Source organism: Sceloporus occidentalis, unplaced genomic scaffold (genome assembly GCF_023333645.1).
Source record: "Sceloporus occidentalis isolate IW3139 unplaced genomic scaffold, rSceOcc1.0.p SCAF_121, whole genome shotgun sequence".
In the NCBI taxonomy this organism is placed as follows: domain Eukaryota; kingdom Metazoa; phylum Chordata; class Lepidosauria; order Squamata; family Phrynosomatidae; genus Sceloporus; species Sceloporus occidentalis.
The window spans coordinates 2,310,920-2,383,008 of NW_028317101.1; the positions used below are offsets into that span (position 1 = coordinate 2,310,920).

Below are 72,089 nucleotides of genomic sequence, written 5' to 3' on the forward strand. Positions count from 1 at the left end.
TGATATCCATTCATGACCTGATTTTTTTTCAGACATTTTGGATGCTTTTTATTCACCACACGTCTTCAGTGATACAAATATTTGTACATTTTACAGGAATCGCGCTTACACTTTTTTTCCACAGGTTCTCCCGCACTACATTCATGACAGAAACTGCCTTTGTGGCGTCTCTCTGCTCAGTCAAACTACTCATGAATTCAAGTAATGTTACGTAGGTGTTAATACATAATTGGGTCATTAAGTTAAAAAAGAACACAATTAACTAAGCAATACCCATATTATGGTATGGTAATGAATTCATCCCTCAAGAATCTTAGAGAGAGAATGAAGACTATCTTAAATTACTTGCTTTTTTCCTTGATTTTAAATTGTGTTCTATTGTGTTTGATTTTCCTATTGTTTGGCCGCAATCATTGGGCAACCTCAGTGAATGGAATTTTTCAGAGGTTTAAGAAAGAAAAAAAAATCTCAAAGGGGTTACAAGGTTTAACCCTTGCACGTGTTACTCCTCACCCTTCACCCCTATGCTTTTCTTGCACTAATCCAGTCTGCAACTACTGAATATAATCCAGTGAAACCACAAACGCCTGTTGGCTAATCCAAAGCAATTTTGCGGCTGCTAATTTCCAGTGTGGGTGAGTATACCACAGACACCGTTGACACTTTCAGTATCTTGGAGCAGTGGTAGCAGCTGTTGAAAAACTATAGACTTGCACATGTGCACGTGGCGTCTCATAAATAACTAGAATCAGAATAAACTCGAGACTATTCGTATGTATCTGTACGTATATAGTGTAAAAAATAGCATATGAAATTTTATGCTTAAGAAACAAGCTTTATCACAAAAAGCTAAATATTTTAATAGCTAAAAAATGTAATATTAACATCAATATAAAGAAATGCAATATGTTTCTGATATATTTTATATAAGACAGGGAGAACGTGAGAAAGTTACCATTTCAGTGCTAATATTACATTACAGGAGAAAAAGACTTAAGAAATGCACAGTTAGTATTTAACGTCACTAAAGAAGGCCTGTTAACCTTTGTGTGTGTGTAGAAAAAAATATAAAAACAATCAAACTTTACCATGCATTTATTTATAATAAAACAAAACAGGATTTTTTGTACAAGTATGTATCAGAACATTCATATAATTTAAATATGTTGTAAATTATGTGCATTGTACAGCTCTTGCATTAGGCCAGTTTTCTTTATCACACACTTTTTATTCATAATGCAAAATCACACACTAGTTACCACTAGGTGGGGGCAATGTTTCTATTAAAGCTTAAAAACCCAAAATATATATGGCAAAGGAACAAATAAGGTTTAAGTCTTTTATAGCAGACATTAGTTTGGACTATGGTTCTTATCTGTCATCAAATTCTTTGTTTCTATGTTATACAGAAGAATGTTGCTTTAGATTGAATATTCAAATAGATTGAAGTAATTTGAAAGTTAACAATACAAAATACATACATATATATTGTTCTGGTCATGAACTGACATTTTCTCTGACACATTTTCTCTGACATAATTTCCTTCTGCAGCTCCACCACCATAGTCCACCTTTTAAGGTCAGTGCTTTTCTTTTTATATGGATCTTGAAACTGCTTAAATGGGCATTTAAACCTAATATGTGCATATGGGCGTAGGAACCCCTAAAAATCTGGAGAGGGATAGCATTTCCCCCCGTCAGATACCCCCTTTTTTCTCCCCATCAGATACCTTCTTCCTCACTATCCCCTACCTCACTTTCTCCCCATCTCTTTTTTTGCAAACACGTACAATAATATATAACCCGAAGCACTGGTAAAAATAATTTACGTTTAATACATTAAATATAGGAAGAAACAGCTAATCTTTGTAACAAACACATTTTTTTAATTATTGAAAAATTGGACCCTAGACAAGCATTTCCTTGCCCCCCCCTCCCTAGCATGCACTCACTCCCTACACTCCCACACCAAAAAAATATATTTGCCACACTGACTGCAGTCGTTTGTCCCCTCATTCACTAAGCCATACCTCTCTTTTACTTACTCCCTGTAGTTCAGGTATAGATCAAAAAAATAACACATTTAAACAGCACTGCAGGTATAGATCAACTGAATAAGACATAAAACCCCTGTATTTGCAGGTATACAAAAATAATGTATGGAAACATGGCATAGCATGTATAGATCAACAGAACACACAAACCCAGCATTGCAGGTATAGATCAACTGGAAATCACATGTAAACTCAACACCCTGCTTAAACCATCTTTGCCTTTCCCTAAATCACATCCATGATGCACATATCCATTAATGCATTCTTACAAATCATTCAAGCAATTCATCCATACATTAATTCATTATTTCACTCATTCACACAATTCATCCACACATTAATTCATTCTCTCACTCATTCACACAATTCATCCACATTAATTAATTAATTCTCTCTAATTCTCACTCTTTATTTCAATATTCTTGCTAGCCCCTTTCTTACTTTCTATCCCCCTTTCTCACTATCTACCCCCTCTCCCCCCTTCTCACTATCTACCCCATCTATCTACCACCTCTCACTATCTACCCTCTCCCTACCCCCCCCCTTTTGTAGTTTACTTAGCGTGCTGAAGACCTGTGGTGGGAGCGAAAGGCCTCTGTCTCGCTGCTCTGAAAGTGTGACTTAGTATTTGGCGTCAGCATGTGTTACTATATGCGTGTGTTTTAGTTAAAAATTAAAAAAGAAATACTGCACTTATGCACCATAACCTTAAGCTAACCCCTGGCCAACATGGGCAGATTTCTTCAGCAAGAAGTGCTGAGCTGGCCCCGCATAATGCATAATTTAATGTGTGAGCAGACATTGAAGACATCTCAGATTGAACCATACATTATACATGGCCAGTCAAGATCTGCAGCAGAAGATAACTGGAGTTGGGCATTAATAACATATACTGAAGTCAACACCATGAAACAACAACTCCTCTGCAAACTCTCCCTTTAGATTATAGACCCCTAAGGTTAAATTTACTAACTTGATCATAATACTTGAGGACTGGACATATAGGTTGTGGTCTTCTACAAATACAATGCTTTATTTCCTGTTGGATACGTTACCCTTCTGCGGAGTATTAAACAAAAGGAAGAGGAAAGTGTGTGGTTTCAGGTCCATGTGGCTGGTAAAGAGTTAATTTCCATATAATCAGCAGGTAGCATGAGCCAGGCAGTCTGTTTTGGCTGCTAGTAACAGCAGAAGCAGATCAGTTAACAGCAGGGAAGGGGATAAAGCAAGGCTCAAATACAGTCAGGAATGTAGCACAAAATCATTTTTGAAAATACGCTTCAAGGCATATCATGAACAATTAAGGCACGTTCAAAGAGCCTGACTGGACATATGGAATATAGTTAATGAGCATGTTATTGTTGATCAGCATAAAGAGGGTTAAAAGTGCAGTACAATATCATTTGCATAGCCATGAGGAAGCACTAGGAATGATCTTGTACCAGAGTCTATAGGGGAGAGTGACTTTGTTTGCATTTATTTAAGAACTGCATGAACATAGGAAGGTGAGTGTGGAAATGTGTCACGCTCCATAGGAAGAACCAAGCACTGAGCCTACAGCAATTTATACAGTAAGCTTCAGAAGTAGAATCACAGCCAAATGCAGGGCCGGCCCAAGACATAATGCCGCCTGGGCCGAAGTTTAAAATGCCCCCCCCCCGCTCTCCCTCCCTATTATCTACCCTACCCCCCGTTTGTACTTCACTTACCTTTCAGCAGTCCTGCAGTGAGTCTCCCTGCTCTGCCACGGTGTGCGCTGCTTTACTACTGAGCGCCGGAAATGACGTCATATTCCGGCACTCATCATTGGAAGCCGGCACCGAGACAGAGCTAGAGGGCTCGCAGAGGAGAGAGAGGGGTGCCAAGCGTGTACTGACAACTTGATAAGCGAAAACCACTTGGCACCCCTCTCTCTCCTCCGCTTAAAAAAACGAAGACCGTACTATTATAATGATTATGACCTTTTATTTATTAAGCACCAACAAATTACGCAGCCCTGTACAAATGGGGCAGTTAACATACATAACAAATATACACTCACTGGCCACTTTATTAGGTACACCTTGCTAGTACCGGGTTGGACCCCCATTTGCCTTCAGAACTGTCTTCATTCTTTGCGGCATACTTTCTACAAGGTGCTGGAAACATTCCTCAGATATTTTGGTCCATATGGACATGATGGCATCATGCAATTGCTGCGGATTTTTCGGCTGCCCATCCATGATGTGACTCTCCTGTTCCACCACATCCCAGAGGTGCTCTATTGGATTGAGATCTGGTAACTGTGGAGGCCATTGGAGTACAGTGAACTCATTGTCATGTTCAAGGAATCAGTTTGAGAGTATGTGAGCTTTGTGACATGGTGCATTATCCTGCTTGAAGTAGCCATCAGAAGATGGGTACACTGTGGTCATAAAGGGATGGACATGGTCAGCAACAATACTCAGGTAGTCTGTCTCGTTTAAATAATGCTCAATTGGTACTAAGAGGCCCAAAGTGTACCAAGAAAATGTCCCCCACACCATTATACCACCACCACCACTGCCAGCCTGAACCGTTGATAGGCACGATGGACCCATGCTTTCATGTTGTTTACGCCAAAGCCTGACCCTGCCATCTGAATTCCACAGCTGGAATCGAGGCTCTACAAACCAGGCAACATTCTTCCAGTCTTCCATTGTCCAATGTTGATGAGTCTGTGCGAATTGTAGCCTCAGTTTCCTGTTTTTAGCTGACAAGAGTGGTCTTCTGCTGATATAGCCCATCTGCTTTAAGGTACAACATGTTGTGCTTTCTGAGATGATATTCTGCATAACTTGGTTGTAATGAGTGGTTATTTGAGTTACTGTTGCCTTTCTGTCACCTCGAGCCAGTCTGCCCATTCTCCTCTGACCTCTGACATCAACAAGGCATTTTCGGCCACTGATTATTTTCCCTTTTTCGGACCACTCTGTAAACCCTAGAGTGCATTAACAGGAAAACAACATTGCTGTTGTCTATTTCACCTGTCTGGTATGTTAATGGTTAACACAATGGTCTCTTATAATTGGTGTTTCCCATGTGGTCATTACTATTGGCCTGGCACACCATCTCTCTAAATCTTAAATGGTTGTATTTATAAATATATGTGACAAATATGGAACAGTCAGCAAGAGCAACCGACTGATTTATTTGGTGATTGTTTTTCTGTGTCGGTAACTATAAATGTGTCACATGAGCCAAAATGGGGATTAAAATCTGACCTTGCAACAACGTAAAAATAATTTTTTGGAAATAATATTTTCTAGAATGTGACAAAGTAGGTCTGTGAATGAGAAGGCTCAGAATTGTGCCATATAAAGCAGGCATATCTGATATGTGAATATTTTCATGGTGGAATAAAAGCACTGTTTCACCAACTAACCAAGCACTGCTGGAGGTCCTAAAAACCTAAAGAAGTCATACTGTTCACATAAATGATGTCAAAATATATTAGTTGTTAAAAACACATATATCTGCTAGGACTGTTAAAAATAGATCACCAGCTCCACATATAAGAATGCTTGGCTCCCCAATTAGTCAGTATGTGTTTACCAATGGATATTACCTTACAACTCTCTGGTGTGCCGAACTACTGCAATATACACTCACTGGCCACTTTATTGGGTACACCTGTTCAATTGTAGAACAAAAATGGCTAATCAGCCAATCACATGGCAGCAACTCAATGCATTTAGACCTGGTCAAGACAGCTTGGTGAAGTTTAAATCAAGCATCAGAATTGGGAAGAAAGGGGTTTAAGTGACTTTGAACGTGGCATGGTTGTTGGTGCCAGATGGGCTGGTCTGAATATTTCAGAAACTGCTGATCTACTGGGATCTTCACGCACAACCATCTCTAGGGTTTACAGAGAATGGTCCGAAAAAGAGAAAATATCCACTGAGAGGCAGGTGTGTGGATGAAAATGCCTTGTTGATGTCAGAGGTCAGAGGAGAGTGGGCACACTGGTTCGAGATGACAGAAAGGCAACAGTAACTCAAATAACCACTTGTTACAACAAAGGTATGCAGAATCTTGTCGAACAACATGTCGAACCTTGAAGCAGATGGGCTACAGCAGACTGAAAGACTGGAAGAACATTGCCTGGTCTGATAAGTCTCGATTCCATCTGCAACATTCAGATGGCAGGGTCAGACTTTGGTGTAAACAACATGAAAGCATGGATCCATCCTGCCTTGTATCAACGGTTCAGGCTGGTGGTGGTGGTGTAATGGTGTGGGGGACATTTTCTTGGCAAACTTTGGGCCCCTTAGTACCAATTGAGCATTGTTTAAACATGACAGCCTACCTGAGTATTGTTGCTGACCATGTCCATCCCTTTATGACTACAGTGTACCCATCTTCTGATGGATACTTCCAGCAGGATAATGCACCATGTCACAAAGCTCACATCATCTCAAACACGACAATGAGTTCACTGTACTCCAATGGCCTCCACAGTCACCAGATTTCAATTCAATAGAGCACCTTTGGGATGTGGTGGAACAGGAGATTTGCATCATGGATGGGCAGCCGACAAATCCGCAGCAACTGCGTGATGTCATCATGTCCATATGGACCAACATCTCTGAGGAATGTTTCCAGCACCTTGTAGAAAGTATGCCATGAACAATGAAGGCAGTTCTGAAGGCAAAAGGGGATCCAGTGAGTGTATGTTTCAACCTCCACTGAAAGTAGCACTGTGAATGGGTTAAAGGCTAGAATGTGATGTGTGGTGAATGAGAATAAGAGTGTATAAGGCTGGAGGTCAGGTTTTCAAATACATAGTTTTCTTTTTTTAAAGTGATTTTCATTCTTGCTTACTTATTGTTCTTTTATAATGTGTTTTAAATCCCATGTCAGAAAATAATCTGACAACGTTATACAGCACTTACATTCAGAATGAGAGGAACTTCATCCATCATTTACCCAGAATAGGCCAATCTGCTCACATTACAGTAAGGTGTTTCATTGTTGTTTGTGAGCAAAAGTAAAGAGCCAATAGTCAAAACATAGCACAAAAGCAACACAATGAGTGTGCCTAACTCTCTCGTCAGCAGTTTCATGTGTTCCAGAAAGGTTTGGTTTCAGCTGTAGTTTCATTCTAGGATCTTGCTATATTAACTCTTTCTATGACATATTACATAATGTTTGCAAAGCAGTTTGTTGCCACTCTGCTATAAATTTTTGAACATGGCTTTGGTGAATTCTCCTCGAATTACTAATTATAAGTTTTTATTCAGTGATGTAATAAAATATTTCATCCCTCTCTGAATCTTCCTCCCGGTATAAACTCATCTGAGTAGCCTCAGTAGTCTCAGTATAATGAGGAACATGGATGCATCCCTACTATCCAGATTAAGAGATATCCTAGTTCATTGGACCAACAAGGAACAATATGAAGAGGTCTCTTCTTCAGGTGGAGGTAATTGTTCAATAAAAAAATGTCACTGCTTTTAAAGTTGTATGTGGTAGTACATGTATTTTTGTTTAGAAAAGAATGTAAAAATCAAAGGTCTAATCTGTATGGTGAGAAAGCACCATAACCTAGTAAATATAATGCAAAGAATGTCCAAAACTGAGGCAGCCCTCCATAAAGTATGCTCTCCTATGTATCAAATGTAACGTATCATTGCTTAGTAAATCTCTTCTAATGATGTAAACGAGTTTATATTTTTCACATTATACAAAGACCACTCTTACCCTTCAGTTACATTTGTTTAAATGGTATTTGGGTGGCCAGACTATAGGCATAGGGATTTACTACATATCAGCCTATGTGTTACATTATTATAAAATTACAAGCTGGGCCAGTTCAGGGCTAGGCATGTGATTATTATTATTATTTATTCTTATTTATTGTTTTATAAAGCACCATCAAATTCCGTAGCGCTGTACAATGGGTAGACAGGACATAACAAGTAGTATGTAACATAACAAATTGACTAACAGAGACAACAGGTGAGGAGGGCCCTGCGCAAACGAGTTTACAATCTAGAGGGTGATCTATCTGTGAAGTTTAATCATCTATCTTGAGAAATCTTAGAAACCAGATTGCCATTTGGGGATAAAGAAGGGTTTTCCCCTCTTCTTTTGGATCAACAAGAGGGTTGAACTTGATGGACTATTTTGCAATTAATATGCTGTTATGTATTATGTAGATAAGCCCAGTTAGGTTGTCCATTATAGCAGGAAGAACATTCGCACTTCAGCATGCTCAAGCATTTCCAATTAATTTATAATACCTTTTGCATTGTTTGGAAAATTATCAGACTATTGAACTGTTCCTGCAAAAGGTTATTTTCTGGGACTTAAGCCATTCATAATTATGATCCTCACAGATCCAACTAATACTAGGAATATATACTTTAATGTTAAAACTATTTGTAGATTGATTTACAATTATCTGGTAAGATATGTTTGCTTCTTATAATTCTGAAAGTATATAATATAAATATGATTCACATGAATCCTCGAACACACTGTGTTAGCACTGCGTTTTTAAAAGCCATAGGATTTAAGCCCTTAGACACCTCATAAACACCTCGTTCAGCACTGGATCTGTTAATGTCTATGTAAACACAGGCTTCTTCAGCTTCTATCTCCTTAATCCCCTTTTCCCAAGCAGACGGCCACATGTAGATATCCCACCACAAATCTCTCTTTCTTCATTGCAGGATTGATCATTAGCCTATGTTTGCAGGATGATCCGACGTCCAATTAACTATCTGACAGTGTTCTACTATCTCCCACTGGCCCTCACAGGCTCTGTTTACAAACACAGGCTGCTGCATCAGTCAAAAAGGACTAGGTTCATATCCCCCTACTGAGTCAGTTTGTTCAGTCCCACACGGGTTCTTTGAAGTGGGCCTTTGTGTGCTAAAGATCAGACATATTGCTTCCAGCAGCACGCAAGCCACCTTAATGGCACCTATCCCATTTGGTGGTAAGCACTTGGGAGAGCCTGGGGGTGAGAGTATCAAATGAACAATATGTACCTCACATGGAATACAAATTATTGGTTCTAAATATGTTAAGTAATAATAGTAAAATGCAGTTCATGCACACAAATGTACATATGTTAACTACACATTTACAACAATTATTTAGCATAATAAAATTAATTAAAGAAATAATTAAGATAATCTGTATCCACATATATAAGACTTGTATGTATGATATAGAATAAACAAGCTATATCAAAAATATCATTTTTGGTTATTAATAATTAAAATGCAGGTAGATAAACAGCCCACCTCTCCCCAAAAAAGAAATATGTATATTTTTTACCAAAACACATAACCCAAATTAATTTTAAAAAAAAAACTGCAAAGGGCCCACCAAGTCCAGCATATTAAGCCTAAGCCATTTAGAGGATACTGCAGCCTTGCACTTGCTCACTGATGGTACTAGTGAGTCAAAACTGGTTCTGCAACAAGTTGCAAGGTGCAAAACAATTGCTGGTGGTACATCAGGTGTACTGGCAGCATAATGAGTATGCAGTTTGGGAGTGGGCTGCAGCAGCCCAGACTAGGCTTGTTTAGAAACAGAGTTCACGTATTCATCATAGTGGGCATTATTGGTCACAGAAAATTATAGATGCTGGAGCAATCAGTTTAAGTACATTTAAGTACATTTGTATCTTGCTAGAGGTCAAGAACTGTGAGAGACTTCCATCAGGTGATAAAAACAACAATATCAGTGTCAGGAACTGAGCCAGGTTAATTTAATTGAGCAGCCCAAGCAGTGTACTAGTCACTCAAAAGTCAGTGCATGGGGACATGGGATGGGTAGGAAAGAAATAACAACTAGACATGAGAAACATGGAAACGGAGCATAGGAGAGGATGTAGGGGAAATAATAGTCAGATACACTTTGAAAAAACACCAGAAGTTTAGTCTCAGGTTAATCTTAGGTTTCCATGTCAACACCAATAGAGGGCCCATTGATTTGCAAGTTGACATGCACCGCTGCCTGCTGCCATAAGCGTGAAGAAGCCTGCCATAGGGTAGACTCCATTGACTATATGATAATTGCTGCACTCCACAGAAGGACTACCACATTAGCCTTTGGTGAATTTTGGGTGAACGAACACTCAATGTGTAGGTAAGGGTTTGGTCTGACACAGACAGGGCTGTATTAGAACCAATAAGCCTTCGAATGTTATGGCACACTGGCCCAATATTAATTGGCTATTTGGTTTTCAGTATTTGTAACTCCGGGCAAGTGGCCCACCTGGAATTTGTACCCTATGACCAATCTAGCCCTATAGACAGTGAATAGTTATAAATTGGTAATTGCTGAAAAGGGGTAATGAAGGGGGTGTAAATGACTGAAATTGGGTATTGCCTTCATTAGTCAACCCCCCTTTGCCTTTGGCAGGGCTCCTAAAACATGTCCCTCTAGGCAAATGCTTAATGAGGATGTACTCTAGATTAAGATCCAATCAAAATGTTATAAATATGAAATATCGGAATATTATTGTGAACTACATACACAATTATTTCAAGCCATGGCAAAACATTGCCATGTGGTGGAACAAAAGCATAAATTCACTGTGTTATATTGTTTTATTTTAATTTTGTTGGTTTGGATTGGGTGGAATCCAGCTCGGGCACCAAGAGTTTGAGTGCTGGCTAACACAAGAATTGTTTTAATTTAACTTTGAAGGCTGAATTGCAAAATGAGTGAAACTTTGTATTTGTATTGTTTAGAAAGTGTCCTATCAATCTTTCATTAAACAGTGGCCTACTTTAATTATGGGGCTTTGGACAATTGCCCATACATTCATGGATAAAGTGGTCTTATCAATAGGGGTTTGTCAGTTGTGTTTATTTGGTTATTTTGGTTACTGCATGATGTTGTTTATCAGCTACTTATATCTCAAATGTCAAAACATGCCCCTATTTAGACCCTAAATGCAGGAAAATGTCCACTGCTTGTGACATTTTTCTTTATTACGTAAACAGGGTGTTCTCTTAGGGTTTGGTCCAATTTTTTCATGGTAACAACCTGGCTGTAAAGTTTAACTTTTAATAAGGATAATGATTTAAAGCACCATCAACTGGATCTTTACCTTTTATTTAATGGCATTAGAATTCCTGGTCATCTGGCTGGGTCATCAATGAAAACCACTTTGTGGTGGGTCTAGGCCATACATCCATTGCAGAATATGTGCAGCATGCTAAGCATTCTGCTCCAGTAAGACGAATAAAAAACTTGGTCCCATGACAAGTTTTGGATAGTTGTTGGTGGTTTTCGTGTACATTCAGGTTGATGATGACCTTTGTTATAGCTGGACAAACAAAAATACATATCTGGTATTTTATATAGACCGTAATATTAAAGATATACCATATGACCAAAATGTGGACACCTGACCATCAAACCTATATGAGTGTGTTGGACATCCCATTTCAAAATTATGGGCATTAATATTGAGTTGCAGCCACAATAGTCTACACTCTTCTTAGAAGGCTTTCAACAAGATTTTGGGGTGTATCTGTAGGAAATGATACCTAGTCAGGCAAAAAACATTTGTGAGGACAAGCACCGATTTTCGATGAGTAGGCCTGGCTCACTATTGGTATTCCAATTCATCCCAACGGTGTTCAATGTGATTAAGGCCAAGACTCTGTGAAGGCCACTTGAGTCACTCCACATCAAACTTGTCAAACCACATTCTTATGGTCCTTACTTTGTGTACAGGAACAGGAAATTACCTTCCCTAAACTGATACCACAAAGTTGGAGGCTATGGTGTAGCATTGCCCTTCGCTGGAACCAAGGGGCCTAGCCAAACCCTGAAAAAAACCGCTCCAGACCATTATCTCTCAGTACATTCTAATAGGTAGTGTTCTACTGGCATCCACCAAACCCAGATTCATCCTTCAGACAGTGAAGCATGATTTTTCACTCCAGAGAACACATATCCCCTGCTTTAGGGTACAGTGGCTTTGTGCTTTACACCACTACAGCACTGAGTGATGATATGGCTGCTTGGCCAGGAAAACCCATTTCGTGAAGCTCCCAACACACAGTGCAAGTGCTGATGTTACTTCCAGAGACAGTTTGGAACTCTGTAGTGAGCAATGCTACAAAGGACAGGCAATTGTTACTCGCTATGTGCTCCAGTACTTGTTATACTGTGAGTATGCTTGGTCTTCCACTTCTTGACTGAGCTATTGTTAGTCCTAGAAACGTCCACTTCATAATAATAGCACTTACAGTGGAGCAGGGCAAAAATTTCATGAACCGATTTGTGGCAAATGTGACATCTTATGACAGTGCCTCGTTTAAAGTCACTGAGGGCTTCAGTACAATATTCTACTGCCAATGTTTGTCTTTGGAGATGTCTGACTATGTGCTGGATTTTATACTGCTGGTAGCAATAGGTGTGACTGAAGCATAATAATTTTACAAAAACATACTTTGGGTCATGTAGTGTAAGGTGGATATATGGCTATTTTCAGGTCATCCTAGTTTGGCCATGTTTGAACATTTTTTAGCCAAGCTTCAATGTTGCTCCACCTTTGCCTTGCCTACAGGCCTTTTATAATATAAGTACATATGGGAGTCCAATGAAAAAGTCTTAGTGAATAGTTTATTTGCTTATATATATATATATATATATATATATATTACATAGTGTTGACCAACCAATAAATAACATTAGTATTTTTTATTTTGAGTTGATTAGCCTCTTTTAAGTTAAGCTAAAAAAGACAGCTTTTTGTTTGTAGTATTTTCCATAATGCATTAAGTAATTTCACGTTTTGTGCACTCCTTTTTAACAACCTCTCCTCAAGAAAAACATAGTTAAGATTAATAAAATGTACAATTATGATTGATATTTTTACCTGCTCAGATAAGGAATGCCTCTTTCATCTTCAGTATTCTCAGAGGAGGTACAAATGCATCAGTGGTTTCATGCGACAGCCTTGAAATCTGCAAGAATGATGTGCATGTAGTTAGAACCATTCCATGAATTAATATATTTAAATGTCTGTTCTAAATTGACCCATTAGAGAGTGGCATGTTTTCTAGCATCACCCAAGCAGATAACAATGTTTTTTTCCCAGGAATTTTCTATTTAATTAAGTTGCACAACAAAATCACATTCTTAAATATAATAATGTATAACCGTACCTGTTACAGAAGATCTGTTCAGTGCTACAGTTAGGTGTCTCATCAATGAATAAGGTAACTGATTTAAGTTCATATGTTGATCGCTCCTCCTTCCTCAATGATTACGGTAAATTGCCCATAGTCTTAAGCATCCTTCAGGGTCCTTAGTAATTCCTGCCATTTACATTTTTAGAGCCTTTGCAATTTGTACAAAAGCATGTGTTTTAGCAATTGTCTAGTGGATATTTCATGGGACATACAGCATGGCAGATGCAGAAAGGAGGGAGATGAAAAAAGGGAGGATGGCAAAGAAAACAAAGAGAATATCTTGTTCTGTACATAAAATGTAAATGTATAAGACAGATAAAATATTATATGTTTAATTTACTTATTTTGAATACTCACTCAGATTTACAAAATTTCTAGCTTTTCCTAATGTTTTTTTTCCCTCTAATGTCATGGAAAAAAATTCACTCCATGAAAGGTACCCCCCGCAGAGAGAGAATAAAAAAAGTGAGCCAATATTTTGAATATTTAAAACCACATTGAATATGATGGGAAAATAGTTGTCTATGTAGTCTCTGTCAATGAATTATCCAGCGCAGCATCAGAAGCATTTTGCTTTTATTCTTCGAAATGCTTGAGTGATCTGAACATGATTCAATTAAGCCAGAGACTGGGAACCATGTTAAAGGAAAACAGTAATGACATTTCTTTATAACCCATCTTACCTTCCAACATGCTGGTTTTAAATGGCACTGTTCCCAGAGCTAAGCTCCCCTGGCATAATGGATAAAATCACTTTGTCCCTGATCTTACCATTTTTGGTCCATTAAGTAGCATCTCCGTGTTTTGTTTTGCTTTTTAAATATTCTTTTCCATGAGTCTGAGAAAGACACTGCTGTGGTCTCAAACTTAGCATCAATATACTGTATATTACCCTACAGTGAACTGGTGATAATGCTTACTGCCATGGAGGCATAAATGATTGTATTTTTGCCCAGTAAATGACATTGTCTTGTGCTTAGGAGGGTCTGCCAAACAATCACTGTGAATGCTATAACATATAATTACCCAGTTAGTGTTAGCATCTAGATGTAACTGCTTTTGTGTCAACTGTCAGGGTGGTATATGCTGGAAAGGGATATGTATCATTTAGAAGGGTGAAGCGCATCGACCTATAAAAGATAAATGAACACATAGTTGGTTGGTGGTTTTGTTTAGTTTGTGCTAATTAATGTATATGTTTTGATTTTGACAATTTTATTAAGTGAACATTTGTGTCTATGGATATTGTGGTGTAATGGAGAAAATAAACAGATGACTCAGTCAAAGAACATCAGGTGTTGCGCAGAATTTAATAGAAAAGGTTTGTGCCAACAACTGTACAGACCTCCACCAAACTATGGTGGCTTATGAGGGGGGCCAAGGAACAGCTACTGGGTAACTCTAAGTTAAACCTGGCCCACAGCCACTGCCACCTTTGATCTACATTAGACCACCCATAAAATTATACACTTCTAGAAATGGGTGGAGAAAAGGTTTATGCTCTCTGCATAGATATTTGAAAATGTGAGTTTTTTGATCTTGTGGAAATGTTTGTGAGAACAACAATGTGAAAAAGGCTACCTAAGCTACAGAAGCAAATAAATTGGGCTGTCCATGAAGGTTTGGACAATACTGCAAGAATGGACATGGTATAGGAAAAGGCTGTGTAATAAAGCATCGTATATAAGCCGTTTTTTTATTATTTCATGGGTTATGTTTCAAGAATAATTGCATAAAAATGTTCTCATCAATGTAACAACCTATGAAGTACAATCTGCTGATTGGATTATTCTGATTGCTTTTGTTTGAGTACACAGAAATCCCATTTAACCTCAGACACATATAAAAATTCCATACAGGAAGGCAATGATCTTAATCAAGACAGCATCTAACAGCCCTTTAAATACATTTAGAGTAGTATTGTAATACATACTATTTTTCTTGTAAATACTGAATAGGCACCTAAATTGAATCAACATGTTCTGTCTACGTGTTTTCTGATAATAGTTTATCCAATTGCTAGTAATGGAAAAATGCATGCTGAACACACAAATTCACAAGCCTGGCATGTTTTGTAACATCTAAGCGACCAGTGCTTACTGCCCCTTTAATTAATTCTCTCCTTAACATTATATATGTACAGGTCCTCTCACAGATCTCCTATCCTATCCTCAAGAGGGCTCTCTAATTCCCTTTGTGGTAACTGGGCTGATAAAGAGGACATCTGTGCTGTAAGACACAGTATGCAATTTCAGGTATACCATGTGTTGTACCTTTACCTAACATCTCATTTTTGACCACTGAGGCCAATTAAAAAAGGAGCATGAGAAGAGACTATTGAGTGGCTCGTGCAGGCCATAACCACAAAGACTTAAAGGCCATAAATCTATGTTATTACCAAGCTGTTCCTGCCAGCAGCATGCTGCCATGAAACAATAAGAATAGATTAGGATCAATCAGCCTTCCCCAAGGCTTGTCAGTGGGACTTTAAACCACACCTTCAACCTTAAACTTTCACCTTCAAAAAAACACCTTCCCTGATCCCATCTAACAAGGTGTCTGTTGAGTTTACTTCTTCTGCTGAGCCATATGTTCATAATTAGCTAACTTCTTGCTTGTCACTAGGGGCATTGCTGAATATATGCCATCCCCGAGGGGTGTTTAAGACCCAATAAGATACCACCAGCAAGCACCGACCCCTCCTTTACTACAGCAGAAGAGGCATATTTAATTCCAGCTGTGAATTAACTTTATCCTCAATTTAAAAAGCCAGCGTGAAATCAAAAGAAGCACACAAAAACCAGAGATGGGATCACAGGTCAGCTAAAAATCTGCTCATTGAAAATACTAGTGGCTTGCCTCCATTTATCCAACCACTTGGGCCCAGGCAGGTGGCTGCTGGGCTGGCCTTGTTTATCCCTGGTTTAAATACCCCTGTAATTTCCTGGTTCGGTGATCAAAAAACCTCCTGGCTTCTGACTGAGGACCAGCAAGTAGGATCTGGCCCTTCGCTGTGTGAGGTAAAGTGTTAGATAATGATACTAATGAAAACTTAATGTCATCGCTGCTTAACATGCTGACAAGGAGGAACCATCTAAAGGTAAGATCTTTCACTTACTTGTTTCTTACATCTATGATCTGTAACATACATAGGAAATACAATATTAACGGAATGCTTAGTATAAATTGCTGTTAAAATCCTTCCTGCGTATTGATCTATTTAGCAATATGTAACAAATGGCTTCTGAAAAAACAATATAATATGTTCTACATATTTTGTTGGTTATGAGTAACCAAATTAGTTGTTCCCAAAACAATATGTTGTTGAGTGAATGTGTAATTAAACATTTGCTCTGAAAATAGGTATTCAATAACTTATTTGATGAAGCCAATATTATTATTATACATGCACTACAAAGTTTTTACAATAAATGTAATAGAACGAAATGCTAATAAAAAGTTACCAATACTAAATACATAACGTCAACATCGTGTAGTGATACACATCTACTTAATGTATGCAAAAAGCACGATTTATATGTGTTATCTAATTTGTACAGAATTTAGTCAAATAATGAGTATATGATGTAATTAAGTAACATACATAATACGGAAAATAATGTGCGCAGAATTTAAATACACAATGCAAATATACGGAATACAAAATGAATGACATAGGATTATTAGTATTATTTATCGTTTTATATAGAGCCATCACTTTCGGCGGCACTGTACAATGGAATGACATGTAATGGAACACAATTTAAAAAGAAGGAAAAACATGGAAATAAATGTTAAAGCTAAGTTACTATGTTTCTTCTAAGCCATGTTAAAGCTAATGAAATGTTTATACAAAATGCACAAAAATATAAAATTATATTAAACAATATGTATGAATACAGATTGCCAAAACTGCTATACACAGAATACAAAAAGCCAAAAGGACGCAATATACAGTAAACTGATTCAGAGCAGATCATACATGCATTCAACAATATGTTCAGATTGTAAATCATGTTACAGACACCATCCAAAGACATAAGTAGTATTTTACAGAATTCAAATGTTGTGTTTTATCTGCAATTAACCCCAGTCTCATAATGACATTTTAGTTTGAAGGAATTTTCTGTATGGATTTTCTTTTGTTTAAATGCTTCTGTGACAGCATATAGTGAACTTTGGAGGAAATATATAGGAGCCAAATGTGTTTTTAGGCTGTCATATTACTGGCCATTTAGTGAGCTGCAGTCTTCCCACAGATTGAATGGTAGTTGCTTTTGCTAAGAAATGTTCATTCCATCATAACTGCAAAATGTATCAGCGTATACCAACTTGGCAATGTCGACCTTACAACCATATTTTGCTATTAAACATTTATCATCATACGCATGTTAGGGTCTGGATAAAAATGACAGTAGACCAGCACTGGACCTTAAGAAGATAACTCTTCTGAGTTACCTTTATCCTAGTCATCTCCTCTTCCTATATAGCCATTCTTCCTTTTTTAATCCCCTCTTTACACACATCCTTTAACTTTTCCCTAACTCATGCTTCCATTTGAACATTAGCAACAATAAAGTTGTTATTGTGTATCTGACAATTGCTTTAACACAACAAGTACCAAAAAGATCCTTGCATATCCTTCTGGTACTTAAAGGATTACTAATAGGTCGACTATAAAGAAAAAAAAAAAACATTGCTTCCCATGACACTCCAGGGGTCTTCAACAGGTGGCGGGAGATGGGTTAATTAAAATCTGACTTGTCTCTTATCTATATCACACATGGTCCTTTCTTCTGGGCTCCCGGAAGCAGCAAGCATCTCAAAACACAGTAGGTAGAGAGGGAGGCTGTATATTAGCACTGCTCTGTATTATAGCCATCCTCACAAGAGCCGTCCGTAATATAACCACGTGGCGGGTTTTGTAGTGCTGAATTATCCTGCATTACCAACATGGGCTTTCTGTGAAATACAATTACTAGCCTACATTCAATTCAGGTTGATGTATAGGTACAGTGAAGGGAAAAAATATTTGATTACCTGCTAATTTTCTATGTTTTTTGATCCCCTGCTAATGTTGTAAATTTCCACTGACAAAGACATGATCAGTCTATAATTTTAATGGTAGGTTTATTTGAACAGTGAGAGACAGAATAACAAAAATCCAGAATAACACATTTCAAATAAGTTATAAATTGATTTGCATTTTACTCAGTGAAATAAGTATTTGATCCCCTGTCAATCAGCAAGATGTCTGGCTCCCAGGTGTCTTTTATACAAGTAATGAGCTGAGATTAGGAGCACTCTCTTAAAGAGAGTGCTCCGAATCTCAGCTTGTTATTTGTCCACAGAAGCAATCAATCAGATTGCAAACTCTCCACCATGGCCAAGACCAAAGAGCTGTTCAAGGATGTCAGGAACAAGATTGTAGACCTACACAAGGCTCTAATGGGCTACAAGACCATCGCCAAGCAGCTTGGTGAGGAGGTGACAACAGTTGGTGCGATTATTCGCAAATGGAAGAAACACAAAATAACCATCAATCTCCCTGGGGTTCCATGCAAGATCTCACCTCGTGGAGTTTCAATGATCATGAAAACTGTGAGTAATCAGCCCAGAACTACACAGGAGGATCTTGTCAAGGCAGCTGGGACCATAGTCACCGAGAAAACAATTGCCAACATACTACGCCGTGAAGGACTGAAATCCTCCAGGGCCCGCAAGGTCCAACTGCTCAAGAAAACACATGTACAGGCCTGTCTGAAGTTTGCCAATGAACATCTGAATGATTCAGAGGAGAACTGGGTGAAAGTGTTGTGGTCAATTTGCCGTGTTTGGAAAAGGAGGAATGCTGCCTATGACCCCAAGAACACCATCCCCACTGTCAAACATGGAGGTGGAAACATTATGCTTTTGAGGTGGTTTTCTGCTAAGAGGACAGGACAACTTCACCACATCAAAGGGACGATGGATGGGGCTATGTACCATCAAATCTTGGGTGAGAACCTCCTTCCCTCATTGAAAATGGGTCATGGATGGGTATTCCAGCATGACAATGACCCAAAACACATGGCCAAGGCAACAAAGGAGTGGCTCAAGAAGAAGGTCATGGAGTGACCTAGCCAGTCTCCAGACTTTAATCCCATAGAAAATCTGTGGAGGTAACTGAAGGTTGGAGTTGCCAAGAGAGGATCTGCAAAGAGGAGTGAGACAAAATCCCTCCTGAGATGTGTGAAAACCTGGTGGCCAACTCATGTTTTGCAAAGGGGTCAAATACTTATTTCACTAAAATGCAAATCAATTTATAACTTATTTGAAATGTGTTATTCTGGATTTGTTTATTGTTATTCTGTCTCTCACTGTTCAAATAAACCTACCATTAAAATTATAGACGGATCATGTCTTTGTCAGTGGGCAAAGGTACAAAATCATCAGAGATCAAATATTTTTTTCTTTCACTGTAGCCTGGTGGTTGCATGTAGGCTTGGGGCACTTTGTGAATTGACTTCCCCAAACTTGAAATCCTGAGCTCAACTCTGTAGCCTGTGACTGTATACAATAATCTTCTGTAATTAGACAATATTGCAGGTTACCTCACACCAGTTTTCAAATGGCTGCACGTTTTATTTCTCTTTCCTACAAGGGTCATGCAATGTTGATTTCTAGAAAATCTTGCTGCATCACACGTCTCTAGGCTTGCTGAATCTGAAAGGCAATTTTATAACAGGCTGATGTATCACTGAGTAATGTTGAAACTCTACTGAGAAGGGAGTAAGATTGCATCTTTCATTTGGACAGTATCCAACCAATCAGGTTAAATATTAATTTGGTCTCGGAATGTCTGAAAGAAGATGATACCTTACATGTAGATTTCACTATACAAATGATCAACTCTAATGACTCTCAGCATGAGTTTGGTTGGCCTGTTGTAAGGCAGCTCCACGTCACCCTTTTTTGGAAAATATTTGGAAAAATTGGCTTCATAATGCTCAATGAGTCTGGCCAGTTAAAACCAAAAGTAAATTTGGCACTAAAATGGCACCAAATAAAAAACTTCTTTTTTAAGGTGACCAGGTCACAAAGAGAGCCTCAGGTAACAGATATACAGACAACCCCAATCAGAAATGACTAGAGTCAATTCAGTCGGGTAAACCATCAGAATGGGCCAATAAAGTGCTGGCTCCTGGTGAAGCTGGCAACAGATAAAACCAACCATTTCCACAAATACATGAGGTTCAGCAGTATTCAGCATCTCAGATTTTTTACCAAACACAGCAAACGTATTTATATCAATTAGAAAATTGAATGAGCCAATCGGAGAAAAAGGAGAAATAAGTTACCAAAAACAAAACAAAATGTTATAAAAAATAGTCAAGTCAAAAAACAGCATTAGCAATGTGTTCTGCAACAAAAATAAAACCTATTATTTCAAACTAATTCATGCACAAGTAGAGTTTCTCCCACAACTTCTAACAAGTTATGGAACAGTGTTTATGTTACTAAACACATTTGTTACACATTTTCTGTGTAATGTAACACAACTTAATAAAAGGGGCCTATTGCATATGCATCCTTGTGTTTAGTATAGAAAAAAAAAGAAACAAAAAACTGGCTATAAGGGTCCTAGTTTTGTCACCATGACATGGTTCAATATAATACAAAAGAGATCCCAGATAGGGATTTCCCCCTCTAGCCTAACTTGTCTACGTAGCATCGCAGGGGTTAACGGGAGCGGAAATCCATAGGATCGTGCAAGGAGTTAAATGTCCGTGCAGCTGCCCTTTATTGGTTGATGCATAAGGAGGTCCCAGCAAGCGACTAATAGAGTCGCTCACACATACCTTTAACTCCTGACTCCTTCACCGTCAGGAGTTAAAGGTCTGTACGAGCGACTCTTTTGGTAGCCGGTCGTACGGACCTTGAACTCTTGGAACCTCCTCAGGCCAAGTGTAACGGTCTGGTGAAGTAGGACCCCGCAGGGCGGAGCGTGCCAGGATAGACAGGAAGGGAGAATCGGCATAGTGGACAAGCCGGGTCAAGCCAGGAGATCAAGACGAAACCGAATCAGAACCGTGAAGCCGAATCAGAAGCGTGGTCAACAAGCTGAGTCGCTGCCAGAAATCCAAAACCAAGAGCAGGATCAGCAAACAAGAGCAAGGTCAGAAAGCCAGGTCAAATGGGGGAAACAACACAAATCAGAGCATGAGCAAAACAGATGAGTTACACCAACCAAGGGTAACACAGAAATGAAAGTCCTGGGCTTAAATAGTGAGAGAGCGAGGTACTTCCTGAAGGCAGAGGTCACCCGAGGTCATAAAAGCACGTCACTGCTGGAACGCGCATTTTGAAGTTTGGCCAAGGTGGCGCTGTTGTTTCAGTTTTCCACGTGGTCGACCATGCGGTGAAGCCAGCGAATGGGAAGCGGGCCCAAGACGCACCCTCGCTACCCGGAATGGTCTGGAGTCAGCCCGGGAGCCGCCGGAGGAAGCCTCGCCACAGGTGCAGCCCAGGCATGTGAAGACAAGGACCGGTGTCGGAGGTAAGATCTTACACGAAGTTTGGGGCGTCAGGAGTTAAAGGTCTGTACAAGCAGCTTTATTGATCGCTCGTACGGACCTTTTACTCCTGGAGCAGGGGGACCACATGCAGAGTTTTGGCACCAGGATTTTAAAAGTCAATTCGAGCGACCCTATTAGTCGCCAACAGGGGGCTCATCTGACATCAACCAATGACGAGCAGCTCATTGGTTGATGGCAGAGGAGGCCCCTGCCGGTGACCAATAGAGTTGCTCGTATGGACCTTTAAAATCCTGGCACCAAAGCTGCTGCGTACCGTTACTGCGTTAACCCAGTAATAAGAAAAAAAACGAACACGAAGAATGTACACGAATATTTGCCCGTATCGAACACAAGAAGGGGAGAATATTTGTAAAATACAAACATTTTTTTTACCCATGAAGACGAACACAAAGACAAAGACGAACAGGAAGAGTTGGCTGGCACCCAAGTCTAGTTAAAACAATCATTGTCTTCTTCTGAGGAAAACTGACTTTAGTATCTGCTTACAGACATTCCCTCTAGAACTTCTGGATAGTCCAAAATGGCCTTATGGCATCAAAGCATCCCAAAATTCCAAACCAATTCAAACTATGTTAATTACACAAAGTCCTTTTCTCAGTCATCTTCATACTTTGCAAGCAGGCTGTAGAACTAAATGCCCCATTAATATGCTTCCATAAGAAGCAATGATATCACTTCTGGCATTGTTCTTAATGTACTGTACCTAATATATAACTTTAAGCTATCCTTGCATCACTTTTATATTGTTAGCTTGCTGTAGAAAATATCTAGTTCTTGCTGATCATGCCCATGAACGTCAAATTAGAAACCTAGAAACATAGAATTTCATGGCAGATAAGAAGAACCATCTAACCTGCTCAAAATTACTGATCTTAATCAGTCCTTGATTCAAGATAGCTTTATGTCGATCCCATGCATGTCTAAATTCCCTCACTGTATTACCTACATTATCGTGCCAGGTATGGGTGAGCCTAAAGTCGGCGGCTTCTGGGTGCAGAATTTCTTTGCCATATCCACCTCCACACACTGTTACTAATCTACCGCACAAACTCACTATACCACACACACACATTCTAACACCATACATACATAGTTACATAGTCATACAGTAACATACACTCAGTTCCTGCCATTATCCGCAATGTAATATTTAGGTTTACTAGTCATGAGCAAAAAAAATGTCTGGAACCCAAAGAGATTGATTATAGAAATGATCAAGATAGGTAGTGTTTCATCACCCTGTGGGGTGACCTAAAATCATTCTAACAATATTTACTGAAATGGTGAAATAACTTTTGCTGTATGCATTAGTTTGACGGATAGGCAACAAGATACACAAACCCTTGTTTGATTACAACCATCATTGGAGACCAAGTTGGTATTATATTTGGTGTTTAGTTTGTTTTGTAAAATCATTTTCTTTCAGTATTGCATAACTGATGGGTTCATGTGCAATATTCTACTGTACTGTCTCTCCAATTTGCAAATACTTTTCCCCAGTAATTGGTACTTGTGCATTGTATACACATTTCCAAAAGTGGCCAGTAGATGGCACTATATGCAGTGTCTTTACAAGGAAGACAAAAGTGGAGCTAACTGCAGCACATTTACACTTCTATACACAAAATGTTTTGCTGCCATGTATAATGGTGCCTTCAGAGTTGAAGAGTAAGGTTAATACTTGGGCCTTATTAAATATTACATTCGTTTTGAGGAGCGATTTATCTGTTTTACTACTGTTTATACACCAGCTTCTCCTTGGATATTTTGTATGGGTCCTTGGTGTCCAAAGGTGCACACAAGGTCTTGTATAAGGGAAAGTATGCTTAAACTGAAGAAGATCTGTTCCCCAGCATTCCCTGAGCTCCTCTTTCATTGAAGTCATCTTGAGGGAATATAGTTGCACCAGTGCTGTACATGAGCTCCATAAATTTTACAGCTCCCTTGGTAAGTTGGGGGAGATCAGAGAATCTCCCCAACTGGTCCATGATCCACACTGCCCACAAAACCTTTTTGAATAATCATTAACAATGCACAAGGTTACTGACAGTACACAGTGAAGGGCATCAACTACTTTTAAACCATGTTGTAGTCAATTATAAAGATTACCACATTGAAATTTATATAAATTAACATAAAATAAATATAAATTAAACAAGACATGCCAAGGTGAGAGACTGCATGTGACACAATTAAAAGCAGAAATGTCTTAATACACCATTAAAAATACTAGACTTGGGCACCGACCCAAGCCTAATATTAAAGGTCTCTTACGGACCTTTAACCCCTTAATGACAACGGGTGGTCCCTAAACCCATTGAAAACAATGCATTTTGAGCCCGTACATGTACAGGCTTTGTCATTAAAGGGTTAACTCCTGACGCCGAAACTTGGCCTGGGGAGACCATTGGCTTTGGTGCCAGGAGTTAAAGGAGTTAAAGCTACTCTATTGGTCACCGGCAGGAGCCCCCTCTGGCATCAACCAATGAAGGTCACCCTACACATACTCACTCTAACGCCATTCGCTGACACCCTCCAATATACTAACTCTAATACTGTACACTGACACACTACACTGTACACTAATGCACACTTTAAGACCATATGCTAACACCCAACACAGTTTAACACTGTACACTGGCATACCCCAAAAATACAAACCCTCGAAAACTGTACACTGACACCACACATACGCTCATTCTAATACCCTATACAGTCTTGCATTGTATACAAACACACACACATACATACATACACATGCACCTTGCATGCTTACCCTTACACACAAACATACTGGGGCACACTTGCCCTTGCAGCCCCATGCTTACTTGCCCTTAGACATACACTTTCAAAATACAAACGCTCTCTCTCCTTTCTCATTAGCCCTCTCCTTTTTCTATATCTCTCTTTTCCCCTTATCTCTCCTCCACATTTTCTCTCTCACATCTCTTTATCCCTCCCTGTTTTCACCATCATCTACCCACTTTCTCCACATATTCCTTTTTCTTTTTTCAGTCCTGTAATGGGAGTGCAAGGTCGGTTTCCTCAGACTTCTGCTTTAGTGCTCCCTTGCAGTGCTGAGCGCCGGGATATGATGTCATCAATTGTCTGCACATGGACAATTGATGGACAATTGAAGCATAGGTCTGAAAGGACGACAGATTCATAGAGGAACATCCTTGATCTTCCAAACCGACACTTACAACTGCTGATTTTCCAGGACAGATGGCAATTATGGTAATGTGGCACTGATTACACTTTTATAGAATATGACACCATTAAACCCATTTAGTTTGTCTATTCTTGATTTAAAAAGCTTAAAACCTTTTTTGGTCCTTGGTCTTGTGTTATATTCAGATTAGCACAATGCCTATCCCATGCATGCTCTTAGAGCACAGAGACAAGTAAAGCAGCTCCTAGACATGAATATTTTAAGTCTGTGTGGGTCATGGTAAGTAAAACAACTTCACTGGATTTAAGAAACCAAAATTATATTGGGCTAAGTTATGGAACTTACACAGCCACCTGACCTCCCCATGCTACAAGTGAATAGAAACAGCAATAAAAAGTTTCATGAAAAATGAAAAGTGGGTGATTGGGATTGCTGGCACCGAGTATATCAAGTTACTTAAAGATAAAGCAATTCAATGGGGAACTTATTCTTCAAGAGAAGTACAGTGTACGTCCTTTAGAGCTCCTACACTGGGTTAAGTGTTGGAATGTGCCAGCACTAGTGCTACAGTTTATTTGTGGGAGTGCTATGCTCTAATGCTACACATCCTTCCAACAGTCAGGCCACAAGTGACAGCAGCTTTGGTCTATCCACTCCTTAAAAGTAAACCCGAAAAGTTCTGCCAAATCCAACAAAAGGCATTGTGTGGTGGACAAATGTATGCATTTCTAAAAATAATACTGTATTGTAAAAAGGTTAATTAATGATTCATTTACTATTCAATGAAAGTAAGTGATGAGTAATGAGTTTATATCTAGAGATTTGGGCTGTGATTTACAAAGTGGTAAAAAATGTAAAAAATAATAGATTTTGCTGATTATGGTTTTTCAATGTAATTTCTAGGTCCCAGCCAATAAGATGAAACATTTCAGCTAAATTAAACTTGCCTACCATTTTATCATATGCTAGGAACTCTCTGTACAATTTCAAAGAATCTCTGATTTTAATACTGTCTTATAACACCATAAAAATATGGTGTTATTCTGTTGATCTGTATCGGGTACGCTCTGTCTCCATACATTATTATTGTATACCTACAAATAGAGGATTTGTATGTCTGATTCTGTTTATTTGATCTATACCTTCAACGATGAGTTAACATGTGATTTTCAATTGATCTATACCTGCAAAGCTTGGTTTTTGTGTGATTCTGTTGATCTATACCTGATGTGCTATGTTTCCATACCTCATTTATGCATACCTGAAAATATAGGGTTTGTATGTGATCTATACATGCAAGCGCTGTTTATATGTTGATCTGTAGTTCACAGGGAGGAAGGAAAGGAGAGGTATGGCTTAGTGAATGAGGGACAAAGGGACTGGGAATGACTTCAGGGGAGAGGACCTCTCAAAGTCATGGTCAGGGTGAGACTGCACTGACTATCACAGTCTTCCCCTAATCTGCAGTCAGTGTGGCAATTATTTTTTGGGTGTGGTAACAGAGTGATTGCATGCTAGGGAGCATGGAGCAGGGCCCAAGGAAATGCTTTCTGGGGTCCAATTTTTTCAATATTTAAAAAAATGTTTTTGTTACAGCAGATTAGCTGTTTTTTCCTTGTATTTAATGTATATTATTGTTTCCAGATGTATATTACTATACTTGTTTGCACTTGCACATAAACTATCTTTAATGAAAGCTAGTTGTTTGTTACAAGATTCTTTTTTGGGGGGATGGGGGGCGCCAGAGGAGTAGTCCTCAGAGGGTGCCAGAACACTTAAGGCCGGCTCTTCCTATGCCTACTCTTTAACCTGCCTCTGTTGCCGCTCCTTCCTTACTCTGAAGAATCAATTCTTTAAAACATTTCTTAATTTTGGATGAACTTTAGTGTCCTATACTGTAGGGCTGGAAGTGTGTATCTGCCAGTGTCTACCACTGCTGCTGCAGCCCATCATTTTCCCATGCTGGGTGTATGTATCCACTGGTGCAGTGCTATTGTTACAAATTTCATTTCTGAATTAAAAAAGGCTTCCGAATTTCATTTGAACGGAGTTGTCTGAAAATGAAATTCATTGTCCGAAAACAAATGCTGCAAAAATGAAATTACTTTACATTGAATCGATTTTTGTTTGCCGTGCACAAGCCTCATCATTATTTATAAGGATGTATTATTTATCACAAAAATGATGTATAACTTTGTCACATTATGAATTTTAACTGGAGATCAAGAACTTTTAGATACTTTACTTCTATGCATAAAAGGCTACTCGCAAATAACAATTTTATATATATATCTATATACAATACATTAAATTTAAGTTATCCTTTTAACTTCACTATGATAATTAGATTTTTATAACATTTGTTATTTAATGAAGTCTGTTCACGTGTCTTCAAAACTCCAGAGTTAAATTCCTGGTTTTGTTTTGTCCATCATTTGCATGGTAATTATAAAGCCATTGTTAGTCAAATATCAACACAACTACAGCAGGAGCTGCTTGTACATTGCAGAAACAGAGAAAATGGCAGCCGGCTACAAATACTTGTAAATCAGGCTCCTTAACCTTTTCAGTGTCATAGGAATAAGCAAGGAAATGTAGTACAAGCACTTTTGTAAACTAAGGGAGTTAACTAGCTAGGTCACTGAAGTTCATGAAGTTTGGTTTGGAGCTGTTATTTTTATATCAAACCGATACAGATCATTATCTTTCCCTTCAAGTAAGCAACTTAGCTCTGCTCTCTGGTGTTTACCTATCCATCATATTTATTGCTAGATGGTCTAAACCCCTAAACTACCATGCATGCACCACCTGAACCTAAGTAATCCTTTTAGTACTGCGCCACTACCCCACACATGGCAGCCATGGCATTAATCCATGGCTTCTCACGTTAGTTCCAATCATATGTATATACGTTAAATAGTCATTTATCAAGAAACTTTGCAACTTTAGCAGGACTTCAGATTGTGGACGTATGTATTGAGCTGAACTCTATGCAAGGGCAGGGTCCTTAAGTACGTGTCTGCTTCAATAGATTGACATTGTGATAGAAGCCAACGCATGTACACAATAAAAGGCTCAAGACCCTGTAAAATGTTCTCTAATGTGCATTATATGATATATTATATGTAAAGTCCCCATAAACTTGCGTGTTGTTACATTAAACCAGAAGGTGCGTTTAGGACATGTTCAGACATGTAAAAAGTCCTGGAGCGCACATAGGACTTCAGTTTTATAGGAGACAAGTATAAAATGTTTAACAAATTCCAAATTGAACCTTGCTGATGGCAGTTAATACTAATATTTAAAATTACAGATATTTATTTAATGGTGCTTAGTGAGAACCGGATGCTCCTCTGTTAATAAGGAATCAGGGGATAATTAAGAATAATTTGGCATTACAACAACATAGTCACAGCTCCCCTTCCATACATTAATGCATATTAAAATTTTGGAGAGTAAGAAACGTGACAGTAATATATATATATAAAGGAATTTTTTTTTTACATCAATGTACCAGCAGTAACTGGTTGTGTCATGATGTAAAATTCATAGAAATTGTTTTAAGTTTTCCCTTTTTTCCGTAAAAAAAAAAAGGGGAAAAAAATTATTTTCAGAAAAATTTAAAATAAAAATAGTTTGTAGTTTTACAAATTGAAAATCATTTTGTTACACTGGAAACATGAAATGCAGTGTATATACAAAATGATTATACTTGAAATAAAAGTATACCTTAGTATACAAATTTAACCTCTTACATGTCAGCAAAAGCCTAACTCAGAAGACCGAAAAATTCTACTACTGTATACCAACAATCAACTTCTTTTCGCCAACAAGACGGAGCCGCTCACAACCAAACTAAACCTTTTCCTTACAGCACCCCTAGAGACAGAAATGCTTACTGCTCTTATTTGAGAATTGCATTTTCAGTATTTGAATTGTATTCCAGGATTTGCTTGTCTTCAGGTGAGAGGACTTGCAATGATTTGAAACTTTTACAGTCTTAGAAGTCTTTGATGAAGGTTTTCTTGTTATATAGTTTGAATACCAGGTCATAAACATATTATTTATCATCATGAAAGAACATATTCCACAGTCCATATTTTTTACAGGGAAAAAAACAAAAACGGCTGAACATCTCAGGAATAAAACTAGAGTAACATGATCTCAATAGCAGTGTGAATTCACTAAAGTAATATCTTTCACATAGAACACAAGGCTCATACTTGACACATTTTGAGCTTCATTGCTTAATTATTTCTTAAGTCTTATACCACAAACAACAAGAACCTTCCACTCTTTTTTGCCCATCAGTTAATACATTCCTAGAAGAGGCAGCATTCAAACATCTTAAGCTGACATCTTAAGCATCCACCATAGAAACTACTGCTGCCAGAAGTCAGAAGTAGTCTGGCCTTGGGGGACATATTTTCCTGTGCAGTAGTCTTATTTTGCATGGGCACATTAGTGCCTGTGGAGCTGTTAGGTTAGTGACAACAGAGTGTATGAAATATATAAAAGTAAAGAATACACTGTGCAAATTCAAAGCACAATCTGAAGCACACTAAATGTCAATATATAACTTAGCCCATCACTAAGTACAACAGTCTTGGCAAGTCCTATCTAATCCTTACATGACTGTTTTGTCTACTATGGAGCTGAATCAGTGATGCTGCGTTGCTTTTACCCTACTGAGACTGTCCTGCAATGTAAAGCCCTCTCTGGACACCATTACTGAGATATATGTGTGGTAGAAGGTATGCAGAAGCATATCAATTTCATGGAGCTACCCAGATGACACAATGCATAAGACATATCTGGTGGCAAGACCTTCTTCTTCCCAAAATGAATTTGACATTACCATGTGGAAACGCTTTTTATTGCAATATTAAAAGTTTGGACCTTTATAAAGTGGAAATGGTCCCACATTAAATGTAAATTATGTTTTCGTGTGATTGGAACACTACCTTTTGGGGGGTCTACTAGCACTATGCTGTCTAGAGTTTCCTTCGCATTTAATTACTATTGCCTAAACATCCAATTATTGACTAATGAACCTGAACTCGGTGACATCTCTGGACTGTGTAATTCCAAATCTGCTCTGAACCATTCCTAGCTATGTGACTCTTAGTTCCCCAGTTTGGCATTGTAAATGTAAACCGTGGACAAGATGTTTCAAAATACCCAATTGTAGTTATTTTTTCTTATTGGTTATTACAATGTTTTATACCAATGTCTTCAAACGAATTTACAGTCCCGTCTCTACTTTGTTGGGACATGAAGAGCAAGAGACAACACTCAGGGTTTGCGTAGTTTACTAGAACCCTTGTTCTACTCATCCATCTGATCATGTAACACATTTTATTAGTGATATCTAGACCCTGGGAGAACTGTGAGGCAAACACTGAAAATTAAATCCTTATCCTACTGAATTGCCCCTTTGAGTAACGCATGTTGCCAATTCTGGAAAGTAGCCGACAGAGGGCAGTGTTTGAAGTAATATACCACGTTCCGTAGTTGCTGCTTTACAAATGAACATTGCAAACATAGTAGGTGCTTGAAAATGCTAGTTTACTGGCTTGGGCTCTGATCTTTACTGGCCAAGTTTAAAAAGCAGCTTACGGTAACATTGTAAATAACTCATACACTTTAACAAAATGTATCAATTTGTATCTTATCTTCAGCATATATTAAAAAAACAACACATATCTAGAGTTCATGTAGAATAAGAAGTTTGCTGCCTTTCAGAGTAATTTATACCTGGAATTTACCATCAGATCCTACTGAAAAAGCAAGAGTATTGGCAGGAAAATGATAAAACACAACCATAGGAGGTAAGCAACTAGGTTTTGTTTAATATTAAACATGATTAATACTGTTTTTCTTACGTGTGAAGATTAGACACATAAGGTCATCATCAGGCATACAAAACATTTAATAAAAATCAGTATTTTGTTTTTTTTATTATTTTTATAATATATTTATATATAATATATTTTATTATTTCAAATATTTTTTGGTTATTTTTTTTTAGAAAAGCTGTCCCCTTTTTAATAAAACAAGAGTGAATTAACGATTTTTTGTTTTCTTTTTTGTGATACGAAAATCAGCTTTATTGTAAATCTAGCTAAAAGCTGGCAGACGAACACATTACACAAGACCAGAGTTTACAATGTTTGTAAAACAGAATGGCAAATATACATCAATCCAGTGAAGAGGTGTGTTAATGAATTGCTCATGTATTAAATTGCAAAACAAACAATATTTATTCATTCCTTCAAATGGATTAAAATAAACATATACAGTGCCATTTGGCTTTCCTGTCTAGTAGAAAAAGCACTCCCACCCAAGTATAAAAAATATATTAAAAAATAATGAACTACAAGCTTTAATATTATTGATGAAAAGATAAATCCGATCAGAAATTGAATCCTAGGATTTAGGAGTGTGCAGGCTGGTAAAACAATCAGTGCTTTGCAAATACATTTCTCAGGGGGTGATAGGCAAGCTATTCCCTAGAAATTACCAAAAAATATGTTTGCGATGAGAGAATGGATGCAATTTACCCTATTAACAAAGTCATTGAGTCTTGGTAATGGGTTAACAGAATAAAGTGTCCTCTTGGGTGAAATAATAGAACATATCCATATGTCATTGTGTCATTAGCTAGCACGGGCCACAGGTTGTTAACTTGTTAATAAAGACAGGTCATGTTACTTAATTTAACTATTTATAGTATACAAGAAAGCCAATGAATCACTGTTCACACACACACACACACACACACATATATATATATGTATATATATATATATATATATATATATATATATATATAAATATCACCAAGGTACTTAAATGTCTATGTGTATGGAATTGCCAAGATGCTAACATATTTAGCATACATCGATCGTTTAAACGTTTACCACGTTTTAGATCTCTGTATTGTTTGTATTAGAATTATTCTGCTACAATAAAAATATAATACAGAAAATCTGGATAAGTATTTCGCTTGCACGTGTGCTGCATAGACAAATGTCTTTTTTCATCCATTCCATTAAGCTTTAAATGATGTTTATAGGAGCTAATGATTAGGGCTTAATTAGGAGGAGACACTGTAACACCAGTCTGCATGGGGTGTGTTTACACTGCATATTAATGTGTACATATGCATGGCTTTGATTTGTGCCGTATGAGCTGGCTGACGTCACACATTTGACAGATTGGCATCGAATCAGATTCGTGGGTTTGCAAAGCCCTGGAGGCGTTGCTGGAGCTCTCTTAGAATAAGGCTGCCTCCTCTTAGCCTTCCTCATTCCCATTTAAAGCTCAGTGGGACTTAAATCAGAAACCTGTCTGCCAATATCTAAGTCAAGCAACAACATGGTAAGTGATTAGTCATGTGCTTCTTGCTTTGAAAGTAACTGCTTGCCCTTTCTGGACATTTTTATATTGTACTTAAATGTGGGGTATTTTTCTTATTATCAAATATTTAATCATTTGGTTACATTGCTTGCAGACTACTGCAAGCATTGTACAGGGAAAAAAATGCTTGATGTTCTGACATGCTCTAGAATGCGGTGATCAATTTCTGGTAGATTTTTGGAAGTCCTAGGTTTGCTGGATTTACCGGTAATTAGATATGTGAGCAGAGTTGGAAGCGCTGGTATCTCTGGCAAGTATATGTGCTGCGCAGAGCACAAGGAAAAGTTTCTCCAAGTCCCTGATGTGGGAGATAAGTCCTGCGGAGGTCTATCATCACACAGTAGTGACAAAGAACCCCCTCTAATACCATTTCATATTGTATCATACATTTTCCTCTCCTCAAAATATTTATTGTTTTGTGGACAAGTTGTCGCTGGGGTTCTTGGTTTTCTGTATCCTTTTAGGTTTGCTTTGGTTTCATTTGCTGATTGTAGAATAAAATTGCTGAATTGTACATCTTGCAGAAATACTGCATAGTGAAAGGGTCAGTTCTGACGGAAACTAGTAGTCTGCTTTCAGTGGATTTTGGCAAGTGAAGAGAACTCAGTTGTTGGGTAAAATGTCATTGCCAGCTGATCTGGATTTTTATTCACAAAGCAGAGGGCTTATTTTCTACAGGACAATGTAGTCTCTATATCTGGTGTCCTACAGGAGAGAATTTAGCATTACCTCCCCAAAGAGTCTTTCTTTTGCAGGAATACAAAGCTCTGTTTTTTTTTCACCATATCTAACCAAGTACTCCTCCTGTGTTGATTTTACAGAACACCATTCTGGCTTGCCAAGACCAATACTTTGCAGGGGGTCAGAGCTATGACTGCCCATACTTCTCTTCAACATCAGCCTCTACTGTTGATGTTTCCAAGGAGACTTGGGTTTCTCTCTGGGCTTCTGGTCTCCTGGACAACAAATCAAGCAACCAAGGCCCACACTCTCATGGTAAGTATCCCCTTCCACTACTGACCACTGATCACCTATAGAACCAAGAGGAGTAATCAAGCCCTGGTGCCTAGTATTACACAATTACAATAGAACATGCTACCCTATCTTGAGTTAAAATCACGTTTTTATACACACAATTTTATATTACACATTAAATAGTTAACTGGCAACATCATTTATTTTTTAGTATAATTCTAACATTTTATTTTATTTTTCTCTATTAGGACAGCCAGATAATTTTGGGGGACTGTTCCAAGGTGATTACTTGTGGGGTGACCAGCTCTCTTCTCAAATGTTCGCAAATAAGCAGGTAAATATAATTTCATTTGGTTTGAAATGCACTTCACGATTTGCTCATTTAAGATGTCCTAGCACTGCACGAGTTCATGTAATTCAGACCCATTGGTAAGCACAACTAAGAAAGTCTCATCTATCCTATTGACATTCAAAAAAAGTCTCAGCATGTGATATGGGTCATCACTCAAAAGTGTTTGCTTACACAACTACTCGTATTTATGGATTGCTTATATAGTTTACACACACCTACATAATATATTTACAAATATATCAACACTAGTTTCATACTTACCACTTCTATGTTTAATGTTAAATTTGTCCAAATTCTATGCTTAACTCTAATTTTGTTCCTTGATCTTCTAGCTCCAAGATACTTTGATTCAGAAAGAAGAGGAGCTGGCAAGACTTCATGAGGAAAACAACAAACTAAAGCAGTACCTGAACTCCACGTATGTGAAAAGCTTAGAAGAAAAGGCTAAGGTGTGTAATCATGTCCTACAAGATTTTATCAAGTAATGTTTCCTGGTCTCAAACACCTAGGTGCTAATCACTAGATAGTAAAAGGATGTTCCATATCTACAGTTTACCTGATAGTGATCCAGCTGCTAATTACCTAATTTGTAGATAAAATCCTGGAGAATCGGTAGGTTGCTGAAGGAAGTTTGATAGGAATCTCCAAGATAAGAACACTCTGACACGCGTATTGTTGTTAACTTTACTCTCCTCTACTATGCTAATTGAAGCTGCTATCACTGGAAGAACACGTTGCTTGGAGCAATTGTGAAGTGTAAAGTAGGTATGGGTTAACACCCTGCTTGACTCTCACCCAGATCGGCTATAAAGTTAAAAGATCCCATTGTGTGCGGTATTGTTTTGTTCAAAAGTGCAGCGTGCTTGCAAATTGCACCTGTACCTGCTTGGGATCCCCTGCGGTGCTAAGCCAAGTCCTAACCACTTCAGCCAGAGAAAAGCAGTCTTTTTATCAGAGTGCAGGAATGCCAGGCACTAATCCATCTTTCATAGATTTTAGTTTTCTTCCACAAATCCTGCCACAGACAAATACTCAAATAAAAGCAGTGATTTACAAGGCAGACAAATATAAAGATCTAGGCAGTGTAAGCAGTTGATGGCTTAATCGATATTATATGATTGCCTACCATGTAGATTCTAATAGAAAGTGTAACCTTGTGCTTTGCAGAAATTGATGTCGCAAGACAGCCTGCCTTCATTTGGTGCTCCAAAGAAAAGAAAAGTCAGTGAGAGAACACTCTCCTCTCCAGAGAGCCAAGCCAAAAAGGCCAAGAGAAATCTCTACGATGACTTCACTGCCTGCGAACAGCAAACCAGCTCTACAGTAGACACGTGGGTTCTGCAAACCCTTGGACTAAAAGATGTCAACACTATTGATGAGTCAGACTCAGCTAACTACAGTGCTTTGTCTTCACATCTTCTCCACCACCTGCAGGGGGCAGACTACTGTAATATCCAGGGATCTCCCTCCTCTGGTTACGGTACAGCACATGTTACTCCTACCCATAGCCAGGATGCCAGCACCTACAGCAAAGATTCTCCATATCTACATGATCTTTCTCCATCCCACTGTGGCTCCACATCATCACTGCCTGGAAGTCAACCTGTTAGCCCATTTGCTTCTCCCATCTACTACACTCCAGATGTATCTCCAAACAAAACCGAAGTTGCCTTCTCTACTTCCTTGAGCCCCCACAACAATGTGAAGACCCACAGCTTCTCTCAAGGACAAGCTTTTGTACGCCGGGATAATGAAGGAGGATGGAAGTTCACTTGGGTACCAAAGCAGTCTGAATAAACTGAGGGATGCGTGCAGACCCAGGAACTGCCCATAACACTTTTGCACTTTGTTCTCCTAGGAGAGCATGCTGGTTATGATGAGGACACATGGTGGCATTAGCATATCACACACAGCAGTCCGGTTCTTTAATCTTGTTCCATCCGACACTCAGAGAAAGAACGTTGAATCGTGAGCTCGATTTTCTTGGACCAGCTTTGACCTTTCAAGGCATCTTGTTTAAATGACATTGTTTATGTCGATCTACTTTTTCCATGAAAAAAAAAATTTTGGATTTGCTAACAGTATTTATTTCTGTTTAGTTGTATGTGCAAATAATGTCAGTGAAGTGATCCTGAGTAGTTTTAACCCATTGTGTATTTTGCTGCCAGAAGTACAGTGCCATACCAATCAGTTTAAAATCAAATGATTTATCACTGCCTAATTTTCCCTATGGTATTATTATTTTTTTAATGATAGGAGGTTACACTGCCTGGATTAATCTAAATCAGATGTATCTCTCTATATTGGATATACTGGTTTTATTCACTGCCAGATAAGGCTGCTACACAGTTCTCAGAATAGAATGTGATGTCCCAAGTCAGGGATATTGACAAATCCTTTTTTTTTTATTTGTTAGGATATTTGTGTTGGTAACTATTTATTTACTGTTTTTTTACAGATAAACATGGACAATCACATACGTTTTGTGGTGTTATGTCTACCTTGTTCACTAAAATGTAAATAAAAGAAAATTAAATATGATTTGTTGCAAATGATCTTTTATAATTTCGTTTATAATGGGTGTATGCATGTTCTGAATATGTAGCATATTTGTAAGCAGCCTTAATGAGGAACGGCTGCATTTTTAACAATGAATGGTATATCCCCTAAAATACTCTATATTTTCACCCTGAAAATCCTATTAAATCTGTGATGTCATTTATGAACGTGACAACATAAACCACACAGAGGTGGATTGAAATTTAATGCTAATCTCTCTAGTCACTGTACCTCCTGCTGCAGCCCTGTAATTATACCTTTATGGTTCAGGTAGCTGCAGCAGCCCTGATAGATGCATTTTGTATTTCTCACACTACACCAATCCCCAACCAAAATAATAAAACCTCATATAATGTTCATGGGCTTAAAAATCAAGGGAGGACATATATTCCTGTATTACAAGTGCTAAGATTCCCAAATTGCAAATGCTTGCTATACCAACCCTTTCAATAATGGATACTTGGGTTGCCTTACTACAGAAAGTATTTGCCTTGTCATCAATAGAACTCTGTACAAAATTCTTGAAGTGGGGAATCGTGTAAATGTAACACTTTTAGAAACATTATTCCTAGTACAGTTAAATCTCACATTTAATGTCACACAATAAATGCACTGACAGGTTGTTACATAGAAAGGAAAAATACTTGAATGGTGTGTATGTGTATTAAAAAATAAAATGACAGACCAATTAAGGCTAGTCTGCTTAACGCACTAGAGAGTGCAATGATTGTGGAACAGCATCTTTAACAGAAAGAAAAACTATGTCAGTCATACAACATTTAACTGTTCCTATGGGATGAACATCACTGTAGACATCATTGCATTATCTTTTGGTATTAACTTTTCCATGGAAGTAGGAGTTTTAAACCAGTTGTATATGTTCATATTAGCTACCCCTGGTTTAGTCAATACTAGCAACTCTAATACTCAAGCTACAGTGAGCTATAACTACCAACTTGCATGCGATTTCCCAGGGTCATGTGGTCTTAATATTCTTGACTAATTTGATGACAACATCTTTATCAGTATTCTTTTTTATTAGAATAATATAACTGAAAAACCTGATTGAATAAAGGGGATTCAGATTATTATTATTATTTATTGTTTTATATAGTGCCATCAAATTCCATAGCGCTGTACAATGGGTAGACAGGACATAACAAGTAGTATGTAACATAACAAATTTACTAACATAGACAACAGGTGAGGAGGGCCCTGCTCAAACGAGCTTACAATATAGACTTGTTGATTTGCTAAACTTAGTCAATGTGCGACATTAAGGAGTTAGTATTTTTAGATAGTGTAATACAGTTCCGGGCAATGCTTTACCACGCTGGGATTTGTAGCCCTCAACAAAACCAGTCCAGGTTGAGACTTAGATATTAGATAAGGCTGAATTGTCCATCTCTTTACTTCCGTGGTAAGGAAGCAAGCACATGGTTCGTGTCTAAAAATGATGTTGAATTATATTATAGGAAAAGGTAAACATTTCAGTGGGTTAGTGTTTTAAACCCACACAGCACATTGCTTCCATTTCCAAGAACATTTAGAACCAAGAAACACATCTGCCAAAAGCATAGTATTGGACTGAAGTCTAACTGTAACTGTTTCCAGTTACACTACAGTTATAACATATTTGTACATAATATAGATACATTTGTAATCTCAGAGTGCAAATGATTTACTACCATCCTCATATAAGGCATTCTATAATAAGTTATCACTAGGAAAGTATATAATACAGCACTGATGTTATTATGTCCTTGCTCAATTTTATCCTTCACGTCTGTGCCAGCTATGTCACCCTATACTCAGAGCATGACTGATGATGATTTGTTTGGATGAAGTCCTCCTGTGCTGATGCTTGTCATAGAGTTCGTTGTTTTTACTTTACTGTATGTTTGCTCTCCCTCAGGGCCCAGCTATTGAGCCATCCCTATACCAGCTGGATATGTGGTCCCTCTGAAGTGGATGCCAAGGCCATAGAACAGATGTAATAACAGATTGGTTTATTCACTAAATTATGACTTGCAGGTCAGCTGAGGTGAGACACAACATTTTATCTAACCTATTTAGCCATAGATTATAAAGTTCTAACCCTGATGAGTTTCCCCTGTGGTCAACTTGGTCCTGCTTCATGCATAGCTACGTTGAAATGTAAATTTTCTTATTGTTCAGTAAATAATCCCAAATGTTACATAATAGCAATTATTAATATAATATGAAAAGTGTAAATCAAATAAACCCAAATGCTACATAATAGTTTTTAGTAACATAAAATGTTTGAATTATTATTATGATTGATTACTAACTTTCTAACGCAGAACTGTGAGAAACAAACTGTTGGTTTTAGTTTTGTTTTTTTAAGAAACTTTCCCAAAGGCACCAATCACCCAACAACGTTTGATTGATTTACATCTATTTAGGAATTCATACGAGTTAGTTTGCTTATGTGGATCGTTAGTGAAAGGTTAAGGTTAAGATTAATGTTCAGATTAGTCTGATTAAATTGCCCTGTGGAAACATCACCTGGGCCCTCCTATGTAACAGCTAGTTTCCTCATGAGAAGAGGTGGTACGGTTAATGGTAAGATGAGTAGAAGGCACTGGCACCTTTTGCCTAGTTGTACCTTGTTAAACAATGATTATATTATGCCGCTGCTTCTGGGACCACAAAACCAGCATGAAAAATTAACATTACATATGTCTTAATTTCTTTAAAGGTTTAAAATGCAAAATTTGCATATCCATTTGGGATAATCCCAGGGAATATGAATGACACAGGCAAGACCTGACTATCCACAGCAGTACCTAATAAAAAAGAAGGGAGCAGAAAGTCTACCAATGAGACCTTGAAAATGTATCCGTAAAGGCAAATGTCTAATTTAAAAGCTAAATGGGCTAGTAAAAGCTTCTAAATTTAAAGTGCTTTAAGGCTAGGTTTCCACTTGTTTTTTTTTTGCTAAAAACGCCCATAATAACGCCAATGCGGCCAGATGTTAGCTGTTCTTCAATAGGAAATCGCACAATGCCATATCCACTTGGCGTTTTTCTGTTTGGCGTTTTTTCAGTCCTCTTTGGCGTTTTTCTGCTTTTTTGGGCTCTGTGGCAGTTTTTCAAAATCGCAGCATGTTGACACTGGCGTTTTTTGCAAGGAAATCTTGGCGTTTTTCTCCAATACAAGTATATGGGAGAGAAAAAACGCCATGAAAAAGCCATGTGGGTTTTTTGCCTTGGTGTTTTTTATGGCGTTTTTTTCCATAGTTACAATGCAGAGGATGGACCCAGTATCTGTGTGTCCTACGAGAAATAGGCTGGAAACAAACAGTTTCACACAAAACAAAGTTCATATTGAATTTTACACCACTTGGAACAAACATGCCATTACAAACATTACAAACATACCTGACTGGATCCTGCGTGCCAAAAGCACCAGCAAACAATTTGCAGCATCATTTGGGGCCAATCTTCCTAGAGGAGCAGACATTCGGAATAAAGCAGGCCTTACAAACCACAGAAAAGAGACAAAAGGGTCCGCCGGGGCGTTTAAGTAGAACTCTACCAAGGAAATGACATCAGGAGGGGGCAGATACTTGCCATTTATCTGGGTGACAATTCTAACTTGTAAAGGCTGGCAAGACTGCCTATGGTCAAAAAAGTAATTTCCACAGAAAGGCTAAAACGCCAGAAAAAACTCCAGAAAAAACGCCAAAACGCAGGAGAATGCAGTGGCAGTTTTCTTGGCGTTTTTCATCAAGAAAATAACGCAGGACAAAAACCCAAGTGGAAACCTAGCCTTAACCTGCTGGACAAACGGTAGCTCCACTTCAGGCTCAGAAGCATGTAAATTATCTAACATAATTATTTAATGTAACGTTATCTTGAAATACCAATTCGCACAAATCAATAGGTAGCACTATGTGTGTGCATGTCAGTTTTAGATAAACTATCTAAAAGTAAAGAAGAGTAATAGCTTCTTGAGAGTCTGACAACAGCAATAAATAGTGCAGAGTGATTACTTCTGGTAAAAAAGAAATCTATTTTCCATCTTTTCTTTAGCAGCCAGGAAAGAGCCAAGTAAGGATAAAGATGCAAAACCGCAGGGGTGTACAATGTTGTCTGGGCTATATTAATCTTACAAATTTAAGAGATCCTTATGGTAGGTGCTTAGGGAAATGTTTTGATTTCTTGGTTGGTGCAGTGGGATTAATAGCAAATTCCCCAGATATCTTAACACTCCAAATGCCAGCAAGGTTCAATGTCAACCAGTCTGTGTCAAAGCCATCAACCTAAAAAAGGGTGAAGCTAAGGACTGGTACAGGGGACTTTATATTTTTGAAATATAGGAATGGATATTGTCAAAGTTTTTAATCAAATATCTCCAAAACATTAACACTTCTATATAAGCAATAGCGTATATACATCTGATATTTCCAAACTTCAAAAAATTTCCAAAAAAACAAGACTGTGTGCAAAGTAACTAAGTCGAAGAAGAACCATAATAGGTGTAGTAGTTAGGCCATACCTCATAGATAGTTACTGAATTCAGATATTATTTATATAACTTAGAAGAACGAGATAATAAACAAATATGATTTAAGATTTTAATGGAGGTATCTAACTTGTCTATTTTAAAATGCTGTATGGCTATGGTTTTAATTTGTAATACAATACATGATAGGTGACAAATGGAGCATAGTTAGACCATCATATTAACAGGACGGCTTCAGAGTCTGAACAAAAATATCTATATTGTTCATCACTGCTAGCAATTAATGGCAGACTGATTATTGGACATGTTTTGATTATTGGATTATTCTTTGAATGGATTTTCCATCGCCCCTTTTTCAACTTTAATTTGAAGACGTCTTGTGTTGCAAGTATCCTGTTGACCCCTGGCTCAGAAGAAGCTAGTGTTTACCCCTCAGGGACTGCTGGCTGTAGTGCCGGTTTGACTGTCCAGTTTTGCTAGAACTGGCCACTTGAGATTATGGAGGCAATTTGGAATGAATCACTCAGGTCAGACAGCAGGGTAAGCAAAGAATGCTGTGCTACCAGCCATAACATCTCTATCATCTTACACAGAGGACTTAGCAACAAAAGACTTGCTTCCTTATTAGAGGTAATGGTCATCTGCTAAAATAAACTTGCTGAAAAAGAAAGTTTATCACTCTCAATATTTCAATATCTATTAAACATCCCTTATAAATCACCTTAACCAGAATAAATACGTAGGCTTTTTGCGATATATTAAATACCTAAATACAATAATTCCATAAAAGAATTCAGTGAAAACAATGTTGTACAACTGTATAATTCAAAAATTTGAATGTTATGCATCTTTCCTTAGACATTTCTCATTGATCACATTACTGAAATTTGTCCTTCCTTCCTTTCCTTCCATTTGACCTTCTTTTCCTTTTTATTTCAGTCTTCACGAGCTTTAACGAATCCCCCATATATACCCCATTGATCACTGATATACTTATATTAGCAACAAACTACTTAAAATTAGATAGCAGACAACATGTTTGATCTTTGCATTGTTCCTATCCTATATTGTGTAAATCAAACATAAATGAGTCCCTTATGGGGCTAGAACCTCTAGGACTTCCCTTTTTGGTGGTCAATGATAAAATACAAACCATAATATATTTTTATATTATATTAATAATAGGTATATAACGTATAGGGTATTTTGGAAAACATCCCTCATGTCTCATGATAGGCTTTGCCCTAGAGGGCACAAAGCAAACTTATAGATAACAGGACTTCCTCCCAATCAGTCACACCTGAAGCCTCAGCACCACTGACACGTGTGACAGGTTTAGACTGCTCCAGCCATGAATGTTTGCTCCTATTTTGATCACTAGGGTTCAAGTCCATTTAGCAATTATTCCTATACTCCTAGTTTGCTAATTTTCCTAGGCACAAACTACATCAGCTATTTCATATAAGATGGTTCAGTTTATTTATAGGTCTTCAAGAATACTCAGAGGCCGACATCAATTCCTGGAGCAAGGTTTTCCAAAATGTCTAATTGCTGGTAGGCACTGGTGTCTCCATTTATGTATCTCCAGGAATACTTTTTAATAAGAAACCCATACTCTTGCTGTTTAACAGATACAGAACACTAGATGACAAGACTGGAAGAGATAGAGCCAAATGCTCTACTATGATATTATTATGAGAGGGAGAAAGATCTTATGTGAAATTTGTCATAAGACTCCTATTTATGCATTGTTTTGCATTTTAAGACTTTTTCTAACTAAATGTAACATTAGAAGCATTATTCTAAAGATTGTTGAACCTACAAACCTTCCCCAGAAATAACTCTTTAATGATGTAAAATGTTTTGCTCAGGTGTCATGTGGCACAAAAGCATGCACTTACGGGGTTTCGCCATAAAAACGATGCAATGTTTGGTGCTGCTCTTAAGTAACAAAACCTTCAATAAACAATAAAATTACACATTCTCAAAAGTTGAATTAATTCAAGTTTTGTGGAACAGCACCCCTAAATCACTTTTGTGATTTGCATTGTATCTATTCCATAATATTAACAACTGGTGAATGCAATTGACTCGGTGGTTTATTTGCCAACACTAAAAAGTATATTTATTATTTTTATGCTGACATTTGTTAAGAATATTCCTAACATTTTTTCACACCACACAGATTTATGTTTGCTTAAGTGAGATAAATAAGGGGCATCATAATATGTCCAGTTCAAATTACTGTCAATAGCTGCAATTATACTAAATACATGATAGGGTGATCCCTCTCTGTAAGGTCATGGTTGCTTCTTTTCTTATTTTTTTTTTTACTAAATGGTCCAGGGAAGCCCTTTAGGGGTGTATTATAGATCCACACTTTTTATTGCATACTAACTAATCACTGTAATTTTTTTTCAAAATATAGTCTTTACAATGACCCATTGCCCTGCAAAATGAGTATAACTTAGAAGAAATCCCTTCAGGTGCCATAATTGCTCAATTAGCATAGCCATAAGGTCATTACATCTAAAATGAATGCTTGTCATCGTTGACTTTTTAGGTCATTTTCATGTGGCGGTTTCTTCAGTTATCATTCACCATACATACTTTTGAGATCACAATTAGCTTAAGAAGTTTCCAGTTTCTTCAGATGGCACGTGCCTTAAAATTCCTGCAACTTTTGCACCATTTCCAATTGTGCTTTTCAGCCAAATTGTCTATCCTATCTAACACCCACATCCCAACAAGATATGACAGAGCTATAATCAAAGGGTGATTTATGGTGTCCCTGCATCACCTGTACCTTCTATTCTTTCATTGTATCCTGTACAATACACAGTGAAAAGCAGAAAGGTCATTTTCTTGCTCCAGGTCACCAAAACTTGTCCAACCGACCAAGCCATTGAAATGAGGCGTGCCTTTGTAAACACAGAAAGTGTGCCTACGTTTTTTTTACTGGAAAAAACATGCATTGTTTGTGTCTAACTCCAATGCTAAATGTGGGGTGGTTGATAACACCATGACATCGCTAATACAAATGATAAGCATAACGGTCATTTTAAGGATATATGTGTAAAATAGTCAAAATAAATAATAACAATAGTATTTTAAATTTTCATTTTGACTTCGTGTATAGTACATGGAATGGTGTTTCCAGCAATGTTCGTGTATTTTAGTGTCGTTAGTTTTTCTCAATTATTTAAGGTTAATAAAAAAAATTATTATCCATGACTATGTTGAGTCCCAGACTTTAAACTGAATATTATATACACTCAGAGTGTATATATGGACATATTTGTACGTGCATAACATATTTTTTAGAAAGTGTATCAATATGAGATAAGGAACTATAAAGTATATCCTTTTATGGTAATGACAAATGTAGATTTAAGCCAAGTGTTCTATGCCATCCATCTAAACAGCTCAAACTATGTAATACTTCAATAATAATGCCACTGTCTTGTCTACTAAAAGCCTAAAGCTTGTACCTGCTAAAATATCCTGTGTTATTCTCTGTCTAGTGAGTAAAATATCAATATGATACAATATTTTCTGCCATATCGTTCCTGTGGCCTCTGATCCAAGCTATACAACAACAAATCATGTTAGATAATATTTTCAAGGAGATCTACTGCGCCCAGGGACATATGAACTGAGACATCTGGGTAACATGAAAAATCCTCTGAATAATTGGTATTTTCGTAGTCTAATAAAATGCTGCTTCCTTCTCCTGCTGCTTCCTAGTGAGGTGTTTTTTCTGTTCAGAGACCATAGGTGGGCTAAGTGTTTTTTCTATGCTGCTGCAAGTCTATATGTAAAAAAAAAGTATATCTAAAATCAGAACAATTTCATAGCTACAGGAAAGTAATTTGAAAAACCTTTAATGGGAGCTTAGGGTGGAAAAGTTTGCCCTTCCAATAAAATATAAACGGTGTTAAAATAATTTCAGCCCTTTAGGATATATTTTTAAGCGTTTCCAGCCCAGCATAGGAGAGGGTGTGCCGGTAATAGAATATAGCACCACAGGGGCTTTGGCTCCCGGAAGCTCAGCCGCCTTTCAGTTTAGATGCTTTAATCCCTGCTGGCACAAGGGAGTTCTTTCCGGGGAAAAAAGATCCTTGTATAGATGGAGCCAGGTTATTGGGTGGGTGAGGAGAAAAGTGGGAGTGAATAACAAAATGAGTGTCCATTATTTAAGATTATCAGAATAATCCTGACTCCCACTAGACATTTGATGATTTAACTAAGTAATGATTGTTTAATGATCATTCACAATAAATAGGACTTCTGTCAAATTACATTTGTTAAATCCCTAAACACGCTCCCATAAAAATCCTTGGTGATTAGCCCAGGTTTTACTGCTTATACTACAAGACTAATTAGCAATGCTTCTGAACATTAGACCAGGTTAATTAATGTGATTGTGAATAGTTAAAGCTAGCAGGGGGCTGGATCTTTTTAAAAAAAATCCTGGATAGTGATAAGGAACTGAATTTGAATTGATACGTTAGCAACATATTGGTGCCAGTGGGTCTGCCTACTGACATTGCAAAATGAATGTTGAATTAATGAGTAAGAAACACGTTTATATTTATCAAGCAATAAACATTAATATATATATATATTCCTTTTTATATAAAGAATATTTAAAAAAGTAAAAAAATAGTACATATCTTAAGTGGCTTTTGGTTGCTACGTATCCTGGATAGTTTGTTTCAGAAATTAGCTCTCGTTAATATTTTTCAGATACATTTAAAGCAAGAGACTCAAGCAATGTTTGACCAAATGTCACTTAACAAACTTAAATGTGTAATTTTATACTAAACAAAAAATAAGTTAAATACAAATAAGATATCAGAGTGTATTGTTTTTAAATAATATTACATAAAACAGCCAGGGTATGTAAGTATATAAATACAGTACTCAGGTAAAAATAATTACAATCATACATATATGTACAAAATACATATATTTAGATTTCAATCATACTTGTACATGCATTTATTTCATTTAATCCAATTTATAAAGCATTAAATATACAGAATTATTTTGAGCAATTTTAAATAATTGGTGAAAAATAGCTGTTGATCATCCAGTGAATTGTATAACTACACCACATATCATGTAAGCATCCTTAGTTATATCTTAATAATGTATTCAATAACAACTTTTTATATTAATATTAAATGTGAATTAATTAATTGTGAGAATTCAGCTTCTATCATAAATGACATAGAATGTATTATGCATGTATATATGTGTGTGTGTATGTATGTATGTATGAATGTATGTAGTATTGTATTAAGAATCATCAATGCATTTCATATTCTCCACCCCTTCAATTATCTTAAAATTAAATGAGATACACACTCATTGTATGGTGCCTCAATATATATGTTACATGCATTCTTCAGTTATGTTCCTTGATTTAAGAAACATAAGACTTGCTTTATTCAAGTTACATAGAGAATTCAAGCTCTTAGTGGTACTCGAAGTGCTGTGTTCTTCAAGACCACTTCTATTGTGTTAAAGAACAATAGATAAGGGATGCTCAAGCTGTCACTGTCAGCTATTGTGCTCTGGCCAAGGTGCTGAAACAAGAAGGCCTTCTAAAGGGCAGGTGTTCTTTCAGGGGTGAGATCAGAAAGCTGTACTGCTTACAAGGAAAAAAAAACTTGATACTTTTAGATAACACATTTATTTTTTAATAAATTCAGCATACGTTAAAGATAGCTTTTTAAAAGGACTATAACAATGAGCTAAATCAAGAGCATGTCTAATGAAGCACAGAGCCTACAGTTGAAAATGTGTGTAAGAACTTAGAGGAATGAGACATATACCAGGTTTTGTCTTGTTTGAGGAATCCTAGTTGTTATTCCACTGCTTAAAAAAACATCATTTACAATAAAGAAAACCATACATTAACCTAATGAGGCTAAACAACATGCCTAATGAAATGGCCAGTAGGCTAGACATTGTGGGTTGTCCAAGACATAATGTATAAACCAGGGTGGGTAGCATAATTCCATGTAAATTGATCTAGTAAACAAAAGTATGGTTTATTTTGAGACTGTAGACACCTTTTGAAGTCCACTGTTGTTTTTCTTTACTGTCTTCTTCCACCGCAGACACATAAACACCACTACTGCAACACGGTTCCGTGTCTAGCTTTAATGTGCAAGTGTAGGGCCTCTGCTACCCCCCACGTCTAAAAATCATTGTTTTAAAACAATCTAGCTGTTTACACCTGCCTTAGGCCACCAAAAGGAACAAAAACTCCCTAAGTTTTTTAAACGAAGATAAACACGACACAACCCCAAATCCAAAACCATGCATAAGAACAGTCTAGACAAGCCCTCTTAGGCCTTTAATGGAGGCTACGACGGAGACAAGATGGTTAATTAGACTAAAATGTTGACCCCCCCAGCTACAGCTTATAGCCACACATTCCAAAATCCCTTCAGAATTATAATAGTTTTATAATGGATATTACAAAATGACTCCAGTTAGCAGTACTCATTGACCAAGGAGCCTGTCAGACAGTGACTGTAGGAGAAGGCGTGGGAGGGTCCTGTCATCCTGCTGCACCGCCCATATTGTCTCCCTCCCTTTCATCAAAGGAATGTGGGCTGAGGACTGTTTTGTTGGATTTATACTGCATTTTTCTGGACAGTTCTAAATTGACATTCTCCTAGAACTCATCTAGAAAAGTGCATATGTTATGCTTTAAGTTTGAACAAATGAGTTTTGGGGGGAAAAAAAAACAGAAAACATTAATACATGGAAAAGTTACCATAGTTACATTTGAAATGAAGTATTAAAGCACTCGCATACGTGAAAGATGTTTTCTATGTAGTCACAGACCGATGTAGAGAGTCATGGGTGGCCTACAGGTAGCTAATTATTATTTTAGATAACATAATGATGGCATTATTAAACCCCACAGGTAAACAATATGTGTTGAGTGATATACAACATTTATCAATTTAGATTTGTGGTAACAAACATCAGCCTTACAAAATTTGAGCCAAGTTAACTATGCATGGGCAGCTGTCCCAAGTGCAGGACTGCAAACAAAACTTGCCAGTAAGACAATTTCTATCCCTACTATATAGAGATATTATATAGAGTACTCAGGGAAGGATTGGAATACTATCGAGTATCATTCACCATGCAACTGAGAAATCCCGAGTAGAATCATCATTCTACTAGAACTTGCGAATCAGCTTGATTTAGAAATTGTGGTTACATTTGTTTTTTTACAATTAATATCACTCCCATGCTTGCTGCCTCTTAAAACACCATAAATATTGTATTTCGTACCATATTAAATTTGTAATACATAAAGAACCTAGTCATCTCTTTCACAGTGCATAGGATCTTACAATATATACACCGTTTATTATCAATATTCAGCTATAAAATCAAGTAGGGACCACAACCTAATACTAACTTGTTTGGGCTTTTTTCTTTTACAATTAGGTATTTACTTATTCCTACTGAACTATGTGATCAATAATATCATGTAAGTTATCTGCCTGTATATTTTCGTAAAGTAAAAAAGCACTGTCTGGAATGCACAGGAATGTTTATAGTCAAGTGCCTGTGTTTTAACTATACCCATTCCAAATCCAGTGCTGTCGTATTTGCGATAGAATGCATCGAAACTAAAACAAATCTTCTTTTTTGGAGAGCAAAGTGTTTCCTGTCTAAGATGTTTATACTGTGATACTTAAGGCATATTAACCCATATCAGCCAAGTAGCCAAGTAGAAAAGCGAATGGCATGGGCTTATGGTTATATGTCAAGAAATAATATAGCCTGTGGCACTCAAAGAGTCGACTAACCTAGGAGCTATGTGTAGTTATCTCTATTCATTATCATGCACACTTCAGAACTTACTGGAGGATCTAGACACCTGCCTACACATTCACATTCAAAAGGAACCTAATTCCCTAGCAGCTCATTACAGACGCTATTCCTTCCCATTGTAGTTCATTATCTTTTTAACACAAACAGGTCTCTTGGCACTTCAACAGTATTTTGCAGTTTAACAGAATAAAGCAAAACAAATAAATAAAGTGCATGGTGAACTTGGCAACTGTCTGTAAGATAAATGTCAATGTATATAAAAAGAGTGCTTTCTTGGAATGCAGCATTCAACACATAAAAAATCTTATGTATGTGACAATCCAACATGATTAGTTTGTTATGATTGCATTTATTAAAATCCTGGGTATTCACAAAGACAGCGCTAGATGTCATTTTAGAAACATTGCTAACTGGACCGTGTGGTTTAGTTGCCAGCAGCAATCCTGCTATATTTAGGGATATGTTGGCTACTAAGCTGGTGCAAGTGTCTGAACCCATCAAGAACCAACTTTACTGCAACATAATCATAAAGTTTATGTTAAAATAGAAGTAGGGATCCATTTGTCTGAACTCAGCAGAGATGTGCACAATTCTGTGAAATTTGAGCTCCTACTGCAAAGTTCAATGGTTGGCTTAAGGTTTTTAGCTCCATGATTTAGTTGTGTCCTCTCTAAAATAGAAGGGATGAAATGCATCATTTTTATAAACTAAAAAATACAAATGGTTTAACCGTGGTTGTTTTAAGAGAAAAATATCTTAGACCAATGGGGGCCTGCATTAACACGTATATGGTAAAACCCCTGATGCTAAGTATTTAGTCTGTTTAAAGCCAGGCTTATAAGCACTCATGGTGGTTGCCTATGTTTTTGTCAATCATTTGAACCAATATGGGAGCACCCAAAATATTAGGTGAAAAGTGATTAGGGTCTCCAAACAGTGCCAACTTTTTCCTAGTGTCTCCAAACAGTAGTAATTTATAAATTTAATGTTGAAGTATACACCAATCTGCAGTGGTTGCAATCTGGGTGCTATGGCAAGTCCTATGTGTGCAATATGGCTGCTGGGCAAGTCCTTTGGATGCAATCTGCATGCTGGGGCACGTCATGCCATGTGTGCAATCTGGGTTCTAGGGTTGGCCTGTAGGGTGTGTGACCTGTAACCTATGCCTGTAATTTATGGTTTCCATGGATTATTTATTAGATCTATACATTCAATGCTCAGTTTGAATGGGCTTTTTCAGTTGATCTATACCTGTCAGGCTGGCTTTGTGTGTATTCAGTTGCTCTACACCTGCAATGCCATGTTACCATGTGTTATTTATTTAATCTATACCTGAAAATACATTTGTTTGGTATTTATTCCAGCTATGTGCATTGTATTAAGCATTACTAGACACCGTTTTTTATGGCCAAGAATACACATGTAAAGATATATCCTTTAACATTATGGTAATACTTTGTGCCCCTCATTAACTACCTCGGGAAATGTTATTTTCTATTGATTTTACTGGAGCATTTTTCTATAGCTGTCAAAAACCCTTAGCGTCATCTTCTTGCATTCATAGTCTGTGACATCATATTTTGAGTTAAGCAAGTCCTGTCACAAACAATGCATTTTCCACCACCATAGAGGCCAATAAAGAATTTGATTTTCACTCTAACACAGCTTAAATGGTTTAGTTAAATCGAATTTTGTTTCATAAATTACAAAGCATGTGTTAGTATATATTTTTGTATTCTTAAATCTGCCCACAGAACTGCAAAGCCCATGTATCAATAGTTTTTTTTTTATTGGCATTTTTATATACAAACGGTAAAAGAATTATGGAAGCAATAATTCTCTGTCGTCATGTAAATCGCAATCTCTCTAGATCTTGCAATAAAATGCATCACTGCTAAAAAGATGCAGTAACTGTAATAGGAATATAATTTATTGGATAGAACTGTAAAACACAAGAAGATTTATTACACAAACTGCAGCTCTTCTCTGCAAAACAGACAGCTACAACAAGGTACTGATGCATTAGTATTCAATCAGTGATAGCAACTTTATGTACTCATAGTGCCCAACTAAATATCTGGATTGTGACTACGCCTATTCTTAGAAGGGCATCCCTGGAAGTCACTATGTAGGCCACGTTGTACAAATAGGGAGCTCTCCTACTTTAACTATTTAAAGGATGCGCAAGGTATTGCAAGTAAAAGTACTGCTTACTATGGATAGGCAACCCCTTGGTATCTCAGATGATGTAGATACCAACTCCCATCATATTCAACTAAACTTTAAATGGTTAGTGCTCAATGACAAGTTGAACAGTTTTTTTTGTTTGTTTGAATGGCTCTTCTATATTTAATAACCTATACTGGAAGTCTTAGAATGTATGCCCACTATGCTGTTTTCTTATTTTATTTACTGGACCCTCATCCCCGGTTTTTATCCACTAGAGAGCGCTATACAGATAAGGGCAGATAACAGACCACCACTGGACTACTCTGTTGACCTTTACTGGTCGGTGTGACTGGTGCAAGGCATGAAAACAGAACAGTATACATTTGATTTTTTGAATGGCGAGGTGCAATGAGGCAAAAGGGATGGGGTGGAAGGAATAAGAGAAATGATCTCAGTTATAAAACATCACTGGAGAAAGGAACCAACAAATTCAGGCTCTTGTGTGCAGCTGGACTCAAGTTTAGCCAATGGATTTGACCGAGGGAAGACCAGACAGCTAGCATCAACTTGCATTAAATCACTTGAATACACTGGTACAGAGCCCTGTTAGAGTCACCATAAGGGTTTTAGCTGAATATATCATATATTGCTTTGCGCTTTAGTGCTGGTCTCTTCAGTCAGCACTAAAGCTCACAGAAATATATTATATATGTGCTACACACTACAATTATGTATGTATGTATAATTTTATTTATTAACCACTAACAGAAGTACTTAGTGCTTTACAGTTTACGGTATAATAAAAGGCAATGTCCAGTCGTATATTAGATACATCAGCATACAAACGTTAGGAAAGGAGGTCCCTCTCCCGTAGAGTCTAAGTAGTAGTATGTGCAATGTACAAAGTTCATATATTTATCATATTATTTTCATTACATTTTCATTTACAAAAAAAAGATAACTGCAATAAGTTGTATTACAAATATTACGTATATACTTTAGCCTCTACTAACATTTTGTGCTAGACATAATGTACCATCTATAGTTTTAATTGGTCATTTCTGTTAATGAGCGTAATTATGGCTATAAAACATGAATGCTTGCAGCAAAAGGACACTAATTATTTAAATAATTAAAGATGCATACATGGCAGCCCATAATAAATAAAACAGACCGTAGCAGTAAATAGCACATTACTACAATAACTTTTTCACAAAGAAATTATGAACAAGTTAATTAGTTTTGGTCTTAGCATTTTGTTATGTTATGATAATGATTTAGGTTTGTGCTGGAGTAGTGAGCATTTCAGCAGTGGGCTTTGTTAATATGGGGATTAAACTGATTCACAGTGCCACCTACTGGAAGCAATTCAGAAAGCAATTGCAAATAAAACAGCCCTTCACTAGTGATAACAAAAAAGAACAATATTTTACCATCATAGTAATGATTCATACAATAGTGATTTCTGTGTAAACCCTCTTGCACACATAATCAAAGAATCCTGAAATCCTAAAATACAACTAATTATAATTATACAACAAAACAACATTGGAAACATCCAGAGTGCCCACTACATCACTTTATTTTTTAATTTACTAAACTCTTTTACTTTTACTAAACAGTAATGACATAAGGATTTGTCTCTTATGACATAAACACAAAGAAACAATAAATATAGTGGGTGCCTAGACCTTTCGGTAAAGAAGGTAAGTACTCGTGAGATCTTTTCCATACTCGTCTTCTGTTTTATACGAAGCTGGTATAGAACACTCAATGACATTTACAAGATAATACTATATAAGAATTTGATGTGTTGACCTTCTTTGATACATTTGACTATGGAAATTTGTCTAAACACATAGAATTCTGTTCTTGGTATTGATGCAACCTACTGTAAATTTATCAAAGGGAAATACAACAGAAATAAAAGGTTTGTGGAGCTAACCGCAGATAACTTCCCTTGAAAGAAGCCGAGGCCAAATCGCCTTTGAAAAATGTATAGTTTGTTTGTTGATATTAACTGATTAACTATTGCAATTTTGCCCTTTATGTGTGCAGTGGAAGGCTAAGAAGGGGGCAGGGGGCAACTACCCCTTGGGCTACTCTAGTTTAATTATTTTGGGCCACAGCCTGATGCTGTATTATGTCTTTTACTGTCCAAAGTAGAAAGGGCTCTATGAGAAATATTCTCATTGACTGAATCATTTCTATGTTCTTTTTATATATTTACCTGTACAAGCAAACACAGAAGGTAGGTTAATCTTTTTAAGGAAGCACACAGAGAATATTCATGTCTGCAGAAATATATTATGTATTGATCCATCCCTTGATCAGTACAACATGTGCAAAGCAGATATCCACCAGAGGAAAAGAGAGAAAGACATATCCCAATGATTAAGCGCTGTTAAGTGTGAAATATCATTTTGGAGTCTTTCCTTTATTCTGGTGGATATCTGCTTTGCACTGACCAAGGGACAGATCTATTTCTGTAGAAAATAATTTGATGTTGTTGATGTTGATGCATGCCAGCTTCCCAGCCGAGCATGTTGATGCTCGGCTGGGATGCTGGGGGTTGCTTCGCATCCAGGCATGGAGTGGGGTGATACTTCCTATTAAGACGTCACATTTTTTATTTTTATATATTGCCTATTTGCTAAACTCTTATGGATAGAAAATGATAGAATACATTGAGCTTGTTGTTTCCAAATGTACTTTGAAAGGCTGCTTTATTACTGGGCCACATTGCTGAGATTGCTCACCCAAGGTGCTTGCAGAAAGAACTCACATAGCTAGGTACTCATACAACATGATGAAATCAGGAAGTTGGAATATTTCACCTCAACTACAACTGCAGACGTACAGTTTAGTGAATAAACCTATTTTCACATAACAACATTACTTTGCATAAGTCCAAATATATCATGAATGTGTATGTTCTGTATAGGTAAGTTTTCATTGGAATGGTGCAGGCAGGCTGTTGGGACAAGTTGGCTTTGGATCAATACTGTATAGGACATGCCATATTTCCAGTTTCTGGTTAGCACTTTTTTCCGGTCCTGCAACCCTCTCAATCAAACTTTTGTATGCTTATTTGACTAAAACCATAAAGATATTGTCTTTTTTTGTCATTGATTATAAAACTAAACTATTGAATAAAGAATAAAAACTATGTGTGACTTTCAAGACCCATGGGTTTAGACTTGTAATAAATGTGTCCTTCTACTCTACTGGTGCTACTCTCTGCCTACCTCATCCTTTCCACCTTTCCACCTGTCACTGTAATTACACAGTTTACAATCTGCCATCTTCTCATTACCCTCATTTACAACTCTACACATTACAGAAGGCAAGAAAAGTTGGGACTTTTCCCCCTCTGATGCCAATGGTTTTCATGTTAATCTGGGATGACTGTACTGTCACAATTAAACAAAACCTGCACTATTTGGATTCTTCTTCATTGAAGAGACAAGTTTTTAAAGGCGCACTCCAGTACCACTGGTAGAACAAAGAATGTATGTTAATGTTTTGTTATTCAAGCTAAAAAAATGAATAACTTATCTTTAGGAAGCTGCAGCTCCAGAGCTGAAGTGGTATACCTGTTCTAAAGGCACCCTTAAACGTAGGTTAAAAAAGTAAGTCCTACAAAAGTCTAAACATTTCAGGGAATAAAACTTTGCCCCTGAACATGAGCTGCAGCCAGGTCTCTATTAGATATTTAATAATTGTATCAATGAAAATGAAACAACATACATGGTTAAATGACACAGTTTCAAAACACAATGTAGGAAAATAATAAATTTAATATGTGAAGGGACATTCTTTGCTGCTTAATCAACAGTGTCTCCCACGCGCTCCCACGTGCAGGTAGAATGTTACATAGGAAACACTTGGCTACTTTCAAGATTGGCCTGATTTCTACTATGTTAAATCTTATTTTATGTATCTAATCAGACTCTTCAGTAGAAAAAATGACATCTTGTTAGGGATGTGTCCCACTTTCATGTGCTTGGACTTGCTATTTGGCAAACCAGGCAAATGCTTGATGGGCCAGTGGCTGATGACACCACACACTCACTTTGACAGATGAACTAAATGGCGTCCGTGCAGTTGGCAGCTGGATACACACTGCAGCATTCCCTCTCTTATTAATTATTATTATTATTATTATTATTTGTTGTTTTATATTGCGACATCAGTGTTCAGCAATGAACTACGCAGATCTCCATTCAAGTAGACAAGAGAGATGTTAGCTTTACGCATTTGCTGTTGTTGTCATAGAAATATTATGCCTTACTATGGGAAATAGTAGAGACTATTAAATAAAAGTTAACTTAACAACCAATACACACTACTGTGTCTTTAAATAAGCTATTCCTCAATGCCACGCTTCATTTCATATTTTACAGTCCTTGAGAGTTATAACCCTGACAATGTTTTAGAATTTGCCTTTCAGTTTGCAAATCTAATCAGGCCCGCACTGGCCACCTGGCACACTAGGGAAATGTCTGGTGGTCAGATGACAGGCAGCGCCCCATACTTACCTACTCTGCACTCCAGTGTGCGGCCGATGGCTGAATATGCACAGCCGCATGCTGCGTGTGTATAAGAACATTACATGCGGCCATGGGTATCCAGCCGGCAGCTGCACATATGTCAGTTGGCCGCCACTGGCCTTAAAGTGTCGAGGCCAATTATTCCCAGTGCGGCCCTATATATATATCATATCCCAGTGGTCAGTAGAGATGACACAGGTGACAAAGGTAGGTCCAGGGGCCGGCTGGGGTGCTGTCTTGGTTTAGACTCCTCCTTTAGAAGGTCGTGTGGTGGGTCCAGGTACAGCATAGTATGACAGGCCTGTTACACCCTGCCTTTATTGGCATGGATCTAGCAGGTTATTCTTCAAGGGATGGCATCACTTGCCTTTTTGGTTTATATTGTGTATTCCACTTCAGAATTGTTGGGTGTGTTCTATGTAACCGAGTACAATTTTTACAAGGAGCAGTCAAAACAAGAGATTGACAGGATAAATGGACTGTTAACAGGGTCGCAACACTCCCAAGATGCTGAAGGATGTGTTCCTCGCAAAAAAAAAAAAGACAAAGCAAACTGACCACTGAAAGGTGGGGAGCTTGCTTTCCATACTCCAGGCAGAGGAAAGGAGTGTGTCTGAGGCAGCACAGAACGTTCTTGTAGAACAATGTCAGGCACGCTCCACTCTTGCCAGTTGAGGTCACCTAATTGATCTCATATTTTAACTCCTTACGCTGTCAGAAAACAACGAATAGAAAAAGTAATTAGCTTCTTGTCTCTCTAGAAGCCAGGAGAGTATGAGTTAATTCTGTCATGGTTAGTTTATATCAGTCTCTCTAAGCTTGGACAAACTTGTAATTTGCCTCAGTTAGGTCATTTGTGCTATTCTTCTTCTGTAGGATTTGGAAAGTGCAGAATGGACAGGCTGAATTCCTGAAAACGGGCAGCAAATGATAGATGATCACAATGTAATTTCCCGAGAGCACCTATTGTAAAATCACTCTGCGGTTGGAACACAGCTCTGACTGGAAATGCAAAAATAGCTTACAATTAATAACTTCATTTTGTTTTCATCTCAGAGGTGAATTACAAAACACAATTAGTCTTATCTGGAATTAACACATTGTATGCACAAAGATAAAATATATCTTTAACAGTGAATTACTTGCTGTTGCATAAAGGTGCCCTTCATTTTTAACCAAAGCAAAGCCTAGTTACTGCTCATTTTTCTTTTTTGTTTGTGCTTTTTTGCCGGGATATTGTGATGTTCAGTGATCAAGTGTTTCACAACTTTAAAATACTGTATTTTTCCAAATATAGGATGCGCATGATGTAATATGGATGCCTCTATATATAAAAAAGTCTTTAAATCTTATAACTGATAAATCTGATATCACACGAGTCTTACATTTTAGCCAATAAGATTATTTATTGGGTTTATAAAAATGGCAGCTCTCTGGTTATTGGACCACAACTTCAATGATCCTCCATTGGCACTTCCAATAGCTATCCATGTGGGTGGTAAGAATGACTGTTATATGATGACTGTTCTTGTTATAAAATTGAACTGCTCATTTAACCCCCTCAGGGGAATTTATCTGAAAAAACAATTGCATACATACTGTATTATCTATCAATTTCAGATATGCCCTAGAGAATCCTAAATGTGTTTCCAAATGTATTTCCTATTAACCAAATGACAGAGGAGCCCTTATGTAGTCCAAAAATTAATATACTTCACAGTAGAATTACCCACATAGAAGAGTTTTTTTATAGTCCATTGCAGACTCTAGAAACTCTCATGTAAAAAGTGTTGAATGAGCCCTGGTTAATGTTCAGGTAAGCCAGTGAGATGACTTTCTACAGGTATTAGATCTGCTTTATGGCCAATTCAGCTGATTGGGTTGGTCCTTCATAATAGTGTTATGACTGACTTGAACTTGCAAATCTCAGAACTTAGGAAATAATGTAAGGGCTGCATGAATTTGTAGAATCATTAAATATATATAGTCAGTTACTAGTTATAGGGCAGGAGAGGGTACAGAATAGCTTATTAGGTGGGTTTCAATGAAAGTCTGTATTAGTGCACAGTAGGATAGACAGTGTAGGGAGCAGGTTATGCAGGCTGTGTAACTGTAGAACAGTCAGGGAGTCGAGAGAATGTGTGCGAGGAAGCTAAGCCCTTTTGTGGAAGTGAACTGGGAGGCCAGGGTTATAGAAAAGCAAAAGTGGACAAAGAAAGAAGACAGAAGAACAAGAAGAGGCAAGAAAAGAACTGAATCCACGAGAAAGGGACAGGAAGCACTCGGCAGAGAGGGTAGCAATACATAGAGAGTGTGAATGACAGTGTGAGAGCAGGGTCAGCTTCAAAAACTTGGGGCAAATATGGCACAGGATGTTTGGGTGCACTGACAGGCTGTTTCAAGGCAAAGATGGCACAGACAATCTGGGGCCACTGACAAGCTGTTTGGGAACAAAAATGGCACAGATTAGCTGTTTGGGGGCATCGAAAAACTGTTTGGAGACAAAGATGGCACAGGCAAGCTGTTTGCGGTAGAAACGGCACACGTAAGATGTGTGGGGACAAATATGGCACTGATAAGCAGTTTGGGAGAACACATGGCACCTACAAGCTGTTTGGGGCATTGACAAGCTGGGAACAACAATGGTACAGATAAGCTTTTTGGGAGAACAGATGGCACTGCCAAGCTGTTTGGTGACAAAGATAGCAAAGATAAGCTCTTTGGGGCAAAAAATGCACAGGCAGGCTGTTTGGGTAAATAGATGGCACAGATAAGCTGTTTAGGACAAAAGATGCCCAAAAATCTACTGTTTTGGGACGAAGACGGCACAGAGAAAGCACAACAGATGCGTCATGAGAGCCTTATGTCATTTATGTTTCCACCTCAATGATGAGTGAACCGCCAACCACTGGCGGAACTGCTCATCACATCTCCACCAACCTAGTTCCCCATAAACATAGACAAGTGATCCATATAAAGTCCTTGTAGCAGAAGAGCCCTAAGCACTGCGGTACAACTTCCAAGGGAAGAAGAGAGAAAATCTCCAAATATTCTCTCTTCAATATCTTCTCCTTAACCTCTTGTTTAAGGTGAAGACGTACAGGACATGACTAGTACATGTACACCGTGCACCATTGTGCACCACCTCTGTGACAGTTGATGTTGGATACTGCACAACCGCCGGGGTTTCAACAGACGCTGCCTGCACCGAACCCATTGCATCAGCGCTCACTACTTTGTCCCCTGTGGACACCCCTACCAGAGCAGGGCCCACCACAGCTGGAGCCAGAGTACTGCAGTCATCTGCCCATCAACCCCTCATAACGTCTTTAGTCTGGTTAACCTAGCTGGTTATCCAAACTGATTGAACCCACCCTGCAGCAGATCCATCAATGTCTAGCCTGTGACCTGAGCATCACTAGGCCGGCCAACTCCCGCAACTGCCCTGCTGCCCATACCTTGTCTGGAGATTTCTTTGTAGCTGCCTGTACACATTGAGAAAACATCCTTGAAATATCGTGGGGGTCACACGTTATGTGACCCCGCCACATTCCTGCCAAGTCAGATCAGCGTTTTTTTGAAGACTTTTGCACTGGCTCTTGGTGCAATTGCATCTCCCACCTAAGTGCCCTAAAGTAGGGGAAAGGGCAAATATTATATGCAATAATTTACAATAATGATCTGCATCGTTATACAAGCTTATTATCTTATTACAGAACATGGAAGTGCTGGCACATTCTAGCCCAGGGAGTCAAGTAAAGCCAAGTGGCCCTATGAGCCCCTTGCCCTTCCCGGTAACTCACGTGCATGCTAGCACACATATTTACATATACACTCACATTTACACACTCACCCTAACACACTTACACATGCACATTCATATGAACATACACATTCAGTGTAACACACACATACACATTCATACTCACACACACATACATATACATATGTATGCACACTTACACATACTTATACATACACATTCATGCTAATGCACACCTGTGCATACACTCTTACTCTAACATTCATACATACATATTACCACCTTTAACCTCTCACTCACCCCCTCACTTCACTCACAGTTTTCTTTCTGTGTGTACCCTTTTACAATGGGTACAGTTAGGTACCAGTTTTGAAATAAATCCTTCAACTGCCTAATTGTTAATGAAATAATTGGGAAACAGCACACAGCCAGCCATGAAACAGCTTGTTACGTTAATTAAAGCTTGAATGATTCATTTCAAGTCCATTGTGGTGGTGAACAGGGTCAAAATTATGAAAATTGTGTCAATGTCCAAATATTTATGGACCCAACTGTATATACCAATATATGTTAGTCCTTCTTGACAGCCTCTGTCATCAGAGCTAGGGATAGGACTGTAAGTACACATGCCTATATTTCTAATTGACAAAGCTGAGTACAGTAAGTATAACATGTCTTGATTGTTTTTGTAATCATGTTTTTGTTTGCAAATTGTTGGAAATAGTTACAAGTGACTTACAGAGGACTGCTATGTAGACAATTTTACTATATCGCACCCTTTTTGTCTGGGCTACCACGATTAGTCTCATTACTACTGAAAACAATTGGGTGCTCCCATAGCCCTGAAAAATACTGCAAACAGCAGGGTTTTATATTCTCCTAATATTCTTAATCTCTGGAATCATATAAGTTGTCTAAGGAAGGGTTTCAGTGTCTGAACACCTTACATTTACATAGTTTCTGGAAAAGGAATTACATCTTTTTCTGCAAAGGGTTAATAGTTTTTAGCAGTTGAAAACATTTGTATTTATCCAGAGATTACCGGAACACAAAGATCTCTGAACATTATAAGACTTTTATTGTAAGTTTTGCTTAGAATGAAGAACTTGTAGAGTTTTATTTAGTTATTGCGTATTTCTCAATAAACTGGGAAAGTTGCCATCTTACCAAAAGAGTTCTGGATATTTATAGGCTGAAATCAATGTATGCGCATGAAGTGTGTTGATTAAGGGCAGGTTCCCCATTAAGGAATATTGAAACAGCTGCCCCTGCTGAAGTTCCAAGTTTGGAACAGAATGCGGAACTCCCTATTGTACTGTAATTGAGAGTTAGATAAACTACAAATATTAAAACATGTACACAGTGATTTAAAGGTATTGTTCTGAGAAATATGTCTATAAGTGGCCAAACTGATTTCAGCAAAATGCAGAAAAGTAACAGCACTTTTCAGGCGCAGAAGCAAAAATCTTTCATAAAAATCAACAGGATTAAGAAGAAAATCACACTTAATGAGGCTTCTTGTTTTAACGATACAAGGTGTATATGTATTTATTAACTTATTTTGCACCACACAACAATACCAGGAGAGCATTTCCCATAAGACCTTCTTTGTACAGAACGTCACTTTTTAAAAGATGCTGCAAAAGCCAAAATGGGAAGTTGCTTAATTGCAGTCCCTTCTATTCTCATTTCAATTACACACAATATATTCAGTCATAGTCATTTTATACAAAAGTCAATATGCAGTACTCCCATAGACTACCAGATATTGGAAAAACACCTTTGTTTTCAATTGCCATAGCCTTTTTGTTTTTTTCCCATTGGAGTCCAATGAGCATTCATTATTATTATTATTTATTGCTTTATATAGTGCTATCAGATTCCGCAATGCTGTACAAAGGGTACACAGGACATAACAGCAGTCATATATATTGCAAAACAAGATGGCATAAATAATTTAACTTCATTACATTCTTTTAATTAAAGTGTTTATTTCTAATCTTGACTGAGGTACCGTCAATGTTGGCGCCCTCCCTGTCCCCAAAAATTACAAATGAAACAAAGGAATTCTTTTAACCCCTTTAGGACAATGGGCGGTCCCTAAACCCATTCAAAACAATGTATTTTGAGCCCGTACATGTACGGGCTTTGTCATTAAGGGGTTAAAATATTCTTTATTAAAAGTCCACTTTTGGATCAAGATGCTACAAAACATTACAAAACATTGTCATGTAAGTTAACTTTCATTTTATTTATTTTCTGTGTTGACATTTTTCCAAGGGCAAACCTTTTCAAAGTGCTTTTCAATCCCATAACGTAGCAGAAGTCATAACATTCAGATTCACATTAAACTGCAGCCAACAAATTCTCAGAGGGACTGTTAGGATGTCAGAGCCCTGTTAGAATAGAGATACTTTCTCACATATTTGTCATTTGAAATTAGTCTTTCCAGCCTTTCAATGATTTAGTATCTGAACGTGAATGAGAGATATATGCAACTGTAGCAAAGACAGGGGAATTGGCCAGCCCAAAATAAGTGTTAGTACGATGTAAAACAGTAGCACTAATGATCTGAAAAGAGTTGATCTTTTTAAGCTTTATAAATGAGCCTTATAAATTATTTAATTAGTGTATCATTAAAACAAACCGATGCCCTTTAAACAAAATAAAAAATGAAAAATATATTAAATATAATCTGTTAGAATGCAGAATAGTTTTATGAACCTAGGTTTAGGACCTATAACCTGTCTCCTTTGTTTTTGACCTACATTACTTTATTTAAAACATCACTGCACAAGATGAATATCATAAGTGGATCTTTTTAAATTACCGTATTTGCTCGATTATAAGACGACCCTGATTATAAGACGACCCCCCAAAATCTGAATATTAACTTAGGAAAAAAAGAAAAAGCCTGAATATAAGACGACCCTAAAGGAAAAAAGTTTTACCAGTAAATGTTAATTCATGTAAACTATTTTTTTAATAAAAGCTATGATTGAGGAAAATATTTTTTTTGTTTTTATTTCTTGTATTTTCCAACCTGTCCCCCAGTTACGCACATCTGCCCCCAGGCTTGCCACTCCAATATGGCACTGTGGCCCATGATATGCCTTTTAACCCTCTATATGCCACTGTGCCCCATGGTATGCCTTTTGACCCCCTATGTGCCACTCTGCCTCCAGAAATGCCTTATACCCCTATATGCCACTCTGCCTCCAGAAATGCCTTATACCCCTATATCCCATTCTGGCATTTAGGGGGTTAAAATGCATATTATGGGGCAGAGTGGCATATAGGGAGGTATAAGGCATTTCAGGAGGCAGAGTGGCATTAAGGGAGTTAAAAGGCATTGTATAGAGCACTCTGCCTCCAGAAATGCCTTATACCCCTATATGCCACTCTGGCATTTAGGGGGTTAAAATGCATATTATGGGGCAGAGTGGCATATAGGTGTATAAGGCATTTCAGGAGGCAGAGTGCTCTATTAAATGCCCCCTTAACGCCACTCCAGAAATGCCCTATGCCCCCATTTAACACACACACACACACACACACACACCCTATACCCCCATTTAACTAACACACACACACACACACACTCTCCCCTCCCCTCCCCTCTCAGCCCTCTCTTACCGGTGCTTCCAGCCGGGGCAGCGGGTTGACGTCGCCTTCTGCTGCAGCCGGAAGGAGGTGGAGTTGGCAGCGGGGGTTTGTCTGCGTCCGTCGCGTATACTTTCCCCGGCTGTCAGAGATCAGAGTTCCCCGCACCGGTGCGGGGAACTCTGATCTCTGACAGTCGGGGAAGGTTTGCGCGACGGACGCAGACAACCCCCGCTGCTAGCCACACCTCCTTCCGGCTGCAGCGGACGTTGGCTACGCGGATCGCGTAGACGTCAACCCGCTGCCCCGGCAATACAGCAGGAAGCACCGGTAAGTGTGTGTATGATGGGGGGGGGGTGAGACAGGAGGATCCAGGTCCCCTGCAGCGGTGCGGGGGATCTGGATCTTAGTCTCCTAATCAGACTCTATTTGAGGTCTGATTAGAAGACGACCCCGATTAGAAGACGAGGGGTATTTTTCAGAGCATTTGCTCTGAAAAAAACCTCGTCTTATAATCGAGCAAATACGGTATTCTTTTATCAGCGAAGATGTTGATCATACTCTGATGGCTTTGATCTATGCAGGAAAGCCATAAAAGGATGTGACAGGGTGATAAATGTACAATTATTTTTTTGGAAAAGACTTTAAATCCCAATGTGAAGGTCTACAAGACTGACATCATTACACAGAGGCCGAAGAAAAATATACCACAATATAATGTATACACAATAAACTATATAATGTGTTTTAGTGACTGCACACTGTGTCTAGTTCTGGTTATCCTTACTGATCTGGATATGCTTTGATGTTTGATGGTCAACAGCCATACAGAACGCATGTAGTTTTTCTAGATACCAAAATCTGATATGGCCAAATAGAAACACTTTGGTAATGGGGCTTGTGGTTAGAGGCTAGGGGAGGGCTGTCAAGGGGAGCAATTGCCTTCTGGGCTGGTCTTATTTAAAGATTTTGGAACACTACTTGAAGCCTTTCCAAGTATTTTTATAGAAATTCAACACATAATCTCCATGATTCCTATAAATAATTTTTTTATAAAAGCAGACATTTAGCATGAATCTTTGCCAGACTGATTTGGGGTTGGTTTATTACTGGGCCACGTGGTTAGACCTGCTTTTAATGTTACCAGCTGTCCCTCGTTAGATTTTTATGTGAGCCTGGGCCCTACTGAGCTATTTATGTAATCAAGTAAGACACTTAGAATAATCTATTTTATGTCAACAATACATAAACACATTTCCCTTCGACCTATAGGGCTGTAGAACACTCATGCTCATAATTTCACTCATATTCAGCAAACATTGTTAGTCCATAGAAAAGATGGATGTCAGGGGAGGATAGGGCAGAAGGATTTGTGACCACCATTAGGTATGTATGAATTATCATTCTTACAATAAAAATGAATATCTAATTTTCCTGCTGGATCAACATGGAACATTTTCTATTTTTATAGTACATAGTAAAGTAAGCAATCTCAGTATATTTATTTATTTTTTTAATTATATAAGCAAACGTTTTGCACACTCTGAGTTCTCTTGGCGAGAAAAGTATAGGATTATTAATAAACCAGCATTTACTGTATTTGGAAGCTAACAGGGATTTGCCTGCTTTAAGTCTAAAGCAAACAGTTTTCAGCCTACTTTGGCTGTTTGTGTTTCGATGTGATTGTTTAAATGATTTATGCACTTTTTGATAAGGTGCTTGCATAGCATGGTGCAATGAGCCAATCCCCAAAACAGAAGACAATTACCAACGTTTACATAGTATTTACAAAGCTAAAATCATACAGAAGAAGAGTAATCATATATCAAGCAGTGGGTTACAATAACTCACATTATGTGTCTTGAAAAATAATTCTCTATCTTGATTGAATTATGGACACTGCAACAAAGAAAAGTATCAGCCCTTGGGGGTATTTAGCTAAAATCTTATGTGTACTTTTCAGATGAGCCCTATGTGCATCCTCTACGTAGTGTATACATTTGCAATATAACCTGTAACACTTTTGCGCCTATATTGCAACGGGCATCTGCCAATTTAAGAGGTAAGAGGAATTTACCCAATGTATGGCTTTTGGGGCTTGGTTGGTTTTAGTATTTCATAGCAGATAAGTGGATTAATAGGTTACCAACGCTAAGGGCCACATATTATCAACCTCAGCTAGAACACTAGCTATAGAATGTGGAGGCCTGGGCACAGTTCTGTCATTCAACATATCTCTCAGATTCCAAGATTGTTAATAGGTCCTAATTGTAATGGGATATTTAAAAGGACAAACTCCAAAACTTACTTTAGTTGTATTCGTTTTCAATGAAGAGCTTGCAGATATTTCTTTCATAGACATTATTGCCACTGTTATACTCCTCTAACAATTTAGGTTTGTCAAAGGGTCTGGGGTTGCTTTGTCCCATGGAAAAGGTAGCCATATAAATAGTGTGTTACTTTCAATAGACAGAGAAATTTAGTAGATCATTTGCAAAGATTGTTTCCAGTTGTTGGAGATATATTATTTGAACTTTTTGTCTATATATATATATTATACTTTTTAGTATTGATGTTAATAACAACTATTGTGCATTATGTGAAAATATGTACAATCTTACTTTGGTACTTTTTCAAAATACCACACAGGATTGTCTAGGTGTTGGGAGGGCATGGGCAATAGAGTTAATTTACACCGGAGATCACCGGATTCTCCAACTCTCCAGGATTAGGTCAAACAGAGTTTATTTGTGTTATGAAGTACTTGGTTTAGACAGTTATGGGTCAATCAACTAAAGGTGGCTTAGCTGGACTCAATTCTTGGGTTCAGACCCTTTTAAACAACTAATGGAAAAAGAAGGCAAAGGAGTTCAAGGTAAAACTAAATATAAAGTCCACACAGGGCTCATTAGGTTTCAGACTAGGATTCATAGGATACATTTTACTTTTTTCCCACATGTTTAGTGATGGTACATACTATGTGTAATTGCAAAAATAAATTTTCACTCTATCTTTGTTAAGATCTCACCCGCTACTTATCTCAACATGGCCATAAACCTAATATGATTTGTTATATCATGATGTGGACTTATTTCTAGCGCTTATGTCTTTTAAATGAAAAATAGAAGAGAGATACAACTGATTAATACACACCGTAAAGGCAGCAGCAAAATACCAACCGAGAGACAAATTAACCTGGTCCAAAGCCCTCTCCCATTTTGCCCCGTAATTTGGAGTATTCTGAAGGTTAGCACATTTTTAAACGTTAATAATACTATTTGGTATCTTTAATGTAGCAGCCTTGGAACTCTCTGCTATTGTAAAATCGTGACTTTAAAACAGAGATTATGATTTTCAATACCATATTGTACAACAGTGTAACCAGACACTGCCTTTATTCTTTGAAACCTAGTTTCAGAATTTACCTTTATGAATTTACCATTGAATGCTAATAGTGTTACATCCATGTATGAAACACAATGTTGCTTGCAAACCACTCTGGCAAAGATAGGGTTGAGTGCGAACTATACACTCCTGACTATAATCAGGGTGTGACACATTACAAACATAATTATTTCTTTTTTATGTAATGGTATTTGTTACATGGATTTGAATATATTGTATCCCCTCTAAGCAAGGTTGTGATGTAAAGTAATGATGTGAGTCATTTAAATAGATGATTCTAAGATATGTCAGCCCCACGTAACAGAGACCTGGCTTTATACATTCCTGTGTGTTCGCTAATCCTTTTGCACCTGCTTTGGCTTGAAATGCAGAAAGTTGACTGAAAGGAGAGTGCAGTTACCGAGAACACTACCTCCTGCTAAGATGCCTGAGGTGTATCAAGCAAACAATAGCAATGCATCATATGGTTAACAGAAGAACTCAAGCACAGTAAATTGCATAACACCTTTGACAGGACTAACCAAAACTGTGACTCCTCACTCCTTTTTATAGTGCCACAAGGCTTGAAGAGACACCTAACCATAAGCTGCACAAGCTGTAGCCAGCCAGGAAATGGATGTGTAAAATCTTACCTTCTACACCTTACGGGTTTTTTTCTGTTTTTAAGACATCTTAGCAACTTAAGTACATTCTGGTGCCTTTAGTTACTAGTATGTCAGATCTAATTATTTTGTAGAAGCTGTAGTTGCTCCACCATTGCCATAACTTGTGCTGCTTCTTGTGTGCCATCAGAGAGAAAGGATGCAGAAAAACAAATTCAAGATGTGTGAGAGGAAAGTGGGAGATAAAAAATAATGGAGATTAAAGAGAAAGGAGATAAGAGAGAAAGAAAGCTATAGGAGCAAGAGAAAAGAGGAAGATAGGTGAATGGAGGAATGAGAGCAGATGGAAGATAGACAAGAAAGAAAAGAGGAAAGGAGAGAAAGAAAAAAAAAGTGAAAAAAAATGAGAGAAGGATAGGATGAGTGAAAAGAAGAAAAGAATAAAGAGAAAGCAAAAAAGAAAATTAGGAGGAGAGACAGGTAATGCACACTCACTCTAACACACAGACACTCAAACTAACACTGACAATAACACACACACCCAGAATCTCACACACATGCTAACACACACCCAGAAACCCAAATTAGCATATACATCAACACACCCTGACACTAACACACACACCAACATCCAAACTAATACTCACACCAACACACAAGTGCTCCCTGACATTAACACACACTCACAAAGAGACACTCACACAGACAATGATAAACAGACACTAACACACACACCCATATACTCACACTAACACATAAACTAACACTCACACACTCACATACATACACACACAGTCAGACATTGACACAACAACATTCAGTCAGACATTAAAACACACATATACACCCAGACACTGACACTAACACACATCAGGTGTACTTTTTTCCAACCCACACTGTGAATGTTTGAATTATGCATTCAATGTGTACAAGAACAATACAATAATTTGTGTGTTATTAGTTAAAACAGGTCGTGTTTGTTAATTATTATGATATTTTACTTTCACTTTTCACTAACTTTTTCTAGCCACTGCAAGTGTTCCTTAATCAGGTTTTGTCTGTAGCTCTGGTTCATTACCCCTTCGAACAGGAGCACTAAAGACAATAGAAATTTTGTACATTCTCTTACCATGTAGAAAGCTTTAGTTCTACGAATATTGTGAACTGTTCTGCAATAAATGAGAAACTAGATGTTCAGTTATAGATTCCATTTGAAGATCCAGCATCATGAAAACAGCAGGGACTGTATATTTTATTGAAGATAGCATTTTTATAGAACTAATAGGTAAATTAGTAACAGGGGCAGTCTCCGTCTACAACTTTTGAAGTCTGTACTTAATTATTCATTATTATAAATGCTTACAGGGAGCAATGTTAAGAGACCTTTATACATTATGATGTTCTGCATTTAAAAGTAGTAATATTGGGATTTAGGTTGAAAAAAAAGACCAGAAAAACACACATTGAAACGATTTCCAGATATACATAAAGAGGCAAAAATTCCTTTGTGACTTTAAAATCGGATATCTCATTGGACTAACAAGTTATAATTAATAATGTCCATTAACATTTTTATCCCTGTTTAGTATGATTTGCCAATAAAGCATTCAACCAATTATAAAAGACATAAATACATTTATATTTATTTTAAGATGTCTCCTCTGTGTCACCATTATGATGTATCGCTCTGCACTTGTATTATGAATTATTTGGTATAAGAAGAAGAATAATTTAATAATTAAATATAGAGTATGTTTTGCATAAAAAAATAATGTCAATAGGTTTTGGTTTACTGGATACACTTCATTTCTTAACCACCAGTTTAAACAGCCACGGATTGAGACATAATTCTCACCATCTTGTAAAAGCTGAACCTAAATGATTCAGGATCTTTGCATACAAATTGTTTTGCAGCTGTTGAAGGAATTGTGCCCCCCTGGCTTATTCCGTTACTGACTGCTACAAGGAGATGTTTGAAATACCAAGCAAGAAACCAATTGAACTTTGATGGCTTCATTTCACATGCTTTGACCCCGGTATTGAAAAGCGCAATGATCTGCCCCTGTGTTGGTCCACTTTACAAAGCAATACTCATTGCAAATGATGTCACAGAAAGACAGAGGTGAAGGTACATTTACTCTGCAAATAAGAGCAACACACCACTGACACCTAGCACAATAAGATCTTTATATTGTTGCTCATGGCATCACAACTCAGCAGACTTTCAGGAAGCAGCCATTCTGTTTGCCTGGGTTATTAAACTCTGGTAGAAGTTGACATGGGCTGTTCTAGTTTGAGTATTCTAAGGAACAGCTTCACTTTTAAAAACATATCATATCTTACATTATTGATTAAATGTAGTTTTTTTCCCCCGCTGACAGCTGCGCTTTACTTCAGTGCTGGAAAATAGAAATGTAGAACTAGTCTCATTTGCGTTACTGATGCAGATATATGTAGCTTGCTAGAACATATACCGTTAGGCTTCCCTTTTAATTTTTTTGTATTTTTTTTTTAAAGTTTCAATTGAATCCAGTTACCTCCGGAAATACCCTTTCACAACCTTAGTTACTGTCTTATTGCCCATCCTCTCTCTCTCTCGACATTCAGTTACAAATTTTAATACAAATAATATATCCCCCTGTTTGTACCGCTAGGCAATGTAAGATTATTTAGCTGCTGTGTCCTATGGGGTCCAGTTGCATCTTAATCCCGCAACCCTGCTGTTACACAGCTGCACACATTTTATAAATGTATTCAGATACTTAATACATGTATGTGTGGAAAAAAGCTTCCTCTGGTTTTACGGCATAACAGCATTTACTGCCTCCTATATTGGTTACTCACAAGTGAATCTGCATAATGGTAGAATATCTATTAGGCTACTTAATGGTTTATGTTTGTAAAGTCAATGGGCCCTAACATAGCTTTCTACATACAGCCATATGGTTTGTTAATTTCTTATGCGTGTATTTCATATGTAGCAAAAATACTATACATATACATACTGTGTTAAGCCATTGCTGGTAGGTTGCTGCCAGATGGATGGCATGGTTTGAGTTACATGTAGCCCTGCTATAGCTACAGTACGGTAAAATGGGAAAGTGTATCAATAGCACAATGCAAGGTAGAATAAAAGTAAAAACCACAGCAGGTACATGTGCGATCACTGAGCCTTTCATGCTGGGGTTCCCATCTCACTTCCCAAGAAGAACCTGCTTAAACTTTAAAAGGAATTTGGCTAACAAAGGTAATCCCAGCACACCTGCACACTCCTTTTCAAGAGGTGTTACTCTCATCCTTGTGCACACATAGTGGGCTGGAGATCTGAAACCTACAAGTTCAGTCTTGTTCCTTTTCCTCATGCTCTGAGCCATTTAAAATATGTCATGATTTGTAAGCTGGTGAGTCCAAGGGATGTGGTATGTATTTATTGGGATAGTGTTTTGGGTCAAGGCATCATGATTTGGCTTGCTACACTGCAGGTGTAATCTAAAGAACAGCTAATCCTTTTCTTGACATTGTTCAGTCCTTGTCAGACAAGATCTGTAATTGCTTTAAAAGGTGCAGAAGACCTCAAGCTGTGATGGAGATAAAGAATTTATCCACATACGCACACCTCCTTAGGAGTGTTCTGTATTGTTTTCTAAAGAATTAACACTTATGTCTCAATGTTCTAGCATCTCAAGTTATAAAGTAAACTCACAGCAAGTCTGCTCCCAAAGTTCAGAAAACGGACGGCAGGGGATGTACAGGAAACTAGTTTGGGTTTGAAAAGGGCTGCTAAGATTAGGTAGGGCATAGTTATGGTCATGTCTACATTTCTACATAGGGCATAGTTATGGTCATGTCTAAATTTAATATAGAAAGGTAGAGCTCCAGTTGTTTGAAGTGTCTCAAAGGGCATGTTGGAGTGACTAAATATTACTCTATTTCTGCGCATGACCCAGAACACGTTTCGCTCCCACAGAATATACTTTTTATGTAAGCTAAATTTGGTGTAGCATTTATGGCATGCCTGTGTATGGGGCAGAAATGTAGTCCTGATTCTAATAAAAGATTCTTGCTACATATGATAATTGCCAAAATCACTTAATTCACTTGTTCCCAAGATAAAGAATAGAAACCTTATAGAATAGTAACACTACCTTATTAAATTTTCAATTACTGCCACAGCAGGGAATTGTTTAAAAATACATATAACCAGTTTGGGCCTTCTGATGGAGTGAATATCTTGTGTAAAATAAATTAATCCGGTGAAGTATTAAAATACATTTAGTTTTATGGGGGGATGGGAGTGCTACCAGGGGTATACACCGATCAGCCAGAGCCGGCCTTAGGTGTTCAGGCGCCCTGTGCGGACTAGTTCTCTGGCGCCCCCCTTGACAAAAAAGAAAGGGAATAAATCTAGTTTTAATTAGAGATTATTTATGTGCAAGTGCAAACAAGCACAATAATATATAACTGGAAACACTGGTAACAATAATGTACCTTAAATACATTAAATATAGGAAAAAAGACAGCTAACAGTGCAATCTTTGTAACAAAAACATTTTCCCATTAAATATTGAAAAAATTGGACCCTAGGCAATTATTTTCATTTGCACCCCATCCACGCAATCACTCCCTCCGCTCCCACACCAAAAAAAAAAAAATCCCACTCTGACTGCAGATTGGGGAAGACTGGGTGAGTTAGTGCAGTCTTCCCTCCTGACTCTCCTGTGACTTTGAAAGGTGTTCTCTCCCGTACTCTTCCCCAGACTCCTTTTGTCCCCTCATTCACTAAGCCACGCCTCTCTTTTCCTCCCTGTAGTTCAGGTATAGATCAAATAAACAACACATGTAAACAACACTTGTGTGTATAACATTGCAGGTATATTCCAACAGATTAACACACAAACTCATCACTGAAGGTATAGATCAATAAACAACACATGGAAGCAGCACTGCAGGTATAGATCAACTAAATAAGATCTACAAACCCTGCATTTGCAGGTATACATAAATAATGTATGGAGGTATAGATAATGTATGGAGGTATAGATTCATACAATTTATCCACACATTAAATTTATACTCTCACTCATTCATACAATTCATCCACACATTCATTCATTCATTATCTTTCTCATTCACACAATTCATACAGACATTAATTCATTTATTATCTCACGCTTTCACACAAATTATCCACACATTAATTCATTAATTCTCTTACTCATTCTCACTCTCTTTCAAGATTCTTACAACCCCCCTTTTTCACAATCTCCTCCCCTTTCCACTATCTACCCCCTTTTACTATCTCCCCCTCTACCCCCCTTCTTAC

General features: G+C 37.7%; 1 protein-coding gene across 1 annotated transcript; it reads left to right on the forward strand.

The window, feature by feature from the left end:
* The first annotated feature begins 21,660 nt into the window (after window positions 1-21,660).
* On the forward strand, window positions 21,661-35,543 carry GMNC (geminin coiled-coil domain containing). Its single transcript, XM_089498528.1, has 5 exons — window positions 21,661-21,785; window positions 33,216-33,415; window positions 33,643-33,728; window positions 34,079-34,195; window positions 34,914-35,543. The coding sequence occupies exons 1-5, from the start codon at window positions 21,661-21,663 to the stop codon at window positions 35,541-35,543; spliced, it is 1,158 nt and encodes a 385-aa protein (XP_089354654.1).
* The last annotated feature ends 36,546 nt before the right edge of the window (window positions 35,544-72,089 follow it).

What these genes read in the sequence shown, in the direction of transcription:
- GMNC (XM_089498528.1), top strand. Translation starts at nt 21,661, where the DNA reads ATGGGAAGCGGGCCCAAGACGCACCCTCGCTACCCGGAATGGTCTGGA. An exon ending in GACAAGGACCGGTGTCGGAG is followed by an intron (nt 21,786 to 33,215) that starts GTAAGATCTTAC and finishes TATCTAACCAAG; the next exon opens with TACTCCTCCTGTGTTGATTT. An exon ending in GCTTAGAAGAAAAGGCTAAG is followed by an intron (nt 34,196 to 34,913) that starts GTGTGTAATCAT and finishes TGTGCTTTGCAG; the next exon opens with AAATTGATGTCGCAAGACAG.